Source organism: Anoplophora glabripennis, unplaced genomic scaffold (genome assembly GCF_000390285.2).
Source record: "Anoplophora glabripennis isolate ALB-LARVAE unplaced genomic scaffold, Agla_2.0 scaffold863, whole genome shotgun sequence".
NCBI classification, from domain to species: domain Eukaryota; kingdom Metazoa; phylum Arthropoda; class Insecta; order Coleoptera; family Cerambycidae; genus Anoplophora; species Anoplophora glabripennis.
The window spans coordinates 124,850-189,508 of NW_019416943.1; the positions used below are offsets into that span (position 1 = coordinate 124,850).

Sequence of the window (64,659 nt, forward strand, 5' to 3'; positions counted from 1 at the left end):
ATCAAGTAGGCGCTGTCAGAAGCAAACAAATTATTTTCTCAAAAAAAAATGTATTGCGAAGAACTTTACAATAAAAATGTATGTCCATACCTATGCCAAGTTAAAGATCGTCGTCTAATATTTTTTTACACTAGTACAAAAAGAGCACTTATACGGGACAGATAAATTGAAAAAACAAAAGTAGGACGATTGATTCCAAATTGCAATATGGAAATAAATTATAATTAGGAATAAGTACACAGTAAATATTTATTTTTGTATGCCACAGGGCTTATTTAAATTAAAAAAAAAATAAAAATACGTTACGGATTATTTAATCAAACAGAATGTGTGAAAATTCCGCACACACAGTTTTGTCGTCGACATAAATGGTTGACAATGTGGGTATACTCTGTGTACCTATATTAAATGTTGAAAAAGGATTTGCTGTGTTTCTGAACTAGCATGGTGTATTATTGAGGTCTAAGAATTACTTTTTTTCATAACAAGTAAAATAAAACTCCATCCGTGGACACACTGTATAAATTTATATCTGAATTTGGTAGATATTTACTTTAATTCGAAATTATTAGTTTAAGCTTCATCGCTCTATGTATGTTAAACGTCACAGATATTGTGAGAAAATGTGAAATTTTCTCAATTTTATCACCCTGCACATCAAAACGCACTGCACTAAATGTAGATTTATTTTTATAATTTAAATATTAGTTAAGAAAATTGATCTTATTTGAACCAGTCACAACAATGGAGTATACGTACCATCTTACCCAAAATATAACTCTTAAAAATATTCAATATTTTAACAATTAAAAATGTGTTTTTATTAAGGTGGATTATCAAACATATAATGGGGTTTTGAATATTATTTCGAAAAATATTTGAGACGGTATCAAATACAAAAGTAACATTTAGATTTGAAGTGCGGTAATCAGCAAGTATGCCGATTAGAGGGATATCTCAATCCAGTCTCCCCTATAGCTAGCTATCTAGTAAGTATTTTTTTTTAATTGTTTCATATTCATTTCATATTCATTTACATTCAACAGTTTTTATTTTATATATTTATTTACCTTTGTTATCTTTACACATTAAATTGATTGGTGGGTAATAATAAATGTAACATTTTTCTATAAAATCGACATTTCAAGAAGAATTTTTTAAATACTTATCAGAAAAATAATGCAACAGATTTTTCATTAAAAAAATTATTAACTCGTAATAAAACTGATACTAAAATTGTTGAAAGAGAACATAAATTATAACAACTGGCTGTTACAAATTCGCTTCTTACTACAGAGATCTCAGAAACGGTAAGAGATACGAAGTAGCTGAAACGTGGACAAAGTAATCAGGAGACCAACATTATGCCTCTAAATAATAAAGGCTAACGTGATTAGTTTTCGAAATATTTGAAAAAAAAACGAAATTTTGGAAATCCGTTTTTGCTTCATTTCAGCCTTGTTTGAGGTGATATTGAAAAAAGAAGAACACTTTCTCAAGGCAACTTTTTGCCCTCTATCGAATGGCATAATCAATTTTTATATGTAACGTTTCGGTTCTCCAGGATCATCATCAACTTTTTTTTTAAATACGACCCTGAAAATTGTATTACATTTTTTGCAAGCCTTCATGAGCCCCAATACTGTACTGCCTCAGTCCGAACCAGATTCAGACGTTTTTTCTAATAAATTTTTGATAAAAATATTTGGCTGCTTTCTAGACTATCCCGATGGATATAAAAATAAATTAAAAAATGTTGAGCTTGTCGTAATAAATTTTACTTAAGCATAACAACAGTTTTAAAATATCATTCTGAACCGAGGTAAGCAGAAAAAATATATGGTACCTCATTTAAATTTCGAAAATATGGCGAATTCCGTATATTTTAAAACTTCAGTTTTTTATTAACATTACAGATTCAATTAACTGAAGTGTGAAGTTGCAATTGAAGATAATACCTAGGAAAAATATTATAAATAGATGTAGGTACCTATGATTAAAGTAGGTACCTATATCTTGCTTTTTTTATTTGTACACTATATTTTTAATTAGATCTGTTTGTAATTTGACATTAATAAAAATTAAACAGATCATTAGGCACTTATAATTAATTATTATGTATTGCATTTATTACCTTTAGCACCCTATTATATGTAACAATTTACGCAACAAATTCCCTCCTTTCGAAGAACTCTTTCTTAGATCTGACAGCATCTACTGCATGCACTGCCCCCTGGCAACTAACGGCCTGACTTCGCCTACAACTATGGGCAATGCCAACAATTAGACGAATCTCCTTGTCCTGTGTATCTAATGGTTAAATGTTTCATTATTATAGGTGTATTTGTTGAAAGTGATTAATTTGACTTTTCCATAATAATAAAAAACTGAATCGTATGGTAAGGTATTTGAGGCATATAAGGCCCATTTAACTTAAATATACAATAAATATAGTATATTTTGTTGTTTGGAAAGATAAAATCATGTATTCTACAGTTTATTTATTTGAGTTGTCACAAAAGTTAAACAAATAGTACAACAGACAGTCCTTTTAACAACATTTGACTTTTAAAACCTCTTTCTCTGAGTTTTATTAAACCAACGTGAACTTGCAGTTTTTCGCAACATATCTTCAAAATGAATTCTTAAAAATATCCTTAAATTAGAAAAAAGAAATATAAAACTTTTATTACACATTTCCCTTAATAATCAACATGGCCCTGGGGCGATAAAAAGGCTACTTAAAAAGTTTAGTTAAGTAGTCTCTAAAGCAAACTAGGTAAACTAAACTGCTCTTAAAAAAATTGAAAACTCGATAACAAAAAAAAATAAATGTGGACCTTATTACCTCCTGGGCCTTATTTGCCTCAGGTAGGTACCTTATATGTCACAGTGACAAGAAACATGTACCGGGTAGGAAAGTACCGATGGTCTATCTGAAGTTACGTGAGAGCGATAAAGTAAGCCATAGAAATCCATGCGATAGAGAAGGATGGCTATAATGAAGGCGTCTCATAGTCACCGCCCGTTTCGCCCTTCCACAAATAAGATCCACTTCTTATATGTGGAAGGGCGAAATGGGCGGTGACTTCTAGACGCCTTCACTATACCCATCCTTGTCTATCACATGGATTTCTATGGCTTACTTTATCGCTCTCACGTAACTTCAGATAGACCATCGGTACTTTCCTACCCGGTATATTACCGTCTATTTGCTCTTAAAAAAAAAATAAATATTTTTATCAATACGACGCCATGGTAATACCTACTGGCTATAGACAGGACATATTTCAATTTTCCACAAAAATGTGGCCCTAATAAAACGTTTTATTAAAATAAATTAGCCCTCACAAGATAATCAAATTGATGATCACGTTCGATTTGATAAAACTTGTGGTTAAAAATTTTTTCATTAGCCTTTGATCATTATAGTATCTAATATTTAATTTATCCGAATATTATCGGTCGATAGCCGCACGGTTTAAGGCGTCAGTACTTAAATCGATGTGTCGAACTGCCCGGGTTTCGAATCCCTCGGCCGGTGACCGTAGATTATCTATACTTGTACGGAGGATTGGCGCCCTCTGTGCAGGTATGGTAGGGTGAAAGAATGTTGGCTTGGGTCAATGTGAGAGATTGACACCGGTTGGCATTTGACCACCCCCCTAAATAATGAGGTTTTCCAGGTTTCCCTCATTCCTGCACTGAATGGTGGTTAGAGCCTACCAACAGAAGTCGTTCCTGGGCGCAAATACGGCCTGCGTAATAATAATATGCCGCCTCCTCTCCCGCACAAGTCTCCGACTTCTGGGCTAATTCTCCGTAATTAGAACGAGGAGTAGAGATATTATTATTATTATTATTATTATTATTATTATTATTATTATTATTATTATTATTATTATTATTATATCTCCTATCGACTCACTATTATCTAATTGCTCTTTTATGAGTCAAATAATGCTTTATTTCAAAAATCTTTTCAACATTTACACAACTATGTTTCCAAAAAAAAAAATAATTAACTTCCTCCCAGAAATGTCTATTTTTTTGATACTGATTTAAAAAATGTTTTAATTATACAATAAGTTAACTAATGCGTTGCTTTCAATTCTAATATTTTAAAACTGACGTGAGACTAATACTTATATTTTGTTTCAGATATCTCCTACGTATTAAGCAGTTAACCAAGAAAGAAAGAAATCTTCGCATCATTTGCTTAAAATAGTTTAATATGGCATAAACTGTTCGAATTAGAGTTAAAAGCAAACATGTATTACCAATACTGATATGTATTTAGTTATTGTAAGAATCTTGAAAATCACATAACATAGGTATGCCATATGCTCCATTGCAGATGCAATAAATAGGTATATCCACATTGAGTTCAATCATACGGGGTTATTAATTCCTTCAATAACCGAAGTAATATAGTAGGTACAACGTTTCAATTTGCATTGTTCTAAAATGTTATCTTGAAATATATGTGTGCCTAAGATTATACGCTTTTTATTTAACTAAAACATATATCCAGTATTTTCATTTAGACGCTAAAAGGTATCAAAGTTCACAAAAAATTTTTTTTTCCAAATGTGACTTTTGATATGCTAGTATTTGTTTATAGTGTCACTTTTTGACATAGTAACCCAAGTAATTGTATTTTTTACAAACATAGAAAAAATATCTCCACCCCTAAGCGGATGTGCTCTGACAACAGCAATTTCTAATTTGTCCGAAAGATAAGAAATATTTTTTTCTCTCTCTCTTTGAACTTCTAACAATAGGTAACGATTTTATTACTTTTCAAATCTGATTTAATGTCCTAAAAAATTTCATTTATTCAATAATAAAATCCAAAATCCATTTTATAGTTCGAAAACTTTTAATCAAATGTTTTTTCACGAATTTTATTGGAAAAAACTTATTGGAAATTATCAGTATTTTTAGTAACACACTGTGATTATTCGCATACCTACCTAAGAAAACTATTTGAAATTAATGTAATATTTTCGTATAAATACACACGAATTATTTTAGCAACTGCAATTGTTTCCTGGACACTTTCTTCTACAACTGTTTTCTGGGACACTCGTACATACAAGTATTAGCGTACCTACCAGATATTTAAATTGACAACACATTTTAGAGGTGTTTGGAAAAAACTAAAGGCCAATCGGCTGAATAGAAAAACAGGTACTTTCCTTTAGTTTTATAAATAGTACCTACCATTCTGGTTTATGAGGGTACAATCATATTGTGCACACAAAATTAATAAAATTTGACAAGGAATATTCTTTTTTTCAAATCGTTAAAGAATCTTCTTTAAAATATTTTTTGTTTTTAAAAAATTAACATGTTCCTTTATAACTTCCTGTTTTCTCAGTGTACTCGCAAGATATTATACTCAAACTTTCTTAGATATAAATTTTATATGTTAGTAATATTATTTCAAGATTTCACTATTCATAAAGTTTGAAATAGTAGATAGAATAGTTTATAAAATTATGATCCTTGTAAAAAAAATATTACCAAACTCGAGATTTGGAGGGAAATTCAAAAATGAAAATGGTAATAATAATGCTATCAATATAAGGGTACAGCGTGTGATAAGCCTGAGGTGGTGATACTATAGCCGCAGCCTCAGCTCGTGTACAGCTGACTTCCGGTCGGGTTGGGAGTTGGGATATTAACAATGGACTTCCACAACAATGGGTCGAGCATCGATTACCGATATTCTGAGAGTGAATATCCAGAGAGCGAAACTACGGATAGTGTGTAGATGTACAGGGTGTACTTTTAACCCCCCCCTGTGGAGTGAGCTTTTAAAAAATCAATGAGACAGGCCAATTTTTATTTCGGGAATATACAGGGTGTTCGGGAACTAAACCGACAAACGAGGGCAGGAAATTCTAGGAATGATTTGATATCGATTTAACATAGATCGTCTTTTTGAGGACGGCCCTTTGATATCGTTTTTTTTAATTGTTCAGATCGCTGGATATCTAGAAGGATCAACCTTAGGTTATGTATTAACTCTTATGCGGACAACCTTTTGATGCAAAAATGATCTTTTACTTGTATCCATAGACGTCACAGTTGGTAGGGTTAGCTGATATTTTTAATTATATTTTTTTATCTTCGACTTTTTGGTATTTTTAATATCAAAATCGAAAACTGCAGAGAATTCTAAATTAAAGAGGTATCTGCTCTTGTCTTAAGTAACTAAGATGTACCGTATATGAGAAAAATCAATTTAAAATGTATGTGTTTTTTTTACACGATAATTATAAGTTTACAAATTCTTTGGAAAACAAATACAGTAAAATACTTGTAGTAAGATTATTTACGACTACATTACATCTTCCTCGTGAACTGCAACATTTTGTCTCTGCAGTGTCCAACCCCTTGAGCTTTCGAAATACCAAACTCACTCAATTTCAAATACCTGATGATCTGGGGTTCTTCTATTAGGGAATCTGCGGTGGTATTATTTTACGGCTGCTAGGGCATTTCCATCACAAAAGCCATACACGTAAAACGCACGCACGTGGATGAATTTTCAAACAATTATTTACTGGAATTAAAAACAACAAAAAGTGGTCTGTATCTTTGATCTGACCCAATAGGCTTTATGTATTTTGACGTACTGAATCCGAATCTAAGTCCGTTTAGCTCACACACCCCGCAAAATTTGGAGTAATTTGCAAAAAATAGTGAAAAATCGCCGAAAATCATGTTAGTGAGCACAAAAAAATTCGAAAAGAACATTGTTCTGAACTTGATCAAGTAGGTTTCTTATGTACTTTGATATCCTGAATCTAAATCTGAAGTCTTTTAAGCTGCATTCCCTCTAGATTTTGCAAAAATTACAAATAGCGAAAAATCACCAAATATAGTGAAAAATCGCCAAAAATCACGTTAGTGAGACCAAAAAAAAAATTCGAGAATTTTTTTCTGGCCTTGATCAAGTGTGTTTCTTATAAATTTTGATACACTGAATTCAAATATGAAGTCTATTAGTTGTATCCCCCTACAGATTTTGCAAAAAAAACGCAAAAAATAACTGAAATTGCAAAAAAAATCATATTAATGAGAGTGAGAAAATTTAAAAAGAGGTTGTTTTCCAGATTGGATCAGTGTTCTTCTCATAAATTTTGTCGAATCGAATTTTAATCTAGTCTGTTGAGCCTCAGTACACAAAATTTGTAAAATATTGCAAAAAAATGGAAATCGTGAATCTCAAAAAATCTTGAATAAGGCTTTCTTTTTTCTTTGACGTTGCTCTTACACTTTTCTTTTCTTGTATCGAATAACCTATGTAGCGGGTTTTTCTTTCTCTTCTATCTATTCTGATTCGTTCCTCTCTTTAGTATCCAACAGAAATCTGCCACCATGATGATATCACAGCTTCCTTGGAATCGATTTCACATCTTGGTGGAATCTTTGTCCTTGTTCTCCATGTAGTCTCCAAGGTTTTAAATGTTTAAAATTTTTCAAGATCTTTTCACCAAATTTTCATAATCGCCACACTTCTCTTTTCCTAAAAAGTTCCGAGAGATAATGTTGAAAATTTGCCATGCTGCTTTTTTAGTGTAATTCAAAGAGTACGAATTTGAGGACCACCAAAAATACCTTCTTTCAATTTCGCATCACTTATCGTTGGAAACTTCTCTCCTAAATATTGAAAACAGTCACCGTCTTTGTCCATAGCTTTGACAAACTGTTTCATGAGACCAAGCTTAAATGAAGAGGTGGTAGTAGAATTTTTGAAGACTCAATCAGTGGTCTATGTACGATGTTCTTCGACCCTGGATGAAACTCCGTTCTCGTTGGCCATTTTTTGTGATCTTAGTGATTTTTCCTATCCCTGCTATCCCATAAACATAAAAGGCAGAGGTATTTTCTGAAACCCGATTGCTGGCCCAGGATCATAGTTGAAATTTTTAGATCAAAGCATACTTTTCATTGATGTTCCGAGTAGTTTACTTCCTCCAACACTATCTGCAAATTCTCGTAAGTCTCTTTGAGCTTCGTTGATTGAGAAAAGTGTAAGAGCAACATTAAAGAAAGCCTTGTTGGAGTCGGTGGAATTTAGTTTGGGATTCATGATTTTCATTTTTTGCGATATTTTGCGATATTTGCAAAATTTTTGGTTAATTAGGCTCAACAACAGACTTTAGATTCAAATTCGACTCGACAAAATTTATGAGAAGAACACTTGATCCAATCTAGAAAACCTCTTTCTAAATTTTCTCACTGTCATCAATATGATTTTTTGCCATTTTCAGCCATTTTTTGTGTTTTTTTGCAAAGTCTGTGGGGTAAACAGCTAATACAGTTCAGACTCGAATTCAGCGTAGCAAAATACATGGGAATTAAATAAAGGTCAGAAAAAAATTTTTCGAATTTTTTACGCTCTAACATGATTTTTGGCAATTTTTCGATATTTTTAGTGATTTTTCGCTATTATTTTTCGATTTTTGCAAAATCTAAAGCGGATACAACTTAGAAGACTTGAAATTTAGATTCAGCACATCAAAATATTTAAGAAACCCACTTGATCAAGTTCAGAACAAATTTATTCGAATTTTTTTGCGCTCACTAACGTGATTTTCGGAGATTTTTCACATTTTTTTTGCAAATTACTAAAAATTTTGGGGATGTTTGCACGTCAAAATTCATAAAGTCTATTGAGTCAAATCAAAGTTACAGACCAGTTTTTTTGTGTGTCGACAAGTGCTTTGTTTGGCTATAAAAACATGGCTATTTCAAGATTTCGATTTTTACCTTCTGCATTTTAATTACATTTAAACATTTTAATAATTTCATCTCAAAGATGATTGTAAGTTTTAACAATAAGATAGGAACGAATTATAGTTACTGCAATTAAATATAAACGATTTTATCTGTTTTAAGGCATCATTTTATGGAGAGGTAGTATTCGATTAATTGTTTTTGTAAATCTTTATTATCTTTTAATGAAACAATTTACTGAAAATATATAAGGATGCTTTTTTGTAGTAAAATGAAAGATAAATCTAAAAAACAGATTGTTCCAAAATTAGTCAGTGGCGCAATATTTTTTTTAAGTTTCTGCTGGTTCCTCACAGGAGAGTAGCAATTAACATTGACATTGACATTTAGTGCAACAAATTTCAAAACAATGTGTTAAGCTGTTCTGGAAATAATCAGAAAATATTTTTTATGAACTATCTTGTATTTTTGTAAGGAGCAAAGATTTATTTGACCAATTATTTGGTTTTGGTGAAAAGAATAAATTTTTTACACCTAATTTTGACTGGCCCTATATAATAATAAATATAAGAAAAAACTAGATAAACCTCCTATTTTCTGTCTGTGGTACTTTCTGAAACACCCTAAATTAATAATCCAAATGCTCCTATCTACAATATACAAAAATCTCGTATAATGTTAAATTAAAATTAGATAACTATCAAAAATATTTCATTAAACTACTACGGTTTCTTTTAGTTTTCACCCTCAACAATAAATTTAAACATACACTTGTCGGCTGCAGCCATCGACAGAAATGTAGGGTAGATGCACCACATGAAACTAACAAGGCTTGACAATTATTCCGGGTAATTAAGTGTAGGAAACTTTTCCTGGGCCCGCTTTCAGCGGTGGTAATTAAGAGGCTATGGGTGGGATCGTCTGCCGATGTGCTCAGAATGTACCATGATTTTATTACCTCTTTTTGTCTCTCGGTAAACTTGTCTCGTTGCGCAAATTTACTTTAATTGCAACAGCGTTTTCAAATCAAATCAGTCAGTCCCAGAAATGTTACTGCTTTTTACAAATACAAATTAATGCATGTTATTAAATAAAATAGTTGTTCGCATTTTTAAAATTGGAATAAATTGCGACCATTATCATTTAAAATAATCATAGAAAAGGGAGAAAGTTACACCTCACAAATAAAAGGTGTAAGATTTTGGAAACCTCATTCTGAGATCAATAACAGAAACTGTTTTTGGGTTTTAAGAAAATTTAAATATTTCTAGCAACGCTTTTTGAAGACAATAAATATTAGCGAAGAAAAGTTCGGCATAAAATTGAAACTGAACCACACAATTACTGACATATGGATGCATTTCTTTCTCAACAATCACTATGGATTTTCTGAGCCAAAAATGCTACAATTTCGTTGGTTAACGAAACCATCAACATGAAAATAAGTCTCGACCATCGTTGAAGATGATTTTGTTTGAAAAATCAGCATCCACTTGTTTTTCCATTCAACGAACTCTCTTCGCTCTGCATGGTCAGTAGGCTCCAGTTCTTCACTCAATTGAACTTTGTAAATGTGAAGATGCAAACCATTCGTAATAATGCGCTGTAAAGAGCTTCTCGAGATGACCAATTCTTGACCACGGTGTCGAATTGTTGTTTCTGGACTCTCAGCAACATTCTCGCGAACTGCTTGAATGTTTTCTGTTGGACAACTTGCTGAGGGACGGCCAGAATGTTTAAGATTACTAATTGATCCAGTCTCCCTGAAATTTTCAGTTAATTTCTTCACAGTTGATAAAGATAAATTTTGTACGAAAATTGCGCAATGTAGCTGCCAAACCTTCATTACCTTCACTAGTGACAATACCACCGATTAGTTGTATCAAAAAAATGTAAAGAGCTAAAATTCAAGATCATTGCATTACTGATTAGATGGTAAATTTTTCACGGTAACAGTTAATAAAATTTGAAAATATGGTGTGCATTTAACTCGGAAACGGTTGTCCTGAGAAATTTTGGCCAAGTATAACTTTTTTGCTTAAAAGTGGTAGGAGAATAAACGCACTAATACGTAACGTCAATGTACAGGGTAGCAAAAAAGTTAGGACCAGTTTAATTCAAGCGTACCTTTACAGGTGGCACCCTCTACAAGCAGCGTCAAAATCAATGACATTTAAATTTAGTATCCTAAAAAGCCCTTGTACTCCAAGTTTTATGCCAACAATCAAATTTGTTTGAAAATTATTCCTAAAAAATAAAAAATAATAAATAACGCCCTGTATATCGAAAGGTAACATTTGTGCACCCACGTTCATAGGGAAAATAAGTCTTATTTTGACCTCAAAAATACGCCCCTGTTTGTATTGAATTTCTAATCACCCTAGTATAGTACCTTATACTTTAAAGAAAATAGTAATCATAAAAAAGCCCTATATCCCAAAATATATGATAAAAAAATCGAATGTCAAAAATATATTATTTGGAAGGCTATTTGTCTCATAATTAATACTGCATATACTGTACTTATACAGGGTGTCCCGTACATGTTTCAAAAAAATTTGTGTACACGTTCCTCATGGGAAATTAATGGGAATAGTTCAAATAACGGTTTTTTTTAAACGCCCTGTTTTCGAGATACAGTACTCAATCACTATGTTCCGTATACACTGAAATTTAAGGTGTTACAATATCCGTCTTACTGCCCAGACTTGAAGCCATCAGTCTTTCATTTCCAGATACTTACAAATGATAATAAAACAATTGAGGCGGTGCAAAATTTGTTAAAACCTGCACCCAAAACGCAGTAAATTATTTTGATCTGTTAAAAGTTCCGATCTGGTATAATTTGTCTTTTGTCTGACATATGAAATGATATAATCATTTCTTTTTGCAAAACAATTGGAACTTCATAATTACACCCTTATTGGAATTACTAATATCGCTTACTGTCACTTTACGTTATTTATATTATTATTTTTTGAATAGACCTTTTTAGTAGTGCATTCGGAATAACACGGCTAATGTTAAATTTTGACTTTATTTAAATCTAGGAATATTCTTTTATATCGTTATTTGTTAAGTTTTAAGCACATAAGTGTATCTATTTTATCAAACACCTGTTGTTGTTCATTTTTATAGTATCTATGTACAGGGTCGGAAAGTCCCCTTGGTTCATCGGCCGTTACGTGAGAGCGCTAAAGTAAGTCATAGAAATCCGTGCGATAGAGAAAGATGGCTATAATGAAGGCGTCTAATAGTCACCGCCCATTTCGCCCTTCCACAAATAAGAAGCCATCTTTCTCTATCGCACGGATTTCTATGACTTACTTTATCGCTCTCACGTAACGACCAATGAACCATGGGGACTTTCCGACCCGGTATATAGTTTAAAAGGATCAAATTTGGTCTGCACAATTTGTTGCAGATTGCCTAAATATGTGACGTCACACTAAAAGAGTCTATTGTACACCCCGCTATAAACTCAAAAAAATAATAATTTTTTAAGAGTTTAGGAACAAGCATCAAATTTTATAAGTAGTATTACTAGTATTTTTGTTTGGAACAGTAATTTTATTCCCTTCATGTTGGCCATTAAATTTCGGCCAAATTAAAAATTAAAATAGTAATACCAAGGTTACATTAAAACATAACGTTTTGTTTCACCAGCTGAGTTTGGTGTAATTTTTCACGAGATATCATTCAACCAATCACTGATCGCAATAGGTCGAGCGTACACGTAACGGTTTGTCCATTGGTCATTGTAAACGAGTCATTAATATTGGTGACGACAAGATTTAGGGAATTTTCGTTACCATCGTGCTATGTTGGGTTGCCTAAGCTCGGCAGTCACGTGGCTTGTGAACATTTATAAACGCTCTGTATAATTTCTAAACGCAATTTTAAATATTTATGGGGATCTTTACTACCTACTACTAGTAATAAATATAAATAGATGCTATTTTGTTACTAACTATATGTTATATGTATAAGTATTCTTAGTTGATATCTAAATATTTGAAAATAAAGATGCAACATGTCATTCATATCGGTATTGACTAATTTAATGCCGGTTTATACATCTGAGTGCATCCTTTATACACATACATTTACATCAGTTCTTGCTACAAAAAGCATCTTCGTCTCGTTGCTCTTTTCATCACTGTAGCGACATCTGTCAGTAAATGGTCGAACTATTGCCTAAGGATTCGATAGATTACGCCGATGCCAAAACAAGTAACAAGACATGTGTATATCACTGATCTATAGAGGTCAGTGATTTATGCAGAGGGATAGAGTATTTAAAATTGAAATTCAGGAGGTTAAAAAGCACTTCGTTTTCGAAATAGACAGATAGAAATATCTCTAAAGAACTTGAGTTAACGATTCATCTAATTCAACAAAAATTTCAGTGAAATCAAATAGGGCAGCCAGAGACGAAGATATAACGATACCATCATTAATAAGCACTTATCTTTCGATTTATTTATTGAGGTGAATAACTCTAGAACTACAAATTCCTCAATAAAAAATTATAAGATTTTTTTAGAAATACGATTTTAATAACAATATAATCTTGAGTCGGAAAAAATTTTGAGTTTCGTTGGGATTCTTCTTATTCAAGGGTTTAATCAGGAAAAACATTGTTCACCTTTCTTAACCCTAGAACACTACACTGTTGCTATTTTGTGCCGCATAATACTGTTGACACGTAAAATTTACGTACCAAAAGCACTGTAAAGCAGGTGGCTGTAGCGTTTCTAAAGATCAGCTCCAGGGCCCCGATGTGTACAGTATTCCTTGCTCTTGCGGAAAGGTCTACATAAAACAAACAGGGAGGCACAACAAGATGAGATTAAAGGAACACAAAAAAGTCACCTTAAAAATAACAACTGGTAAAAATCGGCAGTAGCAGAGCATAGGGCGCACACGGGACACACAGTGGATCTGAATGAAGTCAACATAGTGGTGAGAGAGAGAAAATTTTGGTCCCGACTATACTATAAATAGTGATAAAATTAGTAGATCTCCAGTTTCAGAGTGACTTCTGAAGAAGAGAGCGATATGTCTCTCAAAACGTTAAAGAGTTGTAAATAGACGACGTGGCAACCAGCCCGGAAATCATTCAACCGTTAATGACAGCCACGGAAGCCTACAAACAAAACCCAAATCAAAATCTTGTAAAACTGAAATTAATAGAAAACCTAAAAAAACGCTCTATTTAAAAAAAATATTCTAAAACCATAAGCGTACTACAAAAAAATTAAGTGGGTCCATGGTTACTACAACCTCCTTTCCTCCGTTCGCGCTTTGATATTTTAAACCAAAATTACCCAGAAAGTGTGCCGACATAAGATAAAAATATGTGCCAAATATCGAACAAATATCTCCAAAAGCACTGGAGATATTCATAAATATAATTTTTAAAATTTTGATTGCTGTATTTTGAAAATGGAGCACCAAAATAACAAATGGCATAAGACAAGTTCCTTTATTTTAGTCCAAAGAATGTGTGGTTAATGGCTTGACCTACTAATTTGTAACACCCTGTTTAAAATATTCACTGTCATTTCTTCGTCAGTAATACCATTCTATAAGTAAATATTTACTTATAGACAAGGCGAAAACCTCGCATTCGTGGGAGAAATTTTCCGACTCGATTTTTTTGCATAATCAGATTCGTGAGATGTTCCTTAACATGAATCAAGATGATGCCGGCCGGAAATCTGGTGCCCATTTGTTTAGACAAACTTTTCTTAAACAATTTGTAAAAATTGATCTTTTCACTCCGGAAAAAAGTTTTTTTGGCACATTATGAACAAAAAAGTTCCTATGCACTATGCCTCTAAAATTGATAGTTTTAAGGTTATAAACAATTTAAGTTGCTAAAAATGCGAAAATGACGGTTTTCAACGGCCGATTTCCGGGTTAAAAATTGTTATTTTTGATGTTGCCAGGTACCTAAATTAAAGTTTAAACATCCCCCTACAAGATGCTGAAGAGTTTTTGGGAATCGCATTATTCTAAAGCCTTGTTTTTTAATTGTTAATAAAGCGCTATGAGCCGCGCGCGCGACTTTCTCATACGCGGATTCGCTATTTCGTCTAGCGGCTTCAGCTTACCTGTATGTTTTATATCTGAATTAAGCAACAAAGAGTTTGATGAATTGCAAAGATTATACCTACCTAAAAATGTTAAGTATGCAAGGCAAAACAGCCAATGAAGCTAGAAAATTAATTTTCTCTCATTGTAGCTTTTGTAGCGGAATGGGTATTAATTTAAGTAAAATACCATGCACTTCCGATGCATTGAAATTACACGTCTTAAGAGCTTCTTTAGAAACGTACGTATGGAAAAGTTCTATTTTTCCTCAATATCAATATTTGAATTTCGCAGCTTTTGGTTATCAAAATGAAACAGGTGAATTATTACCTAAATTTATTACCAAAGATCCATTACCCAAAGACTTAGTTAAACAATGTAAATGTACAAAAAACTGTAAGACTAAAGCTTGTACTCGCAGGAAAATATATGTCACTTGTGTACCTTTATGTTTTATGTGGTTGTAACATAGAACAGTGTGATAATTCTTATGATTGAATAAATGTGTGATAATAATAATAATATGGCAGAATTAAATAAATGTTCTTTAATAAAAATCAAATATATTTTATACTATTGCCCAGGGGATGAAAGCGCCCGAAAAATTCGGTTTGTGGAAATAACTTGTTCCCAACATAAAGCCCAATACCCCCCCCCACAAAAAAAAAACAGTACTTTTTAAATGCCGGACAATAAACTCTAAATCCAAAAAAGCCCCAGTAAAAGCGAGTGCTGTGCTTTATAAACAATATAGAAGAAACCTACCACTGTGTATACTACATTCGCTTTTCCTTGGGTTTTTGAGTTTTGGGTTTCTTGTTTATATTGTTAAAAAAGGCCTTTCAAATTTCGCCTATATGATGTCAGAGTTTATTAATTGTAAATGTTCATGTACTGTACTCAAAGTACATAGTCCTTGTTTTATTTCAATAAATTTATGTTATTTATTTATTTATTAACCTTTTAGAGGACCGGCATTTAACAAGTATTCAAGAAATTTTGACTTTTCGGTTAGAACTAACCCTTAGATTATGCCCTGCTATTGCCCTTTTATTTTTTTCTGCACTCTATTCGTACAATTTTGAAAACTATTATGAATTATGAAATTTAAATAATAAATTTTTACATTATTTTATGAGTAGTAATAGTACTTAGAATGCTAAATTCAAAGAACATAAGCTGCCGCTAGACGAAATAGCGAATCCGCGTATGAGTGAGGCGCGCGCGCGTCTCATAGCGCTTTATTATAACAATTAAAAAACAAGGCTTTAGAATAATGCGAGTCCCAAAAACTCTTCAGCATCTTGTAGGGGGATGTTTAAACTTTAATTTAGGTATCTGGCAACATCAAAAATAACAATTTTTAACCCGGAAATCGGCCGTTGAAAATCGTCATTTTCGCATTTTCATCAACTTAAATTGTTTATAACTTTAAAACTATCAATTTTAGAGGCATAGTGCATAGGAACTTTTTTGTTCATAATGTGTCAAAAAAACCGGAGTGAAGAGATCAATTTTTACAATTTGTTTAAAAACAGTTTGTTTAAACAAATGGGCACCAGATTTCCGGCCGGCATCATCTTGATTCATGTTTATTTTTATTTTATTTTATACACCACCCAACAGAAAATTCCATTTACAGGATGGATAGAAACAGAAAAATACAATACATTTAATAACTAAATAACATAATACAAAAAAAAAGATGTATACTAACTTACTTAACCTATGTAAAACACCATGAATATAATGCATGTTCACTCAATGATTATTATTAGTTGACACGTTTGCAAATAGGTCCAAAGACTCTTGATGGTTATTATAGTAACTGCACATTAGGTACATAGGAGTATTTGAGAATATTCGTATGAGGAGTTGATAAATAAAAACACTGATCATGCCCGAGTTATACATATTAGATTTGTTACAGTTGAACGACCTTTCATGAAACCATGTTGTTGAGGAGATAAGGCACCTTTTACATGGTTATATAATGGTTTATATAAAACAATTTCAAAGCACTTTGAAAAGTTGCATATAATTGTAATGGGCCGAAAATTAGTGATTTCATTTTTTTTACCTTTTTTAAAAACAAGACATACTTTGGCTCTTTTCCAACAGGATGGATAAGTATTAGATTTAATTGCAAGATTGAACAAAATACAGAGAGGATTAGCAAGTACATAGGCACAATCTTTTACAAAGAAGGCTGGAATGCCATCCGGTCCTGTGGTAAATTTAGGTTTCAATTGTTTTAGTGCTTGTATTACTTGTTGGTCACTAACTGAATCTATTAATAAAGTACTGTTGGTTCTAATGACTCTCACTTTCACAGGCTGTTACTTTATTATTAGAAAATGACTTTACAAAAAAATCTAGAAAAAAATGTTAAGGAACATCTCACGAATCTGATTATGCAAAAAAATCGAGTCGGAAAATTTCTCCCACGAATGCGAGGTTTTCGCCTTGTCTATTATACAATGGTAATACCTAGACCTACGACGGAGCTAATATAAGAAATAAATAAATTACCTATTGTTCTTATACACAGTGCTGCAAACTTTGAACAAAAAACAAACTGCATTTACTAGAAAAAAATCAATAGTTCAATTTTAATGCCCTGAAGGGCGTAAATCGCTCTCTTTTATTTTCGTTTTTTTTTTAAGAAAATCAACTAAGTAATTTTCTTTCATAAATACGTGCATTTTATTATTAGCTATTTTACTTCATTATTGTTGTCATTTATTTATTATTATATTTATTAAGTATATTTTTACTCTTTATTAAGGATTTCAACAAATCCTATCAAATGAAGTCAAGCAACATTCTTCGATACCAGAAATCTACGTATGCAAAAAACATCAAACCTTAATAAAGAGAAAAAAAATTAACTAAATAATAAAGATCATAAAAATATCATAATAAACTGTGTTGTACATTATCTCGGTTATTTTATCTAGATTAATTACCTATCTAAATAAAATCTACTCTTCCTCTCACACTTATTCAAGCCAACAGTCTTCCATTCTACCACATGGTAGTTCTAAGGTGCCTGCTTTTCCTCTACGAGCACAGCGAATCTACGATGTTCCGGCAACGAGTTTCGAACCCGCGGTCTATCTACATTGATTCAACCGTTAGGCCACAGACCGATATACAAAAGTTCATAGTTATTTAATTGCAATGAAAAATGAATATGTATTTCGGAAATTATTACATAGAAATGAGTATATAAAATATGCTCCATGAGAAATATTAAAATCATTCTTGAATATGCTGAATTTAATGAATTAAACACAATTAAATCAGTGTTAATATATTTATTATAAAATCAAGTCGATAGTTATTGTCAAAATAGAGGTATTTGAACAACATTTAAAACTTAGAGTTATAAGTTATTTGCTTAGGTATATTTGGTACTTAGATTAAACATATAAAACTTTTTAAAAAGTGTTTGTAAAATATACAAAATACATTAATCACATTTTGCTTAATAATACTTCGGTTCATTGAAACCACAGTCGTTTTCTTTGCATCGAATCATGAAGTGTCGAGGTATAGTGGCTCCATTTACCCTGGAATATTGTGACCTATTTTCAAAAAAATTTGCAATTCCACGTTGTAGTATTGCATGCTGAAATAACCAATTAGATTTTAAATTCTGATCCAAATCTAAAATATTTCTATTTTGATAAATAACTTTTATGCATTTGTTTTCTGTCTTGAAAGTAGGTAGTTTTTTAATATCCTGAAAGACCTGAAACAAATATACAAGTTTTGTTAAACAGAATGTCCTCAGATATCCTTAAAGTGTGAGTAAAAAAATTGGTTACAATTTAATATTTCGGCGAACTATTTCTTTAAAAAAAATAATTAAATTAGTTACTGCTTTTCAGCAACGAAAAAATTGTTTCTATCACTCCACACAGGTATGTGAAAATTTTTTTAATTTTTTTGAATTGGAAAATAAAATAAAAATTACGAGAGCTAATAATAAAATATACAGGGTGTTCCTAAATATCATGTACATAAGGAAGGGGGTAATTCTTTGGCTTATTTCATGACTAAAAGTTCATATAAAAATAGGTCCACAAACGCTTCGTTACCGATCTACAGGGTGTTGAAATTTTTTTAGTTTTTTCTCTATAGCTCCCAAAGTTTTTGAGATATTTAGCTCAAATTTGGAATATAGGTTACGCTGTAGGGCTTACATCATTGAACATGCCAAATAGTCGTAATATTCTACAGAGTGATATTATTTCTGGGTTCATCCGCCCTTTTCTTCCCCTGAACTTTTGTGCGGTGCGCCGCAGGTAGATTCTAAAATCAAAATTGAATTTTATGTTTTGTTCAAAAACTTTTTTGTCTTATGATTTTTTCGTATCTGCGACCGTTATCGAGAAAAAAAAATAAAAGCGATTTTGTGTAATTCGTTAAATAAAATTTAAATTCTTAAAATGGTCCAGTAGGCTCTGGCTTTATTAAGATGATAATCTCTTGTTTCTATTAATTTTGATAGTTTATTCGCCACTACCTGTTAAAATTTAAAGCTGGGTCACCCGGTTTTTGTAGCAATGATTTATTACAATATAAAAAACCTAAATAATAACCATAACAAGGAAACTATGTTACAACAATAATTGTTGAAAGTGGCACCTATGAATATTTGAGAATATTCGTTGATCAGATATCATTCTATTGGGATAGCTTCTCTTACATAAATTTCCATTAGCAAGGCCATACGTGAAATGCATTTCAGCCATTTCAAAATTCGTAAAATTTGGCATTGTTATGAGATTATAATGAGTATTTAAACACTTTTACACCTTACAGTTTATAACATAAACCTTTAATTTTTAAACATATGCAGACCCAAGTTACGATTTCAAATGCGAACTGTCAAAATTAATAGAAACAAGAGATTATCTAAATAAAGCCTACTAGACCATTTTAATAATTTAAATTTCATCTAACGAATTACACGACATCATTTTTTATTTCTTTTTTCTATATAACGCTCGCAGATACGAAAAAATCATAAGAGAAAAAAAAGTTTCTCAACAAAACATAAAATTCAATTTTGATTTTAGAATCTACCAGCGACGCACCGCACAAAAGTTCAGGGGAAGAAAAGGGGGCATGAACCCCGAAAGAAATCACTCTGTAGAATATCACGACCATTTGGCATGTCCAATGATGTAAGCCCTACAGCGTAACCTATATTCCAAATTTGAGCTAAATATCTCAAAAACTGTGGGAGCTATAGGGAAAAAAACTAAAAGATTGGTAACGAAGCGTTTGCGGACCTCTGTTATATGAACTTTTAGTCATGAAATTAGCCAAAGAATTACCCCCTTCCTTAAGTACATTATATTTAGGAACACCCTGTATATACAGGGTGTTCGCAAATTTCACCGACAACGTTTGACTGCATATGCACCACGATAAATAAATACGATCCACCAAAAAAAGTTAAATAAAAACTTTTTGGTTTTTAAGTTACAGGCCTTCAAAGTTGTCAAAAATAGAACTAATTTAATTAATTACTTCATAACCCTTTCACAGATCGCATTAAAATTTGGGACATTTATTTCGACCATTATGGCATATTATTTCTTAAAGTTTTAATCAAATCGATATACTGGATATTAGTTTTCTCCGGTTACCTCTCCCTTTTAGCGGCCAAAACTTTTACAGTGGTCGATTTTTTTTTAAACGGACAGGAATATTGAAAAGGTCGTTTTATTAAAAAAAATAATGTCTCCTGAGAAAATCACCTACAGAAAGCCATTCTTGAGAAAAATGGCATTATTTGCAGATCTGAACGTTTCGGTTTGCGTATCAGTTATCACGGATTTAAAACTTTGAGTTCAGTAGGCGATGAAAACAAGATGTTGATTGCTGTGGCTATCAGGTAACGTTATTATTGTCGTGTTTCTTTAGGATTCTCATCACTCCACATATGCAAATTATGAATGTCCGCACTCACTGCGGAGTCCGCAGTGTATCAAAACAGTTAAACATTTTCATAATTTGCATGTGTGGAATGATGAGAATGCTAAAGAAACACGACAATAATGACATTACCTGATAGCCACTGCAATCAACATCTTGTTTGCATCGCCTACTGAACTCAAAGTTTTAAATTCGTGACACTGCTACGCAAACCGAAACATGCAGACCTGCAAATAATGTAACTTTTCTCAAGCATGGCTTTCTCTAGGCGATTTTCTCAAGAGACAATATTTTTTTTAAATAAAACAACCTTTTCAATGTTGCTGCCCATTTTAAAAAAAATACGACCACTGTAAAAGTTTTGACCGCTAAGAGGGAGAGGTAACCGGAAAAAACTATACTGGGTGTATATCGATAATTTTTATTTAATTTCTTTTCGTAGATCGTATTTATTTATCGTCGTGGATATGCAGTCAAACGTTGTCGGTGAAATTCGCGGACACCCTGTGTAGTAATAAAATAACGAACGTTCAAAAAAAAACGTGGTCAAGTTGGTTCCGAAAATTTGGACGTAGGGCGTAGCGTATAGTAAATGAACTTAAACGTCATCTGTCAAAGCGCTATATCGCCGCTATCAATTTGAATATTTTCGTTTTAAAAAGCGTTTAAAATGGTGTTTTCTCAAGAACAAAAAGTGTTTATCATAGAGTCCTACTTTAGAAATGGACGTAAGATTGATGGAATATGGAAGTATTCTATTGAGGAATGTTTCATAGAATTTCAAAATCAATTTCCCGGCGTTGTTGAGTACAAAATTTTTCAAAGTGCAGTTCAGCGTTGTGTTAATGTTTTTCGTGAAACGGGCAGTGTAACAAGAAAAGAAGGAAGCGGCCGACCTAAAAAGCGGACTGAAGAATTAAAAGAAAATGTCCAACAAATAATGGAAAATGCGCCAAGAACTTCTGTACGTGTTTTATCACAAATGGTGGGAGTATCAGTCGGTACCTGCCACACAGTGTTAAAAAAAGATTTGCGTTTGTTCTCCTATCGTTTAACTTGTCAGCAAGAACTTCATGAAGTTGATTTTCCGCGACGGGCTGTATTTTGTGAATGGTTTTTAAACAACTACGGTGAACTTCATAATATCACCTTTTTTTCTGATGAAGCCTGGTTTCATTTAAGTGGTTACGTAAACTCACAGAATATGAGAATGTGGTCTTCTGAAAAACCAGATAACTTTTTTGTCGAGGGCCCTCTACACGCTCAAAAAATTGGAGTTTGGTGTGCTCTCAATCGAAGGAGGATTTATGGACCTATTTTTTTTAATGGTACTCTTACTGCGCAAAGGTATAGAGAAGAAATTATCGCTCCTTTTGTTAACCAGCTGGAAGAAAACGAAATTACAAACTTTTACTTTCAACAAGATGGCGCAAGGGCACATACGGCAGGCGAGACGATGAATATGTTGAGGGAAGTTTTCCAAAATCGACTAATAAGTCTCAATGCTGAACATGAATTTCCACCGAGGTCATGTGATATTACGCCGTGTGATTTCTTTTTGTGGCCTTACCTTAAAAACACTATTTTTGAACTGCCTATTCCTGATTTAAACCATCTGCAGGCTCGACTTATAGACAAGATTCGTGAAATTAACAATACCCCGAGCATCTTAGAAAATGTCTTTAATTCTTTGAGGAACAGGTGTGAAAAGTGCTTGGAACAAGGAGGGGGACACTTTCAGCAGCTGCTTTAATTTATTGTTATAACAAGGAGGGGGACACTTTCCGCAGCTCCTTTAATTGTTTGTTATTGTTATCACGATTATTCTTTAAAATAAAGTTATATAGTCATTAACGTTATTGAAACTGACAGCTGCTATACAGCTCGTTGAGAAATGAGGTTAAGTCGGTCGCTATAAGCTACTCCCTACGTCCAATGTGTCAGAGCCAACTTCGACCACGTTTTTATTTGAACGCTCGTTATAATCATTAGGGATTCTTCTACTAAAAATATAGCTACATAGACGAAAAGTTAGCCAATTACTGACCATACTGATTATGATCGGTAAATAATAGAATCTACATATAAATTATTTTTATTATTTAATGCAGGACCTAATATTTTTCACAATTTGGGTCCATTAGCAGACTGTTATCAGCAGTGTCAGTAAATTTTGATCTTCATGTATCAAATATCTACTAGATTTTAAACGGAAACAAAAATTTTTAGTTTGTGTAAAAAAATTGTTGTATATTATAAATTGACAAAATTTGGAAGCTATCTGTCTTAGTACTTAACGGGTCACGACAGCTTATGTAAAAATGTTGACTTTTCTACGAAGAGCCTGTATGAAAATAACATTTATAAAACATCGTCAGCAATAGATGAAAATGAGAATATCAAATAATGCATTGTTTCTTTATTGCAACCGAAAACGTATTTGCATAAATGCAAATCAGATCAAATTCATTTGAACGTTTTTTTGTACATACTTAAAAATATTAAAAAAGAAACTTCAATAAAATGAAAACAATCAATTTAATAAAAATGCAATCAAAATAATTTTATTTGTACTTCCTTTTTTCGGTCTAATTTGACTGTAATATAAAGAGGGTATGTCGAAATAAATATAGCCAACTTATAACAGAAATACAAAATCAGTTAAATTACTATTTTCCAGAAATTAATATACATGGTATCCCACAAACTCTTCCATATCTCAGATAAACTAAATAACACAAAAGAAGTGTCCCAAATGTCACACTAAATCAGTTTCTCTGTATTTTAAAATTAGTTTTGATTATAGAGAATATTAACCTAATAACCTAACTTCATTTATTCAAATATAACACCCTGTATATTACTGCAATTTTTTCGTTGAACTTAAAATCTACTTTGGTATAGAAATGTTGTATTGTTCCGACATTATGCCATGTTTTTTTCGAAAATGAAACATTTGCAGCATCGAAAATATCAAATATGACGTTTAGAAGTTCCCTGTTTTCAATATCTTGATTTTTTTAAATGAAGCCCCCATATTAAATTTGACAAAAATAGAATTTCAAAATTATGTTAGCATTGTTTAACGTAAGTTTATAATACATCTTCCCGTTGACTGAATTCGTCAACGGATGATAGATAGACCGTTGGCTGACCGTTGATTTTCTCCTTAATTTTTATGTCTACTCTCTTAAATTACCTGAAATTTGTATTCCAGATTAGAAATAATATCCAAGTAACGGTCCAAGCTTTGAAGTAATGACTCTGAGGACATAGATGAAATACCACTTTCTGATGACTGAAAGGATGAAGTAGATAATGACGAAGGACTAGGACTTTTTAGTAAAATTTCTCCATAATTAAAAACACATTGTATATCTTCTGTAAATTGTTCACGAGGCAAGCCGGACATAACCACAGCAGCTGACAACGCCATTTGGTACCTATAACGGCAATTAATTTTACATTATTATTTAAATATTATTATAGAGGGCACTTGGAGATTTTATACAAAGTATGTAGTTTACCAAGCAGAGGAATTCTAAATACAACAATCATTTAAGACACTCATAGCATCTCACATCCAGAGGACGTCCATTTTAAATTCACTTCAGGTCTTAGACTAGTAGGGACGTCCAGGGAATGTCTAATACTGCAGTGCCCTTAGTATCATGTACATATTATGTATTCAAGTCTCGTTTAAAAATAACACAAAAATTAAATGAATAAACGAATTACTTTGCAATAGATGATATGCCATACAAAAATTGTTCAAAGTTGTTTTCATGTGCTGATAAACAGGCTTCCAAACAACAGTCAAATCAGGAAAATCTTTTGTTAATAGCTCTTGTCTGTAGACTGAGATAGAAAGTGTATTTTATGTCTTAAAAATATGAGGTATTTGTAAATTTCCAAGACTTACTGTATTTTACTGATTTGAAATCGAAATATTTGAAAAAAAAACGAAATTTTAGAAATCCGTCTTTGTTTCATTTCAGCTTTGTTTGAGGTGATATTGAAAAAAGAATAACACTTTCTCATAGCAACTTTTTGCCCTCTATCGAATGTCATAATCAATTTTTATATGGAACGCTTCGTCTCTCCAGGACCATCATCAATTTCAATTTTTTAAATACGACCCTGGAAATTTTATTACATTTTTTGCAAACCTTCATGACCCCCCAACAACATAGAAATCTAAAATAAAAATTATACAATGTGTCTACGGATTGAGTGCACGTGGGATGTAAATGACAAAAAATTTTGAGTTGAAATTTGTGCTTCTGGGTGTCATGTCTGCTTGACCTTAAAATAGGAAGTTGAAAAAATTAGTTCAATTAATTAAAAAAATTGTCAAGAGGAAAGTAAAACCTACCTTTGTTTTAAAAAATTTCAAAAATATTTACTTAAGTTATTGAGAACTAAAAGTTATGACAAATTGTAAATTTTCTATTGGATCGGCCAACTTAGTTTTTTTTATTTTTCACAACCACAAAGTACAAATTCATAATTATTTATTAGAGAAAAAAACGTAACTAATATAATAAACATAAATAAACAAATAATATAATGGTTATTCAAATGTGCTGCCACCAACCATTGCACATCGCTCAGCGCACTTGGTAAATTATGTGTAGGCGTTTTGCATTTCTTGAATGGGGATGGCATTAACTGTATCTTTTATTCTTCGTTTCAATTCAAATAAATCGTCATTCAACGGGGACCCATAGACTTTCTGCTTGACATAACCCCATAAACAAAAGTCCATTAGAGTTAAATCAGGACTTCTAGGAGGCCAAGAAATTGGGCCATTTCGCCCAATCTACCGCTCAGGAAATGGACCATCTCATTCTCGAAAGATTCATGTAGAATGCGCTGAGTGACCATCTTGTTGAAGAAAGTAAAGAAAAAAAACAAAGTTGGCCGATCAATAGTTCTTTCTTCGAAAACCATGGGTCCTTGTAGAAGCTTTATTCAAGTTTTAAAAAGTGCCCTTAGATTTAATGTAGGTATACAATAATTTCTTACAGAGATATCGATGATTAGAGTGTTATTTTTCATTCAATCATCGATTTCTTATTTTGCGCCCATTTTTAATGCATATATCTATGTTTTCAATTCGCTGTTGTTGTAACTTTATAGGAAATTATTAAATAAACAAAAAATCAAGGGCAATTTTTTTTATTTATGGCTTTGTTTTAAAGTTATAGCGAAAAATGTGCCATTTTTCGGAATATTTTGCAATAGACAAAGTCGCGATCTCATTCTACATAATATTTAACTTCAAATCCACCTCAACTGCTCTGCCGCCTGGACTAATAGATATATTTTATTTCTTATAATGACTAACATAGTCTACTACGTAATGTGGTGGATTTGAATTGCTAAATTTGTAAATAAAGCGTGTATGTATCGTTTCCCAATAAAGTCTACCTTTTACTTCCTACCATGGTACCATTAATGAACTTTCTGTGGGGCATACAAAAAATGATTTTTATTGTCCTGAGAATTATCCATGAATTTTAGAATTGACTAATTATCTGCCACAAATTTTTAACCTTTTGCTGATACAATTTGTTTGCATTCAACGTTGCTCTTTAGGTACTTTTAGGTTTTTCGACTAGTAACATCATTTACACGTTAGCTCGATTTTAGACTACAAAATTTTTTACACAAAATTTGTGTAGGTACCTACATATTTGTTCCAAGAAGTATTTTAACTTATAATACACAGTTGTTAAGTTTTCTATGAATATTACATGCTAAAATATCAGGAAAATATTTGTTGCAACAAATGTGTACACAAATTTTGTATAAAAAATATAGCAATGTAAAACAGCCCTAACATACATATACATATAATTATTTAATATATTTTTTTGTAATAATATTGTTTAATACATACATAAAATCTAATGTGGTCTACTTACCTCAATTTTGTTGATTATAAGTTTATATCCAATGTTTTTATAAATATTTGTGGTCCCGTTAAAAGTCAAAATTTGAAAAGATACGGTAATACGTTTAAATACTTTAATAAACAAACGAAAATTTCAGAAAGCAAATTGATTAAATTTAGTAAACCTTTGAAATTATTATTAAAATTGATACGGGCCTTACTTTTAAATGGATTAGTAAATTATATTAATTAAAATTAACATATCTTTTATTTACTTATCACTTCAAAACATGTTCACATGGCACAAAACAAGAATGTGTATACCGTTGAGGAAAAAACTAATTTCGTTCTCTTTATCGACAAATGTTTTTGTGTCTTAAAAAACGAGTTAAAGATGCCTCGATTTTTGACCGATATCTATTCAGCTGCTGTACCAAAAGCATGTGTAAAGACGATTAGTTTTATGTTCAAGAACTTATGATGTGATTAAAAATTTTTCATCTTGATCGTGAATTATCTTATACCATCTTTAATAGGAATAAAATTTGCCATGGTTCTTGCAGCACCAGCGTTATTAATTATTATAGACAATCCAATAGAATTAGAACCTAAAACCTGAAAATTTAAACAAATTATTAGTAGACATTTTATTGCACTTTTATAACGGGAACGGTATGTCGAATAATATCAAAAAAGTAACTCGAAAGAAGTGACGCTAAGTTGGCAAATTGCAAATAAATTGCAAAATTACGTGTTTTTCACTTTTTAAGGTACCAAAAATCATTTTTTACCTATTTGTTAACTGTAAAACAAAGGTCGAACGCGGAAAAAAGTTTTTATTATTGCAAAAAGCAATTAATTGATGTTGATAAAATTTATGGAAAAGACGGGGTCATTCTAATGACCAAAGGTCGATTCGATTGACCGCGAAATTGTTGCTCTAGGTATTTTTTAATTAATTTCGTTCATGTTTTTGTAACTAATTGATTAATTACTAAACGTTAATTTCGTAAATATAGGTTCTAAATGATCCAAAAAACATATCGAAAAAGAAAAATTTCAGAAAGTTGAAAAGAAGGTGCTCTTAACTAACAAAGTAGGAGTGAAAAACAGCGTTATAAACAAATTGTCCCAGGGTCAGGCAAATGCCGCTCGGAAATTCGCTCTTTTTGCATTAAGTAGACCTTATTTTTACGGTAATTAAAAAAAAACAGAAATCACCTACCTACCTACCTTTGTTCCCAAGATAGTTTTTTTTATAAATGTTAATATGTTAATTACGTATCAGAACAGGATTTTAGAGACAATTAGAGAAAGGGTTAAACTTTTATTTTTACATTAATAGTTCATTTAAATTATTTAAATTACGATGTGTCATACAATACTTCTGATTATTTTAGAGAACACATATCTCAAAATACCTACATCTTTTCTGGAGACGCAATATGTTGAAAATGTATTTATTTATTTTTCAGTATAATTCATAGCTGACTTTTCTTAAATACAAATACCTTATGGAAACGCATTTTTTGGCCGAAGGAAAAACTTACGTCAATGTTTCTCCAATTTCTTGGATATTTTGTTGTAATTTCCTTTCACATTACTGAACAAAATATGTTTCTTTGTATTTCCTCATTTGTAGTACCTAGTATATGAGAATTTAAAAGGAAAACGGAGATGTATTAGAAAGAAATGGAGAAACTGACTGTGGCAAAGGTGTAAGATCAGATATTAGATATACCGTTTAAAATTTTTTTGAACAATATCCCAAAAGCTACAAATAATATTATCCACATAAGTATCCTTAAAGAACATAGGGATCTAGTAACATATTTTTTTTGACACCAGTAATAAAATCGCTTTTTCCTCCAAGGCTTCGGATGAGACAATACCATATCTTCGTGCAACTTTGAAGATTAGAAAGCAAAATAATAGAATATATAAATAATGTTTACATTACTCTTCATAGGTCTGCCACTTGTGAAGTAATTAAATTCTAGTTTCTGCTCTTTTACATACCTATATAGTAGGCAAGACTATTATAGGTATCTCAAAAAATGTCATGCTTCAGGAGAACCATTTAAAGTTTTCAAAATGAATTTTATTAAAATACACATTAGATTACTTCCTATTTCTATAGTACCTATAATAAACACGAGGAACATGTCAATCATGTTTAGATTCTTTCCCCAAAAAAGATTCATAGACTTTTAAAGATCATTTTTGTTAAAACAGGAGCTTTTATGAAAAACTCCCTTGATTTAAAGAATTGTTATTGTCCAAATTACAGCAAAAGATGTATTTTAACTTTATTTCAAAAACAAGCAAATTTGACATCTCGATATCACTTGTTAGGGTCTCTTCTCAGTAGGTACAAGGGCGTCGCCAGCTAATGGGCGAGGAGGGGGAGCAAGATAAGAGAGAGGATGGGAGAAATATAAATTATAGGTAGAAATAGGTAGGTACAGTGAATTTTTTTAGAAATATTTTTAGTAAATCATTTTTAATACAAAAAAACAAAAAATATAAATAACTAAAAAAAAAGAAATTCAACGAAAATTAGATAAAACATCTTCCCGAATTTTTTGAAAATCTGTCTACCCATTATTAATAAAATCTTGGATGTCAAAAATAAGCTTTCTGTGTATACTCATCATTGCTAAGCCATTGAGATGATTTTGTACCATAGTATTTCTCAGCCAGGTTTTTATTCTTTTTTTTTAATTTAAAATTCCAGAGCTAAATTTTTAAAATATGGAAATGTATTAAATAAAATTTTATATTTGTAAGCTCTTTTGTCAACAAATATTTATACTAATTTATAACAATTGTTTTTTAAAAAAAGTAAAATAGTGTATTAATTCTCAAAATTAAAGTTTAAGTAAATAAAATATTTTATTAAATATTTCCAATCTAATATTTTCTTAGCTTATGAAAATTTTTGTATTTTTTTCGAACTTTAGGGGGGGCTTACGTTCTTAAAAATTATTACTAGACTACTGTTAGAACTTTGTTAAGTAGGTACCTACCTAATCAGAACACATTAGATACCCAAATTTTTTATTGTACCAATGTATTTTGAAATGAAAGGCAAAGTCGACTTCCCTAAACCACTAGTCCCGTTAACTTTTTAGTTATAACAGTATTGTAAATTTCCTCTCTTCAAAAAAAGAAACTGGTAGTCTTAGAAATAGTTAAACTCAGAGTTGTACCTAAATTCTTCTGTAAATTTTTTAATTTTTGACTAGTAAATTTTAGGTCCCCACCATTAAAGCAACAATCTTCCTTCATAAACAAATTAAACAAAAAATAAGGAATAAACATGTAACAATAAAAGTAAGAATACGCGACTTCACAATGCTTAGATGCAACTGCCTTTCTCATAGTTCGCGGAAGGGGAGGGCAGATGTCATGCAAAATGCTCTGACGCCTTGAATGAATTCTGTCAATAGAACTTAAAAATCACAGTTTTTGAGATGTAATAGTCTTCTTCTAAACCGACGATATATTCAGGATGTTATTCAGTAACTCCTTTTCTTATCAAACCCTTATTTTTAGTAAGAGAAAAAAATTACAAATTTTAAAATTATTGACATATCTAGAGTGAAACATAACAGTTTTGATAAACGTTATTCTAACAAAAAAAGCTCTAGAAACATAGATTGCAGAATTATTATTTAATTTATAATAATTATCTAGGAATTAAATAAATTTTTTTAATAATACATTTTTTAATTATGATTGTAAATTTTTGAAATATTTTGACGCATCCGGCTATATTTTGCTGCCATGTGAACATAGTGGGAATATCGTTTGCGTCAAAGCCCAAGAATCATGATCATAAAATATATGATAACAAAAAAAAATATAACCTGAAAAACAGTAAACATCAGTTTTTATAAAAGTAACAATTTAACTAAATATGAGTGCAGTTTATAAAAGAAGATTACGGCAGGTGAAGCTAGTCATTCTATATTTGACATGTCGTCTCAAAAAAGTATCTATGTCAACTAAGGAAATAAATGAAGTAAAGAAAAAAATAACTTTATTGTATGTGATTTATAAACGTTTGAAAAATAAAATTAGTGTGAGTAAAGTGTGGGTTAGGCCAGCATACACCGTAGAGCAACGACTGCTGCAAGGAGACAGTGATAACCTGCTGGTTTTATTAAAAACTGACCGCTCAATGTATTTCAACTATTTGAGGATGAATGTTGAAACCTTTGAAGCTCTTCATACTTTGGTAAGGCCTGTAATTGAAAAAAAAAAAACAGTTGTTCGGGAACCAATTTCTTCAATTACACGACTGCAAATTACCTTGAGGTATTTGGCTTCAGGCGATTGCATGAGGTCTATAGCTTATGCTTTTAGATGTGCTCCAAACACTGTTTCTGAAATAGTGCATGAGACATGCCAATCTATTTGGCTTCAACTAAAAGAATTAGTTTTGAAAAAACCTAGCAGCAAAGAGTGGCTTGAAATTGCTGAAGACTATGAAAGTATTTGGCATTTCCCGCATTGCATAGGAGCAATTGATGGAAAGCACATTGTTATGCAGGTAATCACTTTGATAATTTTTATAACTAATTTTTTTACCAATGTTAATTTTATATTGCAGGCGCCAGCCAATAGCGGTTCTATTTATTATAACTATAAAAGAACTCATAGTTTCAATTTAACTGGGGTAGCAGATTCACATTATCGCTTCATTTTAGTAGATGTTGGAGCTGCAGGTCGTCGTAGTGATGCTGGAGTTTTTGCCAATAGCCTTATCAAAAACGGACTGGATACAAATTCTTTTAATGTTCCTGCACCATCTGCTGTAGGCAATAACTCCAACAACTTGCTTCCATTTGCTTTGGTTGGAGATGAAGCCTACCCATTAGCTACTTACCTGATGAAGCCATATCCAAGAAGTTCGAATTTGGACATACGGAAGAAAATTTTTAATTATCGTCTAAGCAGAGCACGAAGAGTAATTGAAAATGCATTTGGGATTTTGGCAGCACGATGGCGCATTTTTCGAAGGCCTATTAATATATCCGTCTCCAGAGCCAAGAAGATAGTTTTGGGTACAGTTTGTTTGCACAATTTTATAATTACAAAAGAGTTAGAAAAAGACCAACAACACCGACAGTATACAAAATTGTCAACAATATCTACTATCACAAATGTATCCAGTGGAATGAAAGATATTCCACAGTGGAAGGACAGAACGAGAAAACAGTCCGCTCATCGTTACAGAGAAAACTTTGCCGATTATTTTATGAATGATGGTGCAGTAGAATGGCGGTGGGAGAAGGCGGAAAATAATGATTTTTAATCTATATAGTTTATTTGTAATGTATAGAAATAAAATTAGAAATAATTAAAGATGTTATTTATATTAATATTTTAATATGTATTATTTAAATTAAAATTGTAAAAAAAATGTGGAAGACCTCTAGAAATATCACCATGGAAATTATTACAATTGATTACAAAGTATAAATAATTAAATGAAAACAAATGTTATTTTATTAAAATATAATTGTTCACATTTAAAAAAGTTAACAGCTTATTTATTTTATGACATATAAAAGTAATAAAATTATAATAGTATCAAATTTATCATTTTATTTGTCTGTACGATGCGCATTATATGTCTCCAAAGTAAGGCTGAGAATTTTAATTTGGAGTTCAGCTTTGACTGCAACTGAAAGAACACTCATCATCTCTTCAATACTACAAAAGAATCCTTCACTGCTGCTCTTAGCCGGAGTATTTAAAGTTTCCAAAATAGCATCTTCAAATGTAGAGTTGCCACTTGATTTTGCTCCACCTTTAAATCATTAAAAAAAGTTTAAATAGTTTGTCTTCTCGTTATTAATTTATAATTTGATAAATCATTGGGTACTTACCTCTTCTACAACGTGTCGAATCTGCACGCGAAGGTGTACTTAACACGCAACCACTGCTTTCGTCATCTAAATCGTCGGTATTTGACAATAAAGAAGCCTCATACTCATTACAAGCATCATCCAAGTTGCTGATAGTTCTGTAACATTAAAATATGTATTTTATAAGTACATTTGAGAACAAAAGTACTAAAGTTTCTATAGTTAAAATCAAGGAATCTTACGAATTATGCTCATTCAAAAATGTATTTTTTACTACTGCATCTGCTCCAGAACCACTTGCAACATACGAAGTACATCTTTTTTTTGCTTTTTTGTAGGAGTCTCTTAGATTTCTCCATCTTTTTTTGATCTCGTCAATTCCAAACGTACCTGAAAGACAATTACAATTTAATTAGTATGTAAATTACTACAATACATTTACCCACTATTTTAAATGATAACTAATGTAAACAGTTGGTTACCATCTAAATCCATTTGCACCTTTGTCCAAGCTTCTTTTATTTTCAGAGGACCACGTTCCTTGATAGGAAGAGCATAATTCCACAAACATTGTTCATGCATAACACTGTTTATGAGAATTTCATCATATTTATCCCATAAGTTCTCTTTCTTCTTTCTTTTCTTCTCTTCTGGTGCAGATGCAGGCATTAAACTACTAGTATTTTGTTCCTCAAAGTGGCTCATATTTTCATCCATATTCTTTGGACCTGTAAGCATAATGTTAATTATTACCCATTAATTTTTTGAAAACCTATAACCCTGTTAAAAAAAATACGTGTTTTTTCACGTGAAATTACAAAAACACATATTTTTTTTAATGGGGACACCATAAGAACTTTGATTACAAAGGAAAAACTACTTACCTGAGTAAACCTGGTTCATCTCGTTCACATATTAATTTTCCATTTCAGGATCATGAGTAGCAAAACATGAATGCAGCTGGTAATCAAAATTTTCAACAGGCAATTTGTAATTGCATTGCATGCATTCGTAATACTGAAACAAGAAAAACATAAATTATATTACTACTAGTGTATTGCTCATTTCTATTATTGATTTCTAAGTTACAGTGGTATAAATTACTGTTTTCATATACAAAAAAAAATAAAATAAATAAATATTTACGTTTAACAAGTTTGTCTTTACTTAATCATAATAAAAATCCTTTTAAGGTTTTACTTTTTACTACTGTTTTAATTCAATCAAAATAAAGCAAACTTTGAGGTTATATCCGTATTTTTACCACTACAGCTTTAGACACTTGAAAAATAATTATTTTTATATAAAATATTTTTTATGTACTCACTTGTAAGCAGTTATCTTGTTTTGTAGCCATTGTTCTATTTATCAAACACAACATTCATAACTTAACACACTCAATCACTACTAACAATCTAACATCCCAGATTAATTAATTTGAATTAATCTGGGCTAACATTAACCCTATTAACTACATCGACACTCGCCGTCGTCCCGTTATCGTTACGCACCTTGATGACGCACACACCACACATTTCTGGATGCGGAAACCAGCTAAGTGTGCGTCAACGCGCTGATTGGCTGTTGTCATTACGCATTGCTCATGACGCAAGTCTATTCCGCACTATCTGATTGAGCCTTTAACCTTAACCCCTATCGTCCTTAACCCTAGAATTTCATCGCCGAGTATTTTGAAAATTGGAAGTGCAAAAGTTTTCAGTTTCTGTATAATGCTGTCTGGATCTACATCACTTCCTCCACTATACACACCATGCGGAGCAGATGTTGTGGCCTATGTACCTGGTCGCTGCCAGTTACAGAATTACCTTGCGCTTCCTTAGCCTTAGCTCCAAATCTTTAACCTGCCTTTATTGTTCTCGGGCTAGGCTCTCTGGAGGCGAACCAGCTTACTTCTAGACCCGCCCTAATGATTATTTTGGTTCTCATTGGGTCTGTTATAAAATTAATAAAACAAGCAAGAAACAAACCATTGTTATTTAATTCTAGGTACCAAATTCAGAGAAAAAAAAGAAGAGAAAGAAAGCAAAGACAAGGCTCAACAACTATTCACAAATAATTTCAGATGATAAAGTGTTCAAAACAGCTTTGCGGTGGGCATTCATTTGTTCAACTTCATACAACTAAATAAAAATTTCAGTTGTTTTAGATATAATTTTTTTGATCGTACCTTTTTATAACGGTTTTCGGTTGACTTTCCAATTGCGTCATCCTAACCCTGAAGAATCTTTGTATCACTTAAATATTTACGTGCTATAATTTATGGAACATCTGGAGTACTCACACATAATTTTTACAACAGTATCGAAATAAAAACGTAGACATACCTGTCTACTTTTCAGAAATGGAAATGAATTAATTCAGTGAATACAGTACTTAAAAGATTTTATTATTAACAGTAGGTACACATTACAATTAATTATATCACAATTTTTCAACTATCATTTATTCTTTAATAATTTATATTTATTTTTTGAAACTTGTCCACAAAGTACACCAATTACAAATATACCGGCAAACACCATGAAAACAACAATAACAAAATAATTTTTTGATGGAGACGTGACAACTTGTTGATACAGATCTTGAAAATCACTTAGAGGAGCAATCTGAAATAAGATCAAAGATGTTAATTTGAATATGAAATAATTTAAAAATAATCTTACTTGTGCTGCATTTTTATACATTTCAAATCTTTCTTTCAATTTACTCTTGCACTTTGGAGTCAAAGTTTGTGATCCACTTTCCAATATTTTCTTTAAACATTGTATATCTGTAAAAAATAAATTTCATTTAAAGTCAACAAATAAAATAAACTTTCTATGTATGTACATATGTGATCCGTAATGAATGGACCATAGAGTAACTAGATATAGACAGGGTATTAAAGATTGATTTTAAGTTTATTATTATGTATTTCATAAATTTTACAGTTTTAAAGAAAATAATTTGAAAACTCGGACTGGAGGGTTTTTGATGGTGACAAATCCGAATCTGAACTCAGTTATCAGGTTACTAATAGAGGGCACTAGTGCATTTATGAATAAAAATTGCTCATCGTTATTCGTTTATGCAAATCTCTATGGCAATTTTAAATAAAAATTCTGATTGACTGATTATTTTTAAAGGAAAAAGGTATACTTGTTTGATATCGATAAAGATTTTTGCACTATGTAGGCAATGGTCAGAAAGTTCACTTGGATTAAATAATTTATGTACGAATATCTCGAAACTGGAGAAGTTTATCGATATCCAACAAGTATAGCTTTTTCGTTTAAAAATAATTAGTTAATCAGATTTTTTATTCAAAATTACGATAGAGAATTGCATAAAAAAATGCAATGTTTATTCATAAATGCATAACTAGCGCCCTCTATTTGTAACCTGATAACTGAGTTCAGATTCGGATTTGCCACCATCAAAAACCCTCCATTCCAAGTTTTCAAGTTATTTTCTTTAAATCTGTATTTATGAAATAAATAATAAATTTAAAATTAATCTTTAACGTTAAATTTGCAATGTGCAGTCAATTTAACTCGACTTGCAAAATTAGTTTGCAAAACTCTAAATACGCGGGCACCTCATGGCTCGCCTCTACATCTGTAAAGTGTTTACAGCTGTGGTCATGGACACCGTCGCGCAGCAATGAAAAACGGAGTGGAAATAACACATACCTATTTACATACTATGTAATAGTTAGTCTCTGTTTAGTCCGACCGTAACCAAATAATGTACACCGCATTTTTTTCTTAATAATTACATGCATCTAAAATAATTCTTAAAAGGGAGTGAACGGGATTAAGATCTAGTAAACTTTGTAAAGACTCTTCTTGTAAATCGAATTTTAAGTCCTTTCATGCAAGGTGTCACACTTCGGCTATTTAAAAAATTAAAAATATAACTGTTACTTAGAGGACATTCACAATGAGAATAAAAGTTTAATTTATTTTTACATTGCATTACATTTTTTATATATTTTTTTCTTTCTTCAAATAAAAAAATAAAGTAAAACTTTTTCTCTGACTGCATTTTAAAAGGATATTTTTTTTTATCAAAGTTTGTAAAATTTTTTTCGTCTGTGCATAAATGACAACACAGTAGAAAATTAAAATCTATTTTTCTCTAGAGCCACTATAACCTTCATACATGCAATAAGTAAAACACACCACAGAAATGAGATAAATAAACTGATATTTCAAAAAACACTCATGTAAACACTCCCACTCAAAAAACACTCAACACTCAAAAAACACTCATGTAAAAAAATATGGCAAAACACAAAAACTGTTTATAGTGTAAACGATCTCTACACAAGGTGTTCAGTTTTTTAGGGCTAACAATACATGTTCCTCTGACTGATTTTTTTTTCAAATAAACTCGAATTATTAGTTTTTTAAATTGCATTTTAATTCTTGTGTGCCGCTGGGCGGCGTAAACTGAGGCAACCAGAATTTGCGTATTAGTGCACTATCAGTGTTGCCAGTTGTTTTTATATCAACCAACATTCTACAAAGTTACAATAAAAAATAATTTAGTAAACAGATTGATTTTGTATAACTTAGCGACGTGTTATTTTTTCGATATCACTATCTTCTATCGTTTCTAAATAAAATTAAAAATTTGAACTAATACATAGATATGTTACTAATTGTAATTTTATTTTTGAATCAATTGTGTGAGCGCCTGCTACGCGCGTTAACCACAACGGGCGTCCGCCCCTGGGTTGGCCAGATACTTTTTGTGGATGACGTCGCAGTAACGGAAGCGTTGTATAATCTATTAAAATTAGAGTAGTATGATCTTTTGTTTGTAACAGAACAGTTGTGTAAATTGTATGGTGTTAATTGGGAGAGAAAATAAAAACGTCTTAACAAGTTCGCGAGTGTATTATTTGCAAAACTAGGAATTAGATTTTAATTGTTAGACAGGGAAGATAATGAAAAATAATTTATAAAAACAGATTGCTTTAATATGATGCTATTTTAAAATTGTTTTTATAAAATTAAAAAGTTTCACATGATGTATTAAGTATTAACCAATATTGGCATGTAGATACGTTACTAATTAAATGTAAATAAAACTAATTTGTTTTAATATAATTATTTTTGCTGTTGTAAAATATAAACACAATTATAAATAAATAAAAATACTAATCTGGTTGAAAACGGGAATGGCCGAATACGTCATCACTGTTTCATGTGGTTACATTCAGGGTTGCAAATAATGCATTAAAAAGATAATTGAATTAACATTTAAATTAAAAATTTATTTTCATTTTGTAATCCCGAAAATTTTAATTAAAAACAATTTTCAAATTTCTAATCCCAAATATCGGATTAAAAAATTAAAAATAAATTTTTAATCCCAAAAATCGGATTGAAAAATTGAAAATAAATTTTTAATCTCAACAATTGAATTAAAAATTAAAAATAAAAATTTTAATCCTAAATACAGGATTGAAAAATAGAAAAAAAATGTTAATCCCAAGTTGAATTTTAAATTATTTCGCGCTTGTGCACTTCATGTGCTACCATTCGGAACTAGAGAACTAGAGCTCGCACAGTGCCATCTTCAATTCTTCAATATTCTAGAGGTAACCTTGCCGGAGAAATTACTAGAACGTAGGTATCGGTCAAGTTTCAAGTTTATATTTTAGCACGATTTGTTTACAGTCGTCAAGCACTAATAGTATAGAAGAAAATCAAGATTTTGACTTTGGATCTCCGGATGATACCATTGACGAGTTTCGGCCCTCATTGTCACAGGGGGAGGTAACTACAGAAGTGACTAGATATTTAAAAAACTGGGACTGTCAACTTAGCGTCTTAGAACGCTTTCCAGAAATAAAAAAAACATTCTTAAGATACAACACGCCTTTACCATCTTCTGCCTCCTCGAAAGACTTTTTAGTAATGCGACAATGCTTAATTTGCCAAAAATACAATAAATTAAATGATCACCATTTTGAGCAAAGAATACTTGCTAAAGCAAATTTAAAAAAAATAATTGATTAAATTTAATGTAAAATGTCTTTAAATACCTGTATTTTTAATAAAATTTCCTCATAGTTTAACACTTTTAGTCTTCTTTACATTTAATTACTTTTAATTATAGTATTTCAGTTAGAAATATGTAAATCTTTCCTTTTTTTGTCCCTTTCCATTCCAGCTTTTGATTTGAAAAATATTTTTTTTATTTGTGACTCCAATTTTTAAATTAAAAAATATGTTATCAATTTTTAATTCTGATTTTGGGATTAAGAATTGAATTTTCAATTTTTAATTCCGATTTTGGGATTAAAAATTAAATTTTCAATTTTTAATCCTGATTTTGGGATTAAAAATAAAATTTTCAATTTGTAATTCCGATTTTGGGATTAAAAATTGAAAATTTAATTTTTAATCCAAAATTTTTTAATTAGAAAATTCACAACCCTGGTTACATTTTTATTTTAGTTTTCGACTTTATCGGTATTATCCCGAATATGAAAATGATTGGTGTAAACATTTTAGAGATTATGGGAACTTCGATCGTCAATACGCTAATATTAAACGGAAATAAACTGAGAATGATAATTTGGAATCAAATTTTTTAAATACCGTGGAAGAGGATCCCAGTACCAGCATGGTATTTTCGTTATATCATGCAGTGTCAGTACCTACTGCAAGGTTAGCAACAAAATTTCAAATATGTCATATGTTGTAAAAATCAGGTGAATAGTATTTACTTGTTTTTGTGTATTTCATTTATTATTATTGATTAGTGATTAATTTTTCTGTTAGATCACTGTTAAGTACCGTTTCATAGTTTATCTTATTTAAAAGAATTAAATTTTCATTTATGTGGGATGACAGGTTTCCTGGCGAACACCCACTCAACAAAAGCAACGCACCAAAGAGCAGTACCTCATGCCAGGTGGTGTGGAAATTTACTTAACAATTTTTTTTCTAGGTGCTGCTTCGATATTCTATACAAATGAATTATAGTGAGGAGACCAAACGGAAACAGCATACACAAGCTTAGATCTAACAAAAGAAAGATATAAAATTTTTAGCGTGTTTATTTTGACACAATCTTTACTGTTTCTGACTATGAAACCATACGACTTACAACCTTCAGATATTATTTTTTCAATGTGCGAATTGAAATATATATAAAAATAACTTCGAGATCGCAAAAAGTGCGAGGTCGAGTTAAAGTAATACCTCTAAAATTATAGTCAAACATGTTTTCAATGGTTCAGAATATTTTCAATTATCAGTATAGAGAAGGTAATTAATATCTAAGCAACTGGTTATATATATATTGATGAACATGGCCCAAGAACAGATCCTTGCGGGACTCCCGACGTGGCTAAGTAATCTACAGACTTACCCTTTAAGTAAGCCTTCGAAAAGTATGTGTAAATAACATCTGTTTGCAATTGTTTATCAATGGATTTTGCTATAGTCTGTGTAGCTGTTACTAAATTAGAAGTTGTCTCTACCTTTCACAAGTCCATGCTGACGAACTGAAATTTTTAACTGACACTATAATACATACTGATGACTGTGAAGTGAATACTCAAAAGATTTTACTGAAATTATATAAAATAGAAATTGGACGAAAATTTTTTAAATCTTTTTTATTTGCTTTTTTATAGATAGGGCAAACTCTTGAGTTAGTTGGTGTTAGTAAGTGGAACTGTAATATTATGGTTTTAAGGTTGGTAATCTAATCCTTGTGCGTAGCCAGGATTTTAAATAGGGGTGGGCCCAGGGCTCCAAACTCTAAAATAAAAAAGTCACGCAATCAGCGACCTACCGATATAAAATTTCAAAACCTAATCACTTTTTGAAACTTGCAGCAACAATTAGAGGAGGCTGCCCCCTGACCCCCTGGCTATGCCCATGACCTAATCAGTTAGCGAGTAGGATCAATCTACCACAAAATGTGTAAAACAATAAAAATATAAAACTGTCACCCTGTATTTCAAAAACAAAACATTTGTGATCTTATATTTATATGAACCTTTTCAGAGAATCAGCTACAGAATCATGTATAATGCAATGTATGTAGGTATATCTTAATCCTATAGATTAGATTTAAAATTTTTAATCTAATACACTTACGCCTTCCATTTCCTTGTGGAACATTATTACAAAAAGTTAATAAATCAAGAGCACACGTTCTCTGCAGGAGAGGGTCTACTTGAATATCGGCTTGGGACTCTTCAATCATATTTGCAACTTCAAGACTACATTCTGGTGTGGGAATTTTTTTCTTAATTAGTGCATTTTTCAAGCATTCTTCGACCTTCCCAGAATCTTCCTCATCAAATTTACAAATTGTTTCGATCTCATTTTTACAAACAACTTTAATAAGGGGATTGAGATTAACATACAGAGCTTGTTCTCTCAATATTTCAGCCATTTCTTTTTCACAGGTATCGGATAGTTTGAACGACTTGAATTGCACTTTTAAACATTTTATCACAGAGTCGGTTATTGACTTCTCATTTGATAATAATTCGTTCTTGCAAAATTTTTTTATATCCATACTGCAATTTTTTTGAAGAGATGGATTTAATAAGTAATTCACATTTTGTTCCATCATGCGATGCAACACTATCATACGACACTTTTTATCGAAACCTTTCTCGTCTTTATTTACCTAAAAAACTTCATTTTATTTGGCCACACCATATGCATATACCTTAAAGATACCTAAGGCAGAGACACTATGTTGTCAAGTTTTATGCTGTCTCAAATGACAAACTAACAATATGATTTTGTACACATTGTACACATTGCACACACTAGTCAAACATAATGGAAAACATTCTAGTGTTGTGTCCACGTGTTCCTTTAGGGGCATGATAGTGGAGCTAATTTGAAAAAGAACCATGATACGTACTATATAAATCTCAGTAATTTTGATATTTTGATGAAACGCAAATGCTTCAACGTAATATCTGATTAACAAAAAAGTAACAATTTTTTGTTAATACTACTATGATCTGTATTAAAAACAGAATAAAACAAATTATGTAATAAAATTTATGATAAAAATTTTGATATAATACACAGTTGGCAAAAAAAAATAAATCCGACTATACATTCATGTGCATGTATTTCTAAAATTTCCTTACCTTTCGATTGAGATGTTTACATATACAAAATTTCTCTGTTCAGGATAAATATAGAGGTATCTCAACCCACTACAATTTATGAATTATGTACGTAAATAAGTACCTAATGTTTACTAAAACATTATATTATGTCATTCACAAGGCAAAGAAGCATATAAATAGTTTATATGTTTAATGTATTGTTAAATTTTAGAAATACATTTACATAAATGTAGTGTTTACAATATACAGAGTGTCTCTAAAGGGTCTCTACAATGTTCCACCAGATAAAATAAGTGATTTAACTAAACTTGCCTTAGTTCAAAAATTGATAATAACGGAGCTACAGGGTGTCAACGTTGAATAAATAATTAACATTTTCTGTAATATGTTTCGACTAGTTCGGGGGATTTTTGGGATGAGAAAAACGAATTTATCAACGATTTCGCTGTTTCTCTTAGAGGGCGCCACAAGCGACCATTTGCACGCATTTAAACTTCCAAAACTTCTTTGTACCACTGTGAATTTCACTTTGAGCTGGAAAAATCTTTTCCCCCAACTTTTCTGCTTAAAAACGTATAGCTTGCTAATATCTCTAAAGCCAACCTTGTGCAACAAATAGACATTTAAATTTCTAAATGAATAAAGAAATTTGTTTAAAAGTTATTTTCAACTCCATTGAAAGATATCTTTTAAGACAGTTCAATAACAAAATTAGTTATTTTTTAGATTTTTAGATCGTTTAAATTGGTTACATTGTTTAGACTGTGTTAGATTGATATATTGTTTTTAAAAAGTATGTTTTTTTACTTTGTCAATTCAGTTTGCAGTAAAATTGTTAAATAAACGAAATTTAAAATTGTAATAGCACTGTTTCCTTCAACGGTATATTTCTGACTAATAAACGATTGCTCCTAATTTTGTTTATCAGTGGAGATGGAAATAACTTTTAAACAAATTTTTTATGCATTTACAAATTTAAATACCTCTTTGTTGAAAACCATAGAGATATTAGCAAGGTATACCTTTTCTTATACTTATTTTAAGCCGTACTATATCTGGTGGAGCATTTTACAGGCTCTTTAGAGACACACACAACANTTATGTACGTAAATAAGTACCTAATGTTTACTAAAACATTATATTATGTCATTCACAAGGCAAAGAAGCATAGAAGTAGTTTATATGTTTAATGTATTGTTAAATTTTAGAAATACATTTACATAAATGTAGTGTTTACAATATACAGTACAGGGTGTATCTAAAGGGTCTCTACAATGCTCCACAAGATATAGTAAGGCTTAAAATAAGTTGATTAAACTTGCCTTATTGTTAGTCCAAAAATTGATAATAACGAAGCTACAGGGTGTCAAAGTTGAACAAATAAATAACATTTTCTGTAATATGTTTCGACTATTTCGAGCTAATTTCGTGAAATTTAGTATCCGGAGGTTTTTGGAATGAGAAAAACGAATTTATCGACGATTTCGTTCTTTCTCTTAGAGGCCGCCACAAGCTACCATTTGCACGCATTTAAACTGCCAAAACTTTTTTGTACCACTGTGACTTCACTTTGGGCTGAAAAAATCTTTTCCCCCGACTTTTGTACTTAAAAATGTATACCTTGCTAATATCTCTAAACCCAACCGTTTGCAACAAATAGGCATTTAAATTTGTAAATTAATAAAAAAATTAGTTTAAAAGTTATTTTCGACTCCATTGAAAAACATATCTTTCGACAGGTCAATAATAAAATTAGTTATTTTTTAGATTTTTGATCGTTTAGATTGGTTACATTGTTTAGATTCTGTTAGATTGATATATTGTTTTCAGAAAGTATGTTTTTTTACTCAATTCTGTTTGCAGTAAAATTGTTACATAAACAAAATTTAAAATTGTAATAGCACTGTTTCCTTTAACAGTATATTTCTTGCTAATAAACAATTGCTGCTAATTTCGTTTATCAGTGGTGTTGAAAATAACTTTTAAACAAATTTTTTTAAGCATTTACAAATTTAAATACCACTTTGTTGAAAACTTTAGAGATATTAGCAAGGTATACCTTTTCTTATAGGTACTTATTTTGAGCCGTACTATATCTGGTTGAGCATTTTACAGGCTCTTTAGAGACATACACAACAATATAGGTCGCATTTCTCAATTTAAAATATGATATGATTTCATATTAACTACCATCATGCCCTCAAGTCATCCTGTTTATTATGGACCAAAAAATTAGTACAACATGAAATGTTTACATTTTTTAATATATTATTTGCAATGTGACAACTATGTGCCTCTGTTTATAGTTACAAATGTGAATAAAAAAAGTATACAAGAACATGCACTTTTTATTCAATTCAAACACTTAAGTGATTATTTTGGTTCCTTCAGATAACCTTATTCTTTTAGTTTATTACCAAAAGAAATATTACACAGTACTTAATTACTAATCTAATAACAGACTAAAAAAAATTCGCAAATTTTTATGATGTAAATTTTCCTACAAAGCTGATTTGTTTGTACTACTAAAGTTCATTCATTTTCAAGATGCAGTGAATGTATACATGCAAGAGGCAAGTGGACAATACAATTGCACAAGGTTATACATATTAAGAATCCCAAAAATGATTTATACAGGATATCCCAGAAAATAATTGTAATACATCGACCACATATTCCTCAGTTAAATACAAATGAATCCGAGTTAACTTGCCTCAGACCAAAAATGCTTAATTTAAAAGTTAGAGGGTGTTAAAATTTTACTTTTTAAATGGTTTTTAATTAATACCTGAGAACTGATATACAGTGTACCATTCATATTTCAAAAAAATTTGTGCGCAAGTTCCTCATGGGAAAATAATGGGGGCAGTTCATTCAGCGTTTTTTTCTTAGACGCCCTGTTTTCGATATACAGTATGTTGTAGTTGTTACTTTCTAAATGGTTTTCCTTAATTATCTTTAAATCGACTAAAGATAAAAATGTCAAAATTTGTACATGACTAACAGTGGAAATGTTCATAGCAAAATAAATTCATAGCAAAATGTTCATAGCAAAATAAATTTATTTTAATACTTTAATAGTTACTTCACAATATTATCTATTACATAGATTAGATTTACGAAACACATTAAAAAGGAATTGTTAAATTTATAACATGAAGTCAATTTAACTCGACTTGCAAAATTCATTTGGAAAACACTGAAAAGTGTGTACAGCGGTGGTTATGGTTACCGTCGCCCAGTAGTGAAAGACGAAATGGGAGTGGCGCATATTTACTATTTACAGTTTTGAAAGTAATTGAAAAATTTATTTCGGACAAAAGCAGAAGAATGGACTTTCAATCCAAAAAAAAATATGTTAAAAGTCAAAATTTGTTATATTTCTACACGGTTTTGTAAATTTTAAAGCATACTAAAAAAAGATAAACTTGTCGAAATTCGGTAGCATGTAGGTATCATTTTCGAGAAAAATGAAGTTGCATTTTTATGCTCACATAAAACGGCACAAGTATTGAACGTATTGTATTGTATTGTATGTATTGTATTGAATATACCAATAGTCTGCATTTAAGAATATAATTTTAATTTCTTATGTATCACATAAAACAGTTAATTTGTAAAACATTTTATTAACTTAAAGAAATAAAAAAAAATAAATTTATTTTAAATAAAATAACAAAACTCGAAATACATACTGCAATAGATGCTTAAATTGTCCCCCATTTTCTTCTGTGAACATGGTACCAAATTTCGACAACTATACCTTTTTTTTTGGAGTATGCTTTAGAGTTTACAAAACCGTTTAGAAATGTAACAAATTTGGACTTTTAACATATTATTTTTTTCGATTGTACTCCTCAAATTGCCTATATCAGCGACACTGCTTTTTAGAAAGAAATTGTTTGTTTGCACAGTTGATATTTACTTGTATACAAATTTTGACATTTTTTTCTTTAGCTGATTTAAAGATAGTTAAGGAAAACCATTTGGGAAGTAACAATTTCAACACACTGTATCTCGAAAACAGGGCGCCTAAGAATATACGTCACCCATTATTTATTTTCCCATGAGGAAGCTGCAGGTAAGTTTTTTTGAAACATGAACTGGACACTGGACACCCTCTATAATATCTAATTCAAATTTGATATATGTTATAAGGTCGCAAAAAGCAATATCAGTGGCATACAGGGGAATGTATAACTGTCCCTTTTTAATATTTTCCCAGCTTAGGGATCACTTAAGGAAAACAACTTCATTTCTGAATTATCTCTAGATTTTGCGCAAAAAAATGTCTTGTCAATTTATTTTAAAATAGTTAGATTTTGAATAAAAAGGGAAGATTCAATTTACTGCTTAGAAAAAAAAAATAGAAGTTTAAGATATCAATTGACTGTATATCTAGGAAATTAAATATTTTGACAATATGTTTATATGAACTTTTTTATTCTTTTAAGATTAATCGATTATACAAGTTTTAGAGATATTTTCTGGGAGCCCCCCAGTTTCTGCCTCTGAATGAATTTATGTACTTATACCAAAAATATATTTTGTAACAGACATCTCTTTAAAGGGATAAACAGTGTTCATATAAACAATTGCTATTAGTTTCCTATATAGGGTCAATTTGATATCTTAAACTTCCTTTTTTTCGAACGAGCAAACGGAATCTTCTGATTTTTATTAGGAATATAACAATTTTAAGATAAATTGTCAAGAAGCATTCGTTGTGTGAAATCAACAGATAAATCAGAAATTTTATTGTTTTCATGAAAAGATTCATAGACGGAGCAAATATTTTCAAAGAGAAGGGCTTACACATCCTTTCATATGCCGCTGATGCAGGGAATCATATATTTCATGATGCTTTTATTGCTTCCTGCACTCTTATAATCTAATATAATTTTATTAAAAATTATTCAGTCTGGCTCACCGGAAAATAGAGAAACAACATAGGTAAAAGTACATGCAGAAAAAAATGAATTTTTTTTTTGATTATTTGCAACTTAATCTTATTAACTTTTCTTTAGACAGAGATGTTAATGTACAGTGACGATTTAAAAAATTATTTATTTTCTGATATTACTTTTTTATTTAAATATTTCAGCAGCTGATTATGGGTTTGTTATATATCCCTTTTTTTTCAAATTGTGATTTTAGTGAGTTCAGTATTGTTCTGATCTATCCCAATTTAAAAAATTCAATGAATATTTTAAACAATATTATCCATATTCGTTCATGAATTTTTTAATAGATGTAAAACAATTCTAACATACTTTAAGGCAGTGAAATGATAATAATTTGAAAAATATGGATAGAACAAATAAAAAATTACAATGATTTACAGGACTTTTCATAATTTTCTATAATGCCAATTTTGGAAACATTTAAAAGGCAATTTCACTTGTTTTGAAGTCTAAATACAAAGTGTAATACTTCACGAAAAAGGGAATTTTTTTGAAGAATTCAAATTTTAAGAAAAATAGATAGGGTGTCATTTAAAATAAAAAGTTAAGATCGTTTCAGTTTAAACCGAAAATGAAAGAATTTTAATATTAGGCCCAAGTTTAAGTGTACAGATGCCCCAAATTTCAAATTTACTTATGATTTTTTGGAGATAATGAAGATATGCCATTGGAACAATACAACTGAGATACCGGGTATAACTAATGTGCTGTCTGCACATTGGGTACCTTGGATATATTAGTCCAGTCTAGTAAACTATGAATAGTCTAGATTAATCATATACTACCCAACTGGACTGATATCCAAATTCTACATTTTGGAGACTCCTGCAGCTGCGCTTTAGCTAGTCCATAGCTTTATTTTGCGGAATTCTATCACCAAGCAAAGTTTGCTATGCAATTCAAGACACCCTTTGCAGTTGTAATTATAAGGGAATTTTTAAACGACAAAGAATTTAAAAAAAAGCAACCACCAACCACATCAAGGTGACCTGTATGTTTACATAATTGAAAGTAGCAACATAATGATAAAAAAAATTGTCTTGTTATTTCTAAAAAGAAGAAAGTATTCTACATGATAAACTACATAGGCTGTTAAAACATGTGCACGTGTTTAGTGTACAATTAGACCGATCAAAATAACTCATTTAGAGGAAAAAAAAGGAAATTGTTACCTGGACTTTTATAAGTGGAAATGGTAAAGGGGCTTATAATAAACGAAAAAAAATAAATGCGTGAGCAGGGGCGGCGGAGGGTTGATTTGGGGGATTGAAAAGTTATGAAAAATTGTATCATTGGGATTTCTGGCGAAAGTTGACGTCAGACAAAAAAGTATCTCATACAAAAGTTGTAGATCATGCAAAAATCTACAACTTTGGTCATTTTTTAACATAACCTCAAAATTTCCGAGAAAAATGCGAAAAACAGTTTTTTTCTGATTTTTCGTTTTTTATTTCTCATTTCCGCAAAAATAATTTAATTTTGACGAAACTTGGTGAAAGTATACCTTTCTCTGTCTTAAATAATCTCAAATTTCTTTAGATAAAAAAATCAAGAAATTTCTGATATTCATTTTTTTAGGCCTGAAACACTTTTTCTTCAAAGAAAAATTCTACTTAAAAAAATCATCGTACAGAGTTCTGCCGGTAATCATTTTTTTCGTTTTGACATATACTTTTTGGTGAAATAAAAAAATTTGTAATCAGTTCAAAAACATGCTCAAAAATGCAAAAAAGTAAAAAATGACTTGAAGCAATGAAATTTTCAGTAATTGTTGATAATTTGTTTAAATTTAAAAAAACTGATTACACCATTCAATTGTACGGAAAAAATACAAAAAAACTGTCTCATTGTTTGACCCAAAACTATTTTTGTACAGTATTGCTATAAACGTAAGTCGAATAGTGAACAAATAAAATAAATAATAATTTTTTTCAATAGAATCGATTAGTGTACATATTTTTTTTTAAGTTTGATGAATTCATAGATATACAGTGTGTCCAAGATAAGGATGGGATAGCATTAGGATCTAGGAAACGGTAAAAGATACGGGGTGGCTCAGATTAGAAAAAAGTTGTGTTTTTTATACCCAAGAATATGCTGTTTAGAAAGTTTTAAAATTCCGGGTAGTTCCGGAGATATCCGGAAAAACCCGATCTTTTGGAAAATCGTTTTATATTTTAAAATAGATTGCATATTTACACCGGAAATTTTGCAAAATTGTTTAATTTTTCTGGCTTTATTTGAAAACGAATTTTAAAATAAATTACATATTATGTCACTTTTTTCGCTCTATACAATGGTGAAACATTTTTGCAATCCGACGTTTCGTCTTCGAGGGGCCATGATAAAGTTAATTTTTTTAAATACATCGCTGCTATTTTTATGACAAAATCTAAAGTCATTTTTAATTCTGAATTAGAGGATATTACTATTGTAATCGCTTAAAAAGTTTTTAGATTGTCTTAGCTATGATTTAAAATTTTTTCCGAGTACGGCTCTGAACGCTTACAAAATATCTATTGGATGAAGTCATAACAGTATAAAAGTCAATACCGCACAAAATATCCAACGATTTTTTACTACTATTAGCAATACTAATTAGAAATAATAGAATATTTCATTAATTCGTATTATTTTTTTATTAGGTATAACTTTTTAAATTATGGATTTAAAAAAATTGTTAAATTTTTTGTGCTGTATTGACTTTTATTCTCTCCTCTCTCTCTCCTCCAATAGATACAGGTATTTTGAAAGCGTTCAGAGCCGTACTCAGGAAAAATTTTTAATGATAGCTAAAAACCTTTTTAAAAGCGATTACAATAGTAATATCATCTAATACAGAATTAAAAATGACTAGATTTTGTCATAAAAATAGCAGCGATATATTTAAAAAAATTAATCTGATGATGGCCCCTCGAAGACGAAACGTCGGATTGCAAAAATGTTGTGCCATTGTATAGAGCGAAAAAGTGGCATTGTAAATATGTAGGTAATTTATTTAAAATTCGTTTTCAAATAAAGCCAGAAAAAAAAAAACGATTTTGCAAAATTTCGGGTTTTCAGATTTCGCGCCAACAGTAGACTTTGTAGTTAATACTTAGTATTGCTGAAATTTCAAATCATTCAGAGATAATTTATCATTTGTGCATTTGTAATTCGACTTAGATGCTTATAGCAATACTGTACAAAAATAAAGTTTTGGGTCAAACAATGAGGCACAGTTTTTTTTTAATTTTTTTCCGTAGAATTGAATGGTGTAATCAGTTTTTGAATGTTTTTTAATTTAAACAAGTTATCAACAATAACTGAAAAATTCATTGTTGCAAGTCATTTTTTATTTTTTTTTTGCATTTTTGAGCATGTTTTAGAACTGTGATTAGATTTTTTTATTTTACCAAAAAGTATGTCAAAACGAAAAAAATGATTACGGCAGAACTCTCTTCCCTGCAAAGGCAAAAGAGTCTAATCACAAAATTGTCTATTTTAATATATTTACATAAATGTAATGCGCAGAAGCAGTTCTACGTTTTGGTGCAGAAACGGTATTCCTAGGATAAGTTCAAGTTAGAAAATTGAAAAAACAGTCTATTAAAAATTCAAAAAAAATTCAAAATTCATTTATTTTTCCATGAGATATACATACATATATATATAGGAATAGTCATATATAAAAAAAAACATAGAACATAAATAAGAACAAACTAACATATTACAACCAAGAAAAAAAAATGTTAGTCATTTGTCAGTACCGGTGTAATCTACAGCAAAGAACTAATCTAGACCATACAAAGACCGTTCCAATAAAAACTTCTTTAATTTGCTCTTAAAAACACCCTGTGTAAGTGAGTCTGTTATTTCAGAAGGTAAATGATTGTAAATTTTAATAGCCAGACAATTCGGCGATTTGCGAGAAATGTTATATTTACAAAAGGGTAAACGGAATTTATTGCAATTCCTTGTGTTGTAATGGTGGATTTCAGAATTTAAAGAGAACTTCTGCTTATTCATGAAAACATAAACAGCAGACTCAACAATAAAAAGACTGCACAAAGTTAAAATTTTATATTTTTTAAAAACATCTCTACATGAATCCAGGAAATGTATATTTGCAATCAACCTCAGAATACGCTTCTGAACAACAAAAACATCACTTGACAAAGTGGACGTACCCCAAAATAAAATTCCATATCTCAATCTCGACTCCACCTGTGCATAATATAAACTAATTAACTGATGGCTGGTAAGTACCATTTTAAGTCTCCTGAACATATAACTAACTGAATTTAATTTAGCAATTAAGTTGAAACAATGTTCTTTCCAATTCAAATTTTCATCAATCGTAACACCCAGAAACTTTATATTTCTTGAATTAGAAGAAATTATAGAGTCTTTTAAAATAACATCAATTTTCGGGCAGTTATTTTGCCTATTATGAAATCTAATGGCCTTTGTTTTAGAGCTGTTTAAGAAAAGACAGTGAGTTTCAAACCAAGCCAACAATTCGTTCAGGGAGCTCTGACACATTATATTTAAATTTTCAGAACATGGAGATGAAAACAGAAACGCTGTGTCGTCAGCATAACGAACAACAGAGGCAACAGGTGAAGCCGAGTCAATGTCGTTACTATAAAAAAGAAAAAGGATAGGCCCCAGCACAGATCCCTGTGGAACTCCCATGTTATTAATTAAAATATTAGAATCAATATTATCTTTTTTTATATCATCAATATGATTAACACAAACATACTGAGGTCTATTACTCAAGAAAGATTGCACCCAATCAAGTGCGACGCCTCTAATACCATATGCCAATAGCTTGTTAATTAAAATATTATGCTGAACACAGTCGAACGCCCGACTAATATCACAAAAGATACCAACGGGACCCTCGCCAGATTCAACACAATCAATGATAGTTTCCAAAAGTGACAAGATAGCGGTATTTGTAGATTTACCACAGATAAATCCATGCTGACTAGGGGAAAATAAAGTTTGCTTATTGACAAAGGGTAACAGTCTATGCAAGAACGCATACTCAAAGGATTTAGAGAAACATGACGTTATGGTTATTGGCCTATAATTTTGAACAAATTGGGGATCGTTTTTCTTAAAAATGGGAACTACTTTACCCAATTTTAATCTTTCTGGAAATACACCAGTGCTAAAAGATAAATTAATTAGATACGTTAACGGCTGGATTATCACCGGTAATGCCTTTTTCATAATAAACATTGGCACTTCATCATATCCAGCTGATCGCTTATTTTTCAGTTTAAGCGTTAGAAGATTCAATAATTCATCCTCTGAAAATGGAATTAGAAATATAGAATAACTATTATATGTCGGATACAAGACCTTTCCTTGTTTCTTTGTGATTCTATTAATTATATTTTTAGGCTCATTAATAAAATAATCATTAAACACTTCAGCCACTAAATGAGGATTCTCAACTAATATTTTATTTTCTAAAAGACTTATGTTCTTATGTTCAGGCACACCCGTCGACAACTCAGAGATAACCTTCCAGGCCTCACCTGCTATATTACTTGAACTGAATATGCGATTCTGATAATAAGACCGTTTTGCATTTTTTATTAATTTATTATGGCGGATTTTAGCTTGCATGTAGAATTGATTGAGCTGTGGAAAATTAGTTTTCAAAATGTATAAATCTTTCAGTCTATTACTAGACAATTTTACATCATCGGTAACCCATTTACAACTATTGTTATCCAGAGAAAAACTATATTTTTTTTTAGGAAAGTATTTATTAAAATTTAACATTAATTTATTTATGAAAAATTCGTATGCATTATTTATATCAGGTACTGATATTGTTATGACCTTGCCGGACATTCCAATGCAAAAAAGTCTATTGTGGATTTTCTCAAAATCACATTTTTACAAATTGACTCTTTTGCCTTTGTATGGAAGCTCTGTACGATGATTTTTTAAGTAGAATTTTTCTTTGAAAAAAAAGTGTTTCAGGCCGAATAAAATTAATATCTCAGAAACTTTTTGATTTTTTTATCTAAAAAAATTTGAGGTTAAGACAGAGAAAGGTATACTCTTACCAAGTTTCGTCAAAATTAAATTATTTTTGCGAAAATGAGAAATAAAAAACGAAAAATCAGAAAAAAACTTGTTTTTCGCATTTTTCTCTGAAATTTTGAGGTTATGTTAAATCTATCTACAACTTTAGTATTGGATACTTTTTTGTTTGACATCAACTTTCGCCAGAAATCCCAATAATACAATTTTTAATAACTTCAACCCCCAAAAAAACCCTCCGCCGCCCCTGCTCACGCATTTATTTTTTTAGGTTTATTATAAGCCCTTTTACAATTTCCACTTATAAAGGTCTGGGTAACAATTTTTTTTTTCTCCAAGTGTAATTTGGTTGGACTAAATATGTTACTAAGTATGCAAACTATTAAAGTAGAAATGAACATGCAAATTAACTGCAGACCTGATTAAAACTATCACCAGTAGGTTGGACGAATTTGTTGCTGGTTGTTCAATGTATGTAAGTAGGTAACAAGCGAATCAAGTGCATATCACATACTGATCTTAACTTATCAATGTTGCATCTTAAAAATAAATAAACTATGGTACCAAAACTTCCAAACTGTTTAAGCTATATTAAGAAAGAAACCACACAGTTTTTAACTACTTTAAATATAATATTTCTTTGTGTACTGTCAAAGTAATAAATTTTCATTACATACAAAGTTAAAGTAATAAGTAATAGATACTAACTAACCTTTAGGCAATTTAGTATACTTTCTCGTTCCCGATCAGGGCAGAACTGATCTATAGCCTGTGTGCATGTAGTTAAAAGTGCATAATCTACAGTATTATCATAAGCTTCAAGTTTTTGAACTTTGAAAACTTCCTTTTCACATTTTTTACTTAATCGTCCTGGTGAAACACTTTGTAAACATTCTAGTACCTAAAAAAGTGCTTGAATAAATAAGAGTTACTTACAACAACGATAAAGCATTATTATAAACAAAAATTATTAAAATAATTTTACTTTATTTTTTTAATGGCATGCCTCCTACAACTTACAGATTCTCTGATTGATGTCAAAAGAGTCTACCATAAGTTCAATTTTTAGAAANTGTGTTTCAATTAAATAAAATGTCTCAAATTAAATGGTACCTTCCTCTTTAAACGGGTTTATCTCAAAAAATATCTATTTTATGGATATTCAACAAGTATACCTTTTTTACGTAAAATACCATGAATTTTTATAAAATGATGGAAAATTTGGGATATATTGGAACAAAAATTTTTTTCTACAAATTTTGGTGGATTTCATATTATCATCCAAAGCAGCTTCAAAAATTATAGATCCAGCCAAAAAATTTTCAAAATTTATTGAAAAATACAAAAGTTACAGCAAAAAAAACATTTTTAATTTTCAACTTCAAGAGCTAATAACTCTACAGGGTGAGCCCGGAGGAAAAAATTTTATATGAACTTGTGACATTATTTTCTCATTATCTATCCATATCCTCAATATATTGATGACAATAAGTTCATGAAAAAATTATAAGAACAGAGCTGGCTCTAATTTCTAGTTTTTTCCTTATCAATCTCAATATCAGTCTCATGTCGCAAAATAAGGAAAATAGTAAAAACCTCAATTATTAAAAGTTGGTACGACACAAATATTAATATTCAAAATTGGATCTACTTAATTACAATAAAAAATTGAACTCTGGTACATAAATTCATTAATTCATAAATTAATTCATGAATTTCTTTGATTATGTAAAACTGCTATAAAATTTGATACTATAATTTATTCTTTTAGTCAAGTTCAAATGGAAGAAACGTTTACATAATTTCATAGCTACCTATACAAACAAGGTAACACTTCTGGACCATAAGCAGGTCCTTCTTCTGTAACATTATCTGGTCTAACGTGACAATATCTAATGGCATCTCTTTTACAACCTCTATATAGTTGAGGATCCAGTTTAAAATCTCTCGCTACAAAATACTGTATCTGAATCAAGGCATTTTCACATTCCTCATTCATGTAATCGGTTCCTAATTTATCCATTAAACAAGACATGACTTTAGCATCTCCCCCTAATAAATCTTTACAGGCAACTTTTACAACTGGATAGCATGCTTGTTGTAAAATTGGATCAACACTCCAATTTTCACCTACATCAGTTTCCTTCACTAAATCTTCAAGCTGAAAGAACAAATATTACATTTAAGAATACGAAGTTTTTTTATACTACTAAACCTAAAATAATACCTACATTTATGGATATTTAAAAGAATTTTTTATAAGGATGACCCATCTCCTTCCCCTTTTCTTTTTTTTACAAGACCAAAGAGAATTTTTATAGTCAATTTTTTTAATTAGCTTATTTGTTTTTTTTTTCAAACAATTGAAATGTTTCAAATGATTTAAAATAAACAATTGTTGAAGAACTCTTCTTCAATACCTACAGTAATTATGCGAACGTATTTTAGAAGTCATCTTAAAATGAAGCGTAGAATCCAAAAATGTAAAAATATAGTGTTCTATTTGAAATAACAAAGTTGACATCAACTTCCGATAGTGTGGATAGTGTTACTGGAACGAAATTATTAGATTTGAAAAGAGCACACCCAAACACCCTAGTGTGCCAATTTTCAAAATTTAAATGGAAGCAAGTTCTGAAATAATCTAATAGGTCACTCACTGTGAGCCACCCGGTATGCGAGTAATCCAGGTACATATTTAATAAATCTTAAATTTGAAAAAAAAATGGAGGATCACTGTCCGTCCAAATTTAAATGTTACTACAGAATACTTACAGCTCTCATACATTGATCATTAATTTTGGTATTACTATTTCCAGCTTTTAATAAAGCATGATCCATTAAGCAATGTATAGTTTTCCCACCAGTTTCAAAACCTTTACAATAAATAGATATTTCATTTTTACAATTATTTACAATCTCTGGTGATAACCTATAATCCTCCATCAGCATTTTTCTGTGATCAATCATCTCTTCTTTACATTCTGAATCAAGTGTGGTGCCATTTTTCATCATGTTTTCAAGACACAGTAAAATTTGAGCCAAGCGAACTGTTTTGTCACTAGAAATCTGTTTTCTACAATGTGTTTTTCTAATATCATCTTTACAAGCTCGTAATAAACCTTTACTTATACGATAATCTTGAACTATTAACTTTTGCCTTCTTAATAAATGCTGTTGACATTTATCTCTTAACTTACTTTGATCTTTGTGCATGTGCTGCATTAAACAAGAAAAAACTCTACCATTTCCTGCACCATAATTTGAACAATACCTCATGTAATCATCAGAACAATCTGAATACAACTGTGCATCAAGTTTTATATTTTCAGACTGAAGTTCAGACAAATGAAAAACTTCTCTTTTGCAGTCATCCTGTATATTTAAAATATTATTTTGCAAACAATTAACGGTATTTATTTGTGTAAAGCTTTGTGAATCAACTCTACCACATTTTAAATTATTTATGTCTTTTGTACAATGTTGTAAAAAGCTAGAAATCCACATATAATCTGTAAATGCTACATTTTCTAATCGGATTAGCATATCAATACAATTTGTGGTATGTATGTTATTAATATTGTTTAAAATACACTTTAGGTAGTTACCACTATCATCTACTCCACAGTTTAATTGATTCAAGTCGTTTGAGCATGAGGGCAACAATTTACTTTTAACACTCTCGTCTTGAATTAAATTTTTTGTATGTTCCCATACAACATGTTGACAGCTCTTATTTAAATGGTTCAGTATCTTAGAATTTGTTGATAGTAAACATTCTAATATTAAAAGATCATCATTTTCACTTAAATTGTTGCAAATAGATTTTATTTCACTGCATTCACTGCGATCAACTATAGAATAGTTTATATTTCTTTTGTTTCGTGTTAAAGAATAATTTAGAAAAGTATTTGTATATATGGACACAAAATGATTAAATAGCAAAAAAATATAAAACATCAACATATTTTAATTGTCGTTCTACAAAGGTAAATAAAATAACAAATTGAATATAGATCAAATTGAAAAGCAGTATCGCCAATTATGGATTCTTGGGTTCAGTAATTCCCATATCGCCAACCTCAAAAAATAGAGGTTTCGGTGTCACACTCCTTTACCAAACTNTTTTTTTTTCTCCAAGTGTAATTTGGTTGGACTAAATATGTTACTAAGTATGCAAACTATTAAAGTAGAAATGAACATGCAAATTAACTGCAGACCTGATTAAAACTATCACCAGTAGGTTGGACGAATTTGTTGCTGGTTGTTCAATGTATGTAAGTAGGTAACAAGCGAATCAAGTGCATATCACATACTGATCTTAACTTATCAATGTTGCATCTTAAAAATAAATAAACTATGGTACCAAAACTTCCAAACTGTTTAAGCTATATTAAGAAAGAAACCACACAGTTTTTAACTACTTTAAATATAATATTTCTTTGTGTACTGTCAAAGTAATAAATTTTCATTACATACAAAGTTAAAGTAATAAGTAATAGATACTAACTAACCTTTAGGCAATTTAGTATACTTTCTCGTTCCCGATCAGGGCAGAACTGATCTATAGCCTGTGTGCATGTAGTTAAAAGTGCATAATCTACAGTATTATCATAAGCTTCAAGTTTTTGAACTTTGAAAACTTCCTTTTCACATTTTTTACTTAATCGTCCTGGTGAAACACTTTGTAAACATTCTAGTACCTAAAAAAGTGCTTGAATAAATAAGAGTTACTTACAACAACGATAAAGCATTATTATAAACAAAAATTATTAAAATAATTTTACTTTATTTTTTTAATGGCATGCCTCCTACAACTTACAGATTCTCTGATTGATGTCAAAAGAGTCTACCATAAGTTCAATTTTTAGAAAGTTCATCTAATATAATGGGCTTTTAATTTTTATTTTATTATATCCCCCTTACTATTACAGATAGACCCATGAAACCTTATATTATTGCAATCATAATAAAAGGTTCTATTCAAAATAAGTAAAAATATACAGGATGTTCTTATTAAAAAATAATAATAAATACCGTGTTATAATGAAAAAAGTGGCAATCTGGCAACAATGCAATTTTCAAATACGTAAAATAGCCCTCAAAACTTTAGGACTTAATTTGACATTAATATATAGTAACACTAAAAAAATGATTCTCCTAGTTTTATTCACCTGTTACTAATGATAACTGCAATACTATTAGAACAGTACTTGGTAAATTTTAGCAAAAGTTCCTTCCATATATCACATCATTAAAAATATATAGGCACTTTTGTTAATAAATTGTGAATCCAATATACAAGGACTTAGAAATAGTTCTTATTGTGTATATGATGACAATCAAAATGGTTATCGGTGTTAATAAACTGCAAATATTTTTAAATTTTCATTTTACATAGATTTAATGGCACACACAATAGCGCTCTAATGACGTGACATGTCAGTATACAGGGTGTCTTATAATTAGTGTTCAATAATTTACCACTAGATTCTATTGCCAAAAATAAGACTATATTTTCATATAGACATGAGTCAAGAAATGCTTCCTAATGGAGCTATGCTTCCTAATGGAGCTACGCTCCCTAAATGGTCCCCCATAAGAAATAATTTTTTTAATATTTTTTTGTTAATAAAATAAGACATCTTGTAATTGTTAGACCTCTTTTAGGCATTTATGCCTTTTTCCCAATTTACAGATTTATTTGTAATATATTTTGACATATCGGACATTGATAGGAATGTGTTTCGGTATTTAAAATTCTAAAATCTAAATCTAAATTAGGCCATGAGAGGCCTAATTACTCATGGACAATGTTATATGGTAGGCCGTGACAGTGACAGGTAATGTCATGACAACATTGTTATTGTTTCAAAGCTTGTATTATTATTTAATTAAAACAGAAGTAGAGAATTGAAATATTATAGGAATAAAATAGAGTATTTTAATTCCTATAATATTTCAATTTTCTACTTCTGTGTAACCCATTTTAATAGCTTTACAAACTGTCAAACAATAACAATGTTGTCATGACATTACCTGTCACTGTCACGGCCTACCATATAACTTTGTCCATAAGGAATTAGGCTTCTCACGGCCTAATAAGTGAGATTTAGTTAAAATACCTATACGCATTTTGGATCCTATGAATGTCCGATATGTCAAAATATATTACAAGTAAATCTGTAAAACCTTACGTAGGTAGGTAATTGGAAAAAGGGCAGAAATGTCTAAAAGAGGTCTAACAATTACAAGATATCTTATTTTCTCAATAAAAAACCTTCTTTTCGTTTTTTTATAGTTATAAACATTTTCATTTTCAAAAACTTGCAAAATAAACGAAAAAGGAGAATTCCAAATAAAGAATTTATGTGCTAAAGTAGTCATTAAAATTGGAAGTCAAATATCTTCGTGAATCCAATATTGATCTACTTAAATTAGTGAAGATTCCAATGCCTGCATTCACAAAACACAAAATTACTCTGAAAAATTATTTGAAAAAAAAAATTTTTAAGTATTGAGAATATAGTTATGATAAATTAATTGTAATTAAAATTATGTATTATTAAATTTTTAAGAAAGTCATATGAACGTATTTGAGCAGAATCAAGCCCAAATTTTCTTGCCTTTATTGAAGAGAAAAAATATAGAATTTCATTAAATTATTTGATATTGACACTTGAAATGTCACGTCATTGATAAAATGCATTTTATTGATAATTATTGTTCCTACTTTTTTTAACCACAGCTAAAACTTGGGAAAAAAGGTAAACACAGACAGAAATATTAATATTTTTTTCATTCAAGTACATCTTACAATGTCGATGAATATTTTTCCTAAAGAAATATTCTACAATTTTTTTCTCAAATATTAACACACCAAGTGCTAAGAGAAAAAAATAACATCGAATTTTTTTTATTGTTACCTATGTATTAAATCGAATTAATGCAAAAAGTTTTGAAGGTCATTTTACTCTTACTAGTTACACCTTTTGACATCAATTCGACAATCCGCCTAAACGTATACAATAAAAAAACAGGTTGCATACCTGAGAATTTCCAGGATGTAAATTGTTACAATATTTTTGAATATCTTCAGAACAAGCTAGTTTCAGTGAAGGATTGTAGTCAATATTCTCTCTTTGGTGGAATATTTGTGACCTCAGTTGTTGCTTGCACTCTTTAGATATGCTACTTTTTAAACCTTGAATTGTGGCATTTAGCATTTGTTCACTTAAACAAGACATCACCTCATTTTTCGTTCTAGCATAATTACAAAGTCTTGTAGCATATGATTTACAAGCCACTTTAAATTTATATGTAAATCTGTAGTCTTTAAGAGAAATGATCTGAAAATGTTCAATACTGGCACGACAAGCATGATTTGATTTCACTAATGGGTTATTTTTGTTGTCTATTAAACAGTCCATAATATTGCCATCATCGTTACTATCTTCGGCTGCACACAATTGCTGAATTATGTTTTTACAATATTTAGTAATATAAGGGTTTAAGTCTGCTTCTTGTGCTTCAATTTCAGTAATTGATTCGACAGCATCATGACACAATTTTTCAAGCCGTTCCAAATTGTTCTGAAGACACTCCATCTCTTGGCCTTTTTTTAATTTATGGCAATAAACACCGAGATCTTTAAGACATGCTTCTTCTATTTCTGGTTGCAAATTCACACTAATTGCTCTTTGTCTCATAACTCTTCTAATTTGTTTAAGACAATTCTTTTCAAGACTTAAATCTTTTTGAGGAATATAAGCATACCTAAAATTTTATACAGTCAAAATAGGTTTTTGATACTTCCACTTATGAAACATAATTAAAATCTACCAAAATAGTTTAAACTGATAACATTAAAAGTAATTGTGCAAAAAAAAGGAAAAATCACAAACACATTTATTTATACAGGGTGTCCAAAAATTGATGGACTATACTTCAAAAGTATCGTCTTTGGATGATTTTACATACTATAACACAATTTTTCTTTATTAAAAAATTTCAAACATTCAAACTAATTTTTATTTAATTATTTTAAGATAACTATTTTCTGTTTTAAGATATTTCAATAAAATTGGTATATGAAGGCTTTCATGGCAGCCAAACGTGAATATAAATAATTTTTTTACCTAAAACTATATACTACTGGATCTGCGTCTAAAATGATATCAATTTTGAAAAATTGTAATTTTTTTTGGAAAAAAAAGCAAAAAAAAAGAAAATTAAAACCACTTTCACGTTCACAATTATTTTTAAAATTAAGTTTTATTTCCAGAAAAAAACAATGAAACTGACAACTTTTTAAAAAGAAGGCACAGCCGCACTAACGGATTTAATTGTAAGTAGGATAAATAACGTACAAAATATGTCAGATCTTAATTGTTAAATGGCAACCTACTAAACTGTAGGTAGTATAAAAATATGGCTAGTATCCCAACAGACAAAATAAATTATTTAACTTACGATATTGTGGAAACAACTATTCTACTCTTCAGGCCTGTAAACAACTAAAGATTAAGTGTCAGCAGTATTGCTAGACATAAGACTAATTTCAAGCTTATTAGTTCTCGTCAGTATGCCATAAGCGACGATGTTAGCTACCAACATATTATGAAAGTTTTGACACCCAAAACATCGGTAGACAAACATTAAAATAGCTAAATCAACTACTAGGTAACTAATAAGTATTCAAAACTGGTCTATATCTGGTGATTCTACTAACGAATGATATTAGCTGTTTAATATTCGATATTGCAGGTGTAATTCAATTCTGGATAAAACTGTAGCCCACAGAATAGTTGTTTCCCAAAAAATCATTAGTTAAAAACACCGAATCTAACTGAATAAACCAAAGGTGGAGTTATCTTAAAAGATTAAATAAAAAAATGTTCTTAGAAGGCCGGTAACTTTTTAAATAAGCAAAATTGTACTAAGGTAACTTGATCAAAATTGATTTATTTTCACCTAAGGAAGTACTGTTAAGATATGGCCCATTTTGGAAAGACACCCTGTATATGCTATAATAGCACACTCTAACAGCAGCTTTACAGTAAAAAATTGTTATCCTTCAATTAATTGTTGTATACAGGGTGTCCCGGAAATGGTGGGCAATCTCTCGGATATGGATAGATAATGAGAAAATAATGTCACAAGTTCATATAAAATTTTTTCCTCTGGGCTCACCCTGTAGAGTTATTAGCTCTTGAACTTATGAATTAAAAATGTTTTTTTTGCTGTAACTTTTGTATTTTTCAATAAATTTTGAAAATTTTTTGGCTGAATCTATAATTTTTGAAGCTGCTTTGGATGATAATATGAAATCCTCGATAATAATTATGGAGGCCCAGGGGCAAAGCACCCCCCCACCAAAATTTTTAGATAAAAAATTTTTGTTCCACTATACCCCTTTTCCATCATTTTATAAAAATGTATGGTATTTTACGTAAAAAAGGTGTACTTAATGAATATCCATAAAATATAATTTTGTATAATTTTTAACGTGTACTGACAGTTTCTAAAGTGTGATTTTATAACAGTGGTCTTAAAGGTAAATCACATNCTCTTGAAGTTGAGAATTAAAAATGTTTTTTTTGCTGTAACTTTTGTATTTTTCAATAAATTTTGAAAATTTTTTGGCTGAATCTATAATTTTTGAAGCTGCTTTGGATGATAATATGAAATCCTCGATAATAATTATGGAGGCCCAGGGGCAAAGCACCCACCCACCAAAATTTTTAGATAAAAAATTTTTGTTCCACTATACCCCAAATTTTCCATCATTTTATAAAAATGTATGGTATTTTACGTAAAAAAGGTGTACTTAATAAATATCCATAAAATATAATTTTGTATAATTTTTAACGTGTACTGACAGTTTCTAAAGTGTGATTTTATAACAGTGGTCTTAAAGGTAAATCACATGACTTACTTTTAACACTAGTGCTAAAANGTGATGATTTACGCTGCCGCAAAATTAAACCGTAACAGTTCATAAAAAGAACAAAAGTTAACTACCGCTCAGCATACATTTTTAGAGATACGTTAATTCTGACAGTAAAAATCGATTCTTCACATCATTTAATATCAAACTACACATTTTTGTCCAAAAATTTTGAAAAACTAGAGAAACACGACTAAAAAAGGAATAGCATAAAATCTGTTTCCTTCGAATATCTTCGAAATTATTAGGAATTTTCTAAATTTAAAAAGAATCCATGATCGGCATTAAATTTTGCTCATTTAATTTTTTCCGTATATCTTAAAATAAGAAAGATACCTGTATTAGACAATGAAAAATTTGGAACCATGGTGTTTTTTCCTAGATACAAATGTAAAAGAAATAAGGGAGTTATAGTGTGATGTTCACAGAGTGGGCAAAATTTGACACTTTTCCGAAATGATAGGAAAAAGTGTTTGAGACATGGATTAATTTTCGAGAAAAATTAAATGATGAAGGCCGCATCTCGATACATTGATTAGTTTAAGAGAAACGGATTGTTTTTAAATTTTGTTTTTTTTTTACGTTGCTCTATGCCTTTATTTGTTTGAGAAAATATTAGATTTTTTCAGAGGTTTTTTTTTACAGTTTTTTTTACGTGTATAGGTATAGAATGTTGGCAAAACTGCGGTTAAACTCATTCTAATTACATCATCATCTGAGTGTTGTTTCTAACAAGTAGATAGACTTCAGCTGTTTATACTCTAAAGTATCGAAGTACCGCAAGGAGTCAAACAGACCGCCGCCTCTCGAACACCAACAAATTGGAAAGACGCTTTAAGGAGGTTCGATACCGAAAAAAAAATGGTAAGAAAGTTTTCAAATCAGTTGAAATCTGTTAATAAATATGCAAACTGTCTCGTGTAAAAATATCAGATCGATTGCCAATGTAGTTTTTGAAAAATGATATTAAAAATTGTGCTCTTGTACACAGGCTCTTATGGGAGTTGGGGAAAAAACTTTAATCAAACGTGAATATTGCTCTTAAAAATGGTTTGGATCGGAAAAATAACATTGTAATTAAAGAATTAAATATTACTAAACATTTAAAACAATAAAAATATGCACTTACAATGTAATTATTGAGATAATGGAATGAATATATAACGTTATGACAAATTTGATCAAACATCTGATCCAATGAAAGGAAATACGGCAACACTTTCCGCTGTATTTAACGCTTCGACTGACGCGCTATATTTGAATAGCTCGATTATAGACTATAAAATTATTCCAGTCGAAAACATATGTAGTAATAATGAATATTAAATAAATGTTTCGTGATCTAATGCAATATACTAGCAATTTGAAACAGATATTGAAAGCATCTCTTTACAAAACTGACAGTATAGATGTTCTGTCATAATCTTCGAATTGACAAGGCGACGTCTCACTATCATATACTGAACTTCTTGATACAATATGGATTCTCGGTTTACACATTTTACTTTTTTCTCATCAATCCACATTCTGTTGTACACTCATTTTATATTACTTTTCAGTCATAACTTTTTTGTACCTTGGTTGTTCATTCATGTTTACGGAATAAGCGCAAAGTTGACAGTAATGACAGTTGACCCAACTTTTACCACCACGCCATAACAATGTTGCCAGATTTCATCCATAATTTTACAAGCTCTTAATGAATAAATAGACACTTTTATTTAAATAAAAAGTTAATAGCCGTGCATTAAACACGAAAAATATATGCAAGCTAATATGCGTTGTATAAATTTCATTCGTATATATTATAATTAGTTCGCTCAAATTAGTTTATGTAAGGTTGGTACTACAACGAAACTACCGTGTATAAGCATAGGCTTCCCTCCGCACCGCCTGTCCCGCAAGAGATGTATCGAACATCCTTAAGAGTCGTCCGAAAAGTGTTTATCCTGGCCAACTTACTACTCACCTCCTTTTCA

General features: G+C 30.5%; 4 protein-coding genes across 4 annotated transcripts; 1 reads left to right on the top strand and 3 right to left on the bottom strand.

Moving 5' to 3' along the window:
• Positions 1 to 18,343: 18,343 nt before the first annotated feature.
• Positions 18,344 to 24,244, bottom strand: LOC108913875. Its single transcript, XM_018719520.1, has 2 exons — positions 24,008 to 24,244; positions 18,344 to 18,610 (listed from the first exon to the last, which is right to left on the bottom strand). Exons 1-2 carry the CDS (start codon positions 24,242 to 24,244, stop codon positions 18,344 to 18,346), a joined length of 504 nt encoding a protein of 167 aa, XP_018575036.1.
• Positions 24,245 to 30,629: 6,385 nt separating this feature from the next.
• LOC108913876 (protein ALP1-like) lies at positions 30,630 to 32,030 on the top strand. Its single transcript, XM_018719521.1, has 2 exons — positions 30,630 to 31,265; positions 31,326 to 32,030. Exons 1-2 carry the CDS (start codon positions 30,630 to 30,632, stop codon positions 32,028 to 32,030), a joined length of 1,341 nt encoding a protein of 446 aa, XP_018575037.1.
• A 2,977-nt stretch (positions 32,031 to 35,007) lies between these two features.
• On the bottom strand, positions 35,008 to 60,507 carry LOC108913878 (Golgi apparatus protein 1; the record flags this gene model as incomplete). Its single annotated transcript, XM_018719522.2, has 5 exons — positions 35,008 to 35,213; positions 35,271 to 35,377; positions 40,716 to 41,256; positions 57,246 to 57,434; positions 59,781 to 60,507. Coding segments are annotated over 5 exons (1,732 nt in total), but the record flags the coding sequence as incomplete, so codon positions are not given.
• LOC108913879 (Golgi apparatus protein 1-like) lies at positions 54,539 to 56,729 on the bottom strand. The gene is made up of 2 exons (XM_018719523.2): positions 55,507 to 56,729; positions 54,539 to 54,892 (listed from the first exon to the last, which is right to left on the bottom strand). The coding sequence occupies exons 1-2, from the start codon at positions 56,695 to 56,697 to the stop codon at positions 54,542 to 54,544; spliced, it is 1,542 nt and encodes a 513-aa protein (XP_018575039.1). The 5' UTR covers positions 56,698 to 56,729; the 3' UTR covers positions 54,539 to 54,541.
• Positions 60,508 to 64,659: the final 4,152 nt, after the last annotated feature.

What these genes read in the sequence shown, in the direction of transcription:
- LOC108913875 (XM_018719520.1), bottom strand. Translation starts at nt 24,244, where the DNA reads ATGGCGTTGTCAGCTGCTGTGGTTATGTCCGGCTTGCCTCGTGAACAA. An exon ending in ATCTGGAATACAAATTTCAG is followed by an intron (nt 18,611 to 24,007) that starts GTAATTTAAGAG and finishes TATTTGTTTCAG; the next exon opens with GTCTTTCAGGATATTAAAAA.
- LOC108913876 (XM_018719521.1), top strand. Translation starts at nt 30,630, where the DNA reads ATGAGTGCAGTTTATAAAAGAAGATTACGGCAGGTGAAGCTAGTCATT. An exon ending in GAAAGCACATTGTTATGCAG is followed by an intron (nt 31,266 to 31,325) that starts GTAATCACTTTG and finishes TTTATATTGCAG; the next exon opens with GCGCCAGCCAATAGCGGTTC.
- LOC108913879 (XM_018719523.2), bottom strand. Translation starts at nt 56,697, where the DNA reads ATGTTGATGTTTTATATTTTTTTGCTATTTAATCATTTTGTGTCCATA. An exon ending in ATGATCAATGTATGAGAGCT is followed by an intron (nt 54,893 to 55,506) that starts GTAAGTATTCTG and finishes TTGTTCTTTCAG; the next exon opens with CTTGAAGATTTAGTGAAGGA.